This window comes from Antennarius striatus, chromosome 9 (genome assembly GCF_040054535.1).
Source record: "Antennarius striatus isolate MH-2024 chromosome 9, ASM4005453v1, whole genome shotgun sequence".
In the NCBI taxonomy this organism is placed as follows: domain Eukaryota; kingdom Metazoa; phylum Chordata; class Actinopteri; order Lophiiformes; family Antennariidae; genus Antennarius; species Antennarius striatus.
In genome coordinates, this window is record NC_090784.1 from 8,128,210 (window position 1) to 8,194,919 (window position 66,710).

The window sequence follows — 66,710 nt, forward strand, 5'->3', positions numbered from 1 at the left end:
GTTAGCTCACACACTTTTGGATAGAAAGACATTAGATTTTGTTCTGACTTTCATTGTCCCGAGAGGGTGAATCATTTTGCATTTGGTGATCCCCTGGATTTATGTCTAATACCAGCAGCAGATCAGTGTTTATATTCAACAAATAAAATGTTCCAGCATCCACCCAATGTGACAGTTCATTGGGTTGAGCAGCAGCAGCAACAGTACATTTTTATTTTATGGTTTGTTTGTTTTTTTATTCTACTTTTGTGTATATTCTGTTTCCATAAATATTATGCCTCTATTTTATTACTTAGTTTTATCTATCTACTACTACATTCTTCAATATAATGTGAGTGAGGCTGTGACACTAAAGCATTTCTTTGCCAGCAACTACTTCATGTGCTAGTTGTGAACAATAAATAATAAAGCCCTGATGGATGGATGGATGGATGGATGGATGGATTTTGACAAAGCTGTGCAGAAGTATTTATGTTCCCAAGATGATGTACAGTGAACATTTTGGTGATCATGTGACTCCTCCTCCTCATCAGCTGCTTCAAATGTTAGCATAATAACACGTTAGACTGAGCATGTAGAACATTTTACATGTTGTCCTGGGGTGGTAGTAGCTCAGTAGCGCTTGGGACCTGGAGGGGGGCTGGACCACACGGTGGAGTGTGCACTGATTGGTGGAGAGGTGGCAGTTCATCTTCTGCCGCGGTGCCCTTAAGCAAGGCATCAAACCCCAAGCTGCTCCCAGGGCGCCACCACATCGCTGCCCGTCCCTCCAACATCTCTCTCTCTGAGAGAGATGTTTCAAAAATAGTTACCATGTTCATATTTACAGATGCGTTAATGTAATAGGGGTTTTTAATAAATCCTCCCGCTCCCTCCCCCTCCTGCGTCCATCATCCTTGTTTTTGTTGTGATGTTATGACCAGACGGGACAGCTGCTCAGCTGTAGTCTGCCCTCTGAACACACACGGTCACACACATGAGCACCTGTTGCTACTCATCCTCACTGAGTTTCATCACTCACTCAGTTTCTGTGTTGTGAAATCCCACTCATCAATTTGTTGCTCTCCGGTCGTCTCTCACATCTGCTGGCTCTCGTGGCAACAGACAGCATCACATGCCTGGTGGTGTTACACGGTGAAAAATTCACCCCCCTTGTTTGTTTCTCAAAATAACATCGGATGACCTGTGTTTTTCCAGTCCCCCACCTTTTTTTTTCTCCTTCTCTCCATCCACCGCCACTGGGAATCCACTGGCCGACAGCAGGCGACTGAAACATTTGACTTCTGGATTCATTGAAATGTACATACAAACCAGTGTAATGCCTCATGATCACATCAAAGTCCATATGAAATAACTGGTCAATGGAAGTCATTGATGAATGAAATAAGTTAATCATTCAATCACCCTTACGTTGTTACTGATTTCTATGAAGGAAACAATATCATTCTGTATCTGATACCTGAGTCATCTGGATCTCTTCATATTTTCTCTTAATTTTTTTTAGTCACACTGAACCTGCAGCTAAATGTAATTGAAAAATCATGTTAGCCAACAAAGACTTCCGGGGTCACCCCTGGCTTTAGTTTCATCTGCAACAGGTGGAGCAGAGTCATTTCAGCATGTTCCTACTGGATGATATTTAAAGCTGCCCTTTGTAAAATGATACCTTTTCTATATTATTTTATATTCCATCTAAAATAGTAGGAACCTGCCTCAACTTGTAAAGGTCCCACGTGGGCAGGCACATGCCAAACACACGATGACACGTATGGGGCATGTGACATCCCAGAACACAGCCACTGTAGAAATGCTGCGCTCCCTTCAGAGTTACAGAGATTCAGAGAGATCACATGTGTGGATTTCCTTTTAATATAAACCAACAGAACTGACAACAAAGAAAAACAGAAAAAGCAGTACAAAACATCCAAAAGGAACATTTCACTTGTAAAAATAAAAATATTAATGTTTTCCCTTTTTTCACAGGTTGATTTACCAAACTCAGTCACTGTGTCAGCAGAGGATAGATATTCATGACAATGCATAACTTTACTGTGCACACTATACCAAAGTAATCCAAAGCACTAAAACATCTGTAATGACTGTATTTAAATGCAAATATAAAGACAAAATAGTTACAAGTATATTAAATGTTTTATAATGTTATCAGTAGATCAGTAGAATGGCTGTGATTCATACCTAAGAGCTGAGCACTGCTTTGATTTCCACCAAACAAGTACACAGCCTCTGGGTTTGGACATGATAAGTTAAATCTTGTGATTTGGAGCAGGATGAAAATAGATATTTCACCAATTGCAAAGTTAGGCAGGTTAAGATGGGGGCTGTGCAGCAGGATTGCTTGTTTAGATATAAAATTAATAAAAAAAAACATGAGTTATCAAAAGAATTACTATCATTATAAAAGTATTATATATTTATACATGAACCCAAGTATCCATGATTCTCTGTATCAGTTCTAACTCTCAGCATGAATGTTGAGATATTCTAATGATCACTTAAAGTGTTTTATGTACATGTAGTAATTCTCTTTGCATGAACATTAACATGAACATGAGGCTATGAATTGTCCCATGTCTCTGAGACATGTGTCACTGTCAGGAAGCCATGGTCAAACAGTTTATATGGCAGAGATCCTTTAGATGTCCAAGAGTCTGTCTTTGAGTCATAGCATTCGAAAGTGTCCAAGTCCTCGATGACGTCGTAACCATTGATGGAACGTCCACCAGTGATGTAGAGTTGGTTGTTCAGCACAGTGGCAGTGTGGTGCATCCTCCTCTCTTTTAGGTTGGCACACTTGATGAATCGGTTGGCCTTGGTGTCATACGCGATCACTCTCCTGGTGTACCCTGTGTCAGGAGAGGCATTCATTTGAGAAGTCTGGCAAAAGTGACCCAAGCAGAGATGCAGTGGTGTCTTTATGTAATTTACATTATTCACCAGAATATCAATCAGTACCGATTAAAAATGTGAAAAGAATATGGTGCTATATTCTAGATTCTCTCTCATGTTTAAGCTTCTTAATCACCATTTTGTACCTCCAATGATGTAGATCTTCTCGTCCAATATGGCAGCAGGAGCAGACACATTCTTCACTGATCTGTTCTCCATCTTGGACCACATGTTCCTGGCGATGTGATATACCTACACATGAGGAAGTGGAGCAGGGGTCAGGCAAACAATTGAGCGAATGATTGAGAATGGATAGACAAATTAAAGCAGTTACATGGTAAGTGAAGGACATTGTCTCTCACCTGTATGATTCTGACTGGATTCTGCATGGAGTCCTCTCCTCCAAACACATAGATCCTCTGGTCGGTGGCAGCCACTGCAGGGTGCAGCACGACCTCAGGCATGGGTGCCATAGCCTCCCATTGGTTGAACATACTGTCGTACCTATGGGCATTAATGACAGATTTGTTATCCCTTGCCACAATATTATTTTTTGTGTGGTGTGTGTGGATAATGATGGACCAGCTCACCTCTCTACACTGTCTGTCATCTGTCTGTTTGTCCTGAGGCCACCCAGGACAAAGATGAAGTGGAGGTAGGAAACACTCTGGTGGGCAAAGCGTGACTCCAGCATGGGCTCTGCTGTCCACCACTGGTTGGTCTTGAGCGAGAGGGTGTAGACAGTCTTACTGGCTTGGCTGTGCTTTGTGTTTGTGGTCAGGCCTCCAGTAACATACAAGACACTGTGCAGGGAGACATAAGAAGCTTTATACAGACGGAGAGGCAGCTTGGCTAGCCACTTCCACTTCTCTCTCTTCCCATCAAAGATGAGGGCCTCCCTCGACGTTTGCTCATTGTTCTTCCTTCCTCCTACCACTACCAACATATCTTGGCAGGAGTGGCGCCTCGGTGCTACCCAAAGGGGCTTCAAGTCACCCAATGTGTCACTGATACATTTTGTGCTGACAGAAAACATCAAGCGTCTTACAGATTCTATGAGGTCAGTGCAAAGGGTGGACGCCTGGATTAGAGGGTCATTGGCGATGAATTGGAAGAGGTAGGTGGGATGGATGTAGCGAAGACGAACTTTCTTGAAGAGTTCACTGATGGCACCATGCCTAGATAAAGGATCATGATGGATCCAAAGGACAAGTGTCTCGAAGACCTGCTCCTCCTCTGCACAAAGACTATCATCTTCCAGGTAACCCATGAGCTCTGGTAAAGAGAGCTCACATAGATCCTCAGATACTGACACATCAGAGAAGCTCTTCATGGCCACCTCCTTGGCTTTTTCTCTCAAACTGTTACAATACATGATTTCAGAGAGTCTTATCATGCTCAAACAGTTGTCAGGACTTAGTTGCTCCTGGAGGAAGCTTGAGCAAGCCTCAAAAAGGCGGTCGTATTGCAACATGGATGCCGCCTGCATCAGTGGCAGCACAACATCCATACTGATACTAATAAGTCCTGTGTAAACATAGTCAATGATGGTACTCAGAATGGCTGATGTGATGCCCTTCAGATTAATCTTGGCCTGCTGTTGTTCTAAGAAGTTGTTGCAAAGCATGGCTCTGAAGTAAGGGCTGCTGGAGACCAAGACATTGCGATGGCAGGGGATCTCTGTGTTCTCTGAACACAGTGACACATCAGTCAGGATGTTCTTCTGTCTCAGTGCGTTGAGCTGCAGAAGCAGGTTGGAGGACTGCTCCTTGTCTTCATAGAGGAAGATGCTGACTGTTGGGTGGTCCATTCTGAATAAAGAAACCATGATGTTACTGCCAAAATGTCCAAAAATCATTAATTTCAGGCTTTTTTTTGTTTTTGCAGCAATGATTTGTTAGATAGGTACTATGACCCAAGAATCAAAGTGATTTTGGTGGTGATCCATACTATTTATAAAATATTGTTTTCTTGATCAACAGTCAAACTAGTAAATTCTAGTACAGGATTTCTTTGTCAATAAGATACGTTGAGGGTCAAACTAACAGATATATAGGTGAAGCAATATCATGAGGAAACTTGGCAGCCCTGGCAGAGGTTTGTGCCCTCTAACTTCTGTCTAGATTTTATTTAAAGGTCCATGAATACTATATATTCAATGCAGTTTGTGGCCCTGATGGAAATAGTTTATGCTAGGTGGAACAAGCAAAAGAGACAAAAGATGTCTCTTCCTCGTGTCTTGTGCATCTGTGGACAGACAGATGACGTTTTTGAAAACCATTAAGTGTTTTCCATCAGTTTGTATGAGCAAAGCTTTAGTTGTATGACTTGTCACCTGAAGGTTCGCTTCAAAATAATGATGACAGGATACTGGCTCTAATTAAATTGGGACACTTCACCAGAGATTAGAGATTATGAGAAAGTGGATTCTTTCATCAAGGCCACTGCTCTTTTTCGTAGGACACTTTGAAAACGGTCATTGCCCACACTGATTTAAGCCTCCTCACAATTTGACAAGGATTATGAAGGTAACACAACAACGACCCCCCCACACACACACACACTCACACACACACACATGCACCATCCAGCCAAATTGTTCAATTAATTACAGTTGTGTGTCATGAATCCAAACCTTAAATATTATTGTTGTTCCAATCACAGTTCAAACGTCTAATTAACTGAAGGACATGTACAGTAAATTAAAATTGTTCACATTTTCTTTGAAATTAGATTAGTGTATATTGGTCCATGTGCCCAAGTCAGTACACAAATTAGACATAAGCCTACTGGGGCCTGCAGTATACCAGAGTGACTGCTTTGGAGGTTCATCGTCTAATTACATTACCACCGAACCATTTCTGCTGCAGGACTGTAATTTATCATGAGAGAAGAAGCGACGCTCCTGTAATGTAAATTATGTGGAGCAAATTTTTAAAAAAGCATCCTTACTCCCTTCTGTTGCACATAGTGCAAAATAACCAAAATGTACCGACGCATACATACACAGCAATAAGAGTTCTATCTATCTGTCTGTCTGTATATATATATATATATATATATATATAGTATACTGTATATACAGTATATATTGTTATTGATACATCATTACATTACTATTGATACCTATTTACATCAAAGTGATGTTAGTATCAGATGCTTCATAAAAGAAATCCAATGCTCCTGTTAGCTCATGTAGCCTCAGTTGGATGCATTTCTTACTTGTTCTTCTTCTCTCTTGGGTTTCTGGGGGCGTCCCGCTCTGTACACGGTTCCAGATCTCAGCAGAAAATCTGATGTCTTGACATTTTTCTAGTCGCTGTTGCTCTTTCCTCTCGTGTTGGTGCTATGTGAGTGTATGTTCCAGAGGGGGCTGTCTCTTTGTAGGAGCCTATTGCTGTTTGTTATGGTTTCTTTCCACGTGGCCTTTGTATACACTCCTCCTCTAAAAATAGGGTCTCACTTTGGCAACATGGCTGCAGAGTCACATGTGACATGTTGGAACACTTTCTCAGTAAATGATAGCTTCACCTCAGTCCGAGCTCTTGTGTCTTCCTAAACAGCTTGCATTCCTGCTCACTCCCTCTGCTCTATCTCTGCCTGCCACATGATTACAGCCGTAAAAACAGACCCAATGTTTGATAACACTCATTCTGAAGGCTGCTCTCCGCGCCAGCTGGCTGCTTGCAAACACAGATATACAAAAACAGGATTAGGTTACCGAGGAAGCACGCACATAGGAAGGAGTCAACAAGCAGATGTGAAACATGCATTATAAAAACTTAATGAATATATTTCGCATTTACAAAGAGGCTTGGGCTAATGGACATAATGAGAAGTTTTACTTTGGACATGAGATACAAAGCTAAATGTTTCATTTTTTACTCTCACAAATGGTATCCATCTTTTAAGCACAGAGAAATATATTATTGTAACTGTAGATGCTTGTGTTTCCCACCTTTGTATTTGTTAAAGTCATTTCCATCTCATTTCTTGCATGCTCCCTGAAACAGATTAATTTTATTCGCTCTAGCACCAGCTTTCATGGAGTATATCCCACATGATTGTCTTCCTGAATGAAAGAGTCACAGTTTGATGGGCTGTTTTATAAATGTGGGAACATGAAAACAACAAGCCTAGCATACATCCTCAGTCACTACAGATATGACTGATCCTTGTTTACAGGGCTTGGCACATCAAACATAAATATAGCCACTCAAATGAGCACAACCATTCCAGTGCAGTTCAGTGTGGATTTCACAAGATCACCAGTTTAGACCTTGATGTTGTTGTGCTTAATATCATCAGTCATGTGGTTTTTGTGTCACCTTCCAGCAAACACAAGCAGAAATAAAGACTTAACAGACACAAGCAAAAACAGCACAAATTTAAAAAATAAGAACAATAACTCAGGCAGACGTGAGGCAAATATATGGAATTGAAAACTAAGGAAGAAGTGTTCATGTTTGACACCATGAAACGGATGCTTTCATGAAGGAGTCAAAACTAAGCAGCGCCATCTAGTGGTCGTGTCAGCCATTCTGATGGTCTCTGCCATGTTTGACCTTTGCTTGTTTGTAATCAACAAACATATCCGTCGAATTGTAAAGTTCTGCAGAATTTTCTGTTCCTGCAGGACAATCATTTTTCTGATCAAAAGAAAATGTACAACAATCATTTAACTGTGTTCATAAACCCCTTTGGTATGTTTTTATCCAACTCAAGATTGCATTTTCATGAGCACACATGACACAATCACCTGTTAATAATCAGTCTGTGTACTACTGATATACTAGAAACAGCACAGTTCAGTCCATGTAGACCATGTCTACATGAAACTTATATGCACATCAAATTCAGAATGCATGAACAAACTTGATGAGGCAAAACATAAACACATTGCTTCTACACTGTTTTCAGCTTGGTGTATGTAGTGAAAAAAAAAGTAAAATCATGACTACCTGTTTTACATGCTTTACTCCATGTCTCCATATGTTTCAGGTGTATAATTTCAAAAATGTTTTTTCTTCCATACTAATGACAGCATTTTCACATCAGTCAGAAACTGCACATTCAAGGGCAAACGCATAAGTGTGTGTTACTTTCCTAGGAGTTTGCTGGGTTATGACCACTCATTCAAAACTGTGATTGCATTTATTTTTTTAAGTTAAGCACACTGTCTGTTATCTATTTTCGTTCACCTTGACAAAAATGATTCATTAATGTTCGCCCTCAGGCTGTGACTTACATAAAGCATCGGCGCTTTAACTCACACGTTGCAGCACATTTTCATGCAGCGGTGTTGCTGTTGCCACCCACAAGGTGTTGTGTGTTCATATCACCAAATGATTATCTTCTCAAGAGCACATGCTCTAATAGAACCAATACCCAGGGGATTTAGATTGCACTGATTAATTTTATTTTCTCAAGTTTGTGTGTGTGTGTGTGTGTGTGTGTGTGTGTGTGTGTGTGTGTGTGTGTGTGTGTGTGTGTGTGTGTGTGAAGGGCAGACTTCTTGAATTTAATACAAGACTTTTTTTTATCCCCATGGGGAAATGCTTTCTCTGCATTTGACCTTACAGCACATGAGGAGCTAACTGTGGTTCAATACATTGTTCAAGGGAACTTCGACGTGTAGACTCTAAAAGTGCAATCAAAGCCCGGCCTTCAGATGGGTTAAAGCATGAGCCACAGCAGCCTAAATGTTGTGTAATTTTTCTCACCACCTATTTATCCTAAAATGTTGGAGGTATTGAAATTTAAATATTCAGGAATATATGAGTTGAAGCAAATAAAGGTCACTGGAGAAAAAGAAACCACCACTGATTCCTTTTCCACTGTCTTTGCTCAATTAAAACCTTTCTTTAAATCAATGTGAAAGTGAATGAGACACTTTGTGTGAGTGCTGTTCATTGTTCGTCCATATCTCATCAGTGAAGAGTCATAGCCAGTCGTGAAGATGGATTGCAATTCCCCCACTTGTAAATATTGCCTGAATCTGGTTTTTGGTATTCAATGATAAATCTTAGGGCTAGTCAGGCATATTATGGGTTTTTTTACTGTCTATTTAGATAAGTTACCCAAGGCACTTGGGTTTTTTGCACTTGGCTAAACTGTTTGAGCCTAAACAAATCCTTGTTTTGACAGGAGTCACAAAAAACCCAGAGAGGGCATTTCATTTGTGCTGCTAACTTTTCATGAAAAAATATAATCAAAGATTCTCACATTTCAAATGGAGATTAATTATCTGAGACACACACTCACAAGGGACTGAAGCATAAATTGTTCCAAAAGGCCAGTTCAACCACTACTCCTCAGGATTTTAGTTCTTGTTGTACTGGCAAACATGTGGTTACTATGGCAATGTTAAGGTTGTTATGGGTCCAAGCCTTAAGTTCATATGACAAATTTATTTGTCAGCCTCCTTTAAACTGCTGTTCTGTTGAAATCCCAATCAAAGACACGGAGTCGCTTATGATATTTCTGTTTTTAGTTATGACCAGGACTGTCTTTTTTCGATGATACAGTAATGGAATTACCTGAAACATGTCCAGACTACGTGTGAGTGTGTGTCCACTGTTCATTGTCTTACACTTTGTCCCATGTGTGTTTTTGCAATCTAGATTCAGCCTAGGAGTCACAGACTCAGCCGCTAATGATAAAAGTTATTATACAGAGAGGAACCCAGTTGATGCAAATACATGGAAATGATACAGCAGAATAAGAGTCAGCCATGAATAGAGTCATGTAACTAGGTCTACTGGCTTTTAGTAAATAGAGATTTTTCAATGACAATCATTCAAATGTGATTGTCATGGGGTGCAAACAGGACCCAAGTGCAGCACAACGAGAGAAGACAGGAGTTAAGTTCAACAGTGTTTATTTTCAGGGTGGGCGGAGTGGGAATCGAACCTGGGTCTCCCAGGCGGCAGGCAGGCAGGCAGGTAACCACTAGGCCAGCGGAGCACACTGGAGACACAATGGATCCCTCCAGACAAAGGGAGCAGGCAGGAGACGAGGTCAAGGGAGGGAAGGCTAGTCAATTTACCGGGGCTGGAACAGGAGACAGAGTCGTTGGACAGGCGAGGGTCAGGTTTACCGGCACCGGCACAGGGAGACGAGGCAGAATCTGTGGATGAAGGGCGGGTAGGTTGGCTGGGAGGCAGACGAGAGGCAGAGTCCAGGGACGAAACAGGTCGTGATCTGGCAGGCAATCCGGAGTAGAACGCTGGAGAGTGGGACATGGGTCAATTACAGTCTGGCAGAGACTGAGTGTGAGACGTGGATTTAAATACCGGACTGATTGCAGATGGGCTGTAGGTGTGGGTGATCAGCGGGAGGTGTGGTTAGGCTGGGAGGTGGGACAGTGGAAACTGGAGCAGACTGCAGGAATGGAGTGATCATGACAGGACCCCCCCCTGAAGGGACAGCCCTTGACGTCCCAAAAACCGACCTGGGGCAGGAGGTTGGGGAAAACAGGAAGGCGGGGCTAGAATTCTTGGGACCCCGAGGACTCCATGCCCCCGGGGTCAAGTACCTCCCCCTTGGATGCAGGCCTGTCCCCCTTGGACTCCTCTCGACAAGGCCTCCCCACGGGTCCGAGGTGCTGGTTGCTCTGGGTGTTGGTTGTGGAACTCACTCACCATCAGGGAGTCCACAATGTGGCGACCCGGGACCCAAGACCTCTCCTCCGGACCGTACCCCTCCCAGTCAACCGGGTACTGCAGTCCGTGACCCAGGTGGCGGGAACGAATTATGCGACTGACCGCGTAGACTGGTCCTCCTTCCACTTGCATGGCAGGAGGCGGAGGGGGATGAGCTGGGGACAGAGGGCTCTCATGCACAGGTTTGAGCCTTGACACATGGAAAGTGGGGTGAACCCACATAGTGCGAGGTAATAGTAATCTTACTGCCGTCAGGCTGATTATCTTAGAGACTGGAAATGGGCCCACAAACCTGGGGGCCAGCGTTTTGGACTGTACACGCGGGGGAAGGTCTCGGGTGGAGAGCCACACCTTCTGGCCCACCTGATATTCGGGTGCAGGAGTCTGGCGGTGGTTAGCAGCGGTGGCATAGCACTCCCTGGTGCGGAGTAGGGTGTCGCGGGCCCTGGACCACACCTGACGGCAGCGGCGGATACGAGCAGAGGCAGAGGGGCAGGAGACCTCGGCGTCCAGGGCAGGAAACAGAGGGGGTTGGTAACCATAAACACATTGAAAGGGTGAGAGACCGGTGGCGGAGCTGGTCAGCGAATTGTGGTCATACTCAACCCACACCAAATGGGAAGCCCAAGAGGCGAACTCCCGAGAGACCATGCAGCGCAGAGCAACCTCCAGGTCCTGGTTCCTTCGTTCCGTCTGACCGTTGGTTTGTGGGTGAAAACCCAAGGACAGACCACGGTCCGACACCACATCCAGGGGCAGTCCATGAATACGGAAGATGTGCTGTGTTATCAGTTGAGCGGTCTCCTTGGCAGAGGGAAACTTCTGCAAAGGAACAAAATGAGCCATTTTGCTGAATCTGTCTACAATGGTACAGCTGACAGTGTTACCTTCGGAGGCTGGCAGGCCGGTGACAAAATCAAGTGAGATGTGAGACCAGGGGCGCTGAGGTACGGGCAGAGGCTGCAGGAGATCAGCGGGAGCCTGGTGGGACGCCTTGCGTCGGTTGCAGACCTGGCAGGCCTTAACAAAGTCCCTGACGTCCTTCTCCAGAGACGGCCACCAGAAGTGTTGGTGAAGAAGGTTCCGGGTCCTGAGAGCCCCTGGATGGCACGCCAGTTTGGATGAATGACCCCACTCCAAAACCTCAGTGCAGAGGTCAGCTGGGACAAACAGGCGGTTATCGGGACAGGCACTGGGTCCCGGCTGGCCCTCAGTGGCAACATGGACTCTTTCCTCAATGCCCCAGGTGAGGGTGGCAACAACGCAGGGAGGAGGAAGAATGGTCCCTGGTTCTGTCATGGCTTCCTCACCTTTCTGGAACTGCCGGGACAGGGCATCAGGTTTGACATTTCTAGAGCCGGGGCGATTAAGGGAAAAGTTAAAACGGGTAAAGAACAAGGCACACCGGGCCTGGCGAGAGTTCAGGCGTTTTGCTGTGCTTATATATTCCAGGTTCTTGTGGTCGGTCCAAACCAGAAACGGCTATTTGGCCCCCTCCAACCAGTGCCGCCACTCCTCCAACGCCAGCTTAACAGCTAACAGTACGCGATTACCAATATCATAGTTTTGCTCGGCAGGGGAGCGGCAGTGGGAGAAGTAGGCGCAGGGGTGGAGCTTCTGGTCAGAGATTGCCCTCTGGGAGAGGACGGCCCCTACCCCAAAATCCAAGGCGTCCACCTCCAAGACAAACTGCCAGTCTGGGTCCGGCATCTGAAGAATGAGGGCTGTGGTGAACCATTCCTTGAGGGTGCGGAAGGCGGTGGCGGCCTCGGGTGTCCAGGAGAAGGAGACCTTTGAACTGGTGAGCGCAGTGAGGGGAGCCGCCACAGAGCTGTAGTTGCGGATGAATCGCCGGTAAAAGTTGGCAAACCCCAGGAATCTTTGCAGCCGCTTTCGGGAGTCTGGCGTGGACCACTCGGTGATGGCCTGAGACCTTGGACGGGTCCATCTGGATCTTCCAAAGGAGATGCTGTAACCCAGGAAGGAGATCGATGAAGCATGAAACTCACATTTCTCAGCCTTGACAAACGGAGTTCTCCAGGAGTCTCTTGAGGACTGTCTTGACGTGCTGAACATGTTCCTGGGTAGACTGGGAAAAAATCAAAATGTCGTCAAGGTAGACAAAAACAAATCTGTTAAGCATGTCCCGGAGTACATCGTTTACCAGCGTCTGGAATACGGCGGGGGCGTTAGTGAGCCCAAAAGGCATCACCAAATACTTCTAATGTCCCATAGGAGTAGTGAAGGCCGTTTTCCTTTTGTCCCCCTCACGAATGCGGACCAGATCTAGCTTGGTGAATACCCAGGCCCCTTGCAGGAGGTCAAATGAAGAGGTCATTAGAGGCAATGGGTACCGGTTCTTTACCGTGATGTCGTTCAGACCCCGGTAATCAATGCAGGGGCGCAGGGACTTGTCCTTCTTCCCCACAATGAAGAACCCAGCCCTGGCCGGGGAGGAGGAAGGGCGGATGATCCTGTCGGCTAACGAGGCGTTGACGTGCTCCTCCATGGCCTTTCGCTCTGGTTGAGAGAGGGAGTACAACCTTCCCTTGGGAAGGGAGGTGCCTGGGAGCAGGTCGATGGCAGTCGTACGGCCGGTTAGGAGACAAGGACAACGCCTTGGCCTTGCTGAAGACCTGCCAGAAGTCGTGATATTCCGGGGGAACCCCGGTCAGGTCAGGAGGGTCGGTGGCGGGTGATGGAGACAACTGAGGTGCCACCGCTTGACGAAGGCAGGTGAGGTGACAGGAAACCCCCCACTCCAGGATGGTTCCAGCCTCCCAATCGACATGGGGGCTGTGACGCCGGAGCCACGGGAAGCCCAGGACGAGAGGCAGACCAGGATGATCCAGGATGTGGAACTGAGTGAGTTCATGGTGGTTGCCTGAAAGTAACATGGGAACTGGGGAGGTCTGGTGTCTGATGGTGCCCAGTTTGTGTCCATCCAAGGCTCGTGCAGGAACTGACTGAGGTAGAGGGACCCGTTTAAGCTGCAGTTGGCGATAAATACCGGACTGATTGCAGATGGGCTGTAGGTGTGGGTGATCCGCGGGAGGTGTGGTCAGGCTGGGAGGTGGGACAGTGGAAACTGTGGAGTAGACTGCAGGAACGGAGTGATCATGACAGTGACGACTAGCAGTTCACGACATGCAGAGGATTCAGTTCTGGCTCAACAGCTTCAATACGATAAATAGGTGTTAAATGATCTGAATGACTTTCATGGATTTAATTAAATACTTATAATCTGTTTGCAAATGGAACATTGGTTCAAGGGAAATGTTTGAGGATGAACCTGAAACTCAGCCAATATGATCCCTTTCGGATTTCACTGAAGCAGTTCTTATTAGTTTTTGATTTTATAATGTTTATTTGTTTGTAGTGTATAGAAGATGTTTAATTTAATTGTGTGCTGTATGGCCAGTTCAGCTTGGAAAAGAGATTTATAATCTTAATGAGGAAGATGTGCATATCATGCTTGACTTAATTTGTACTTTACTCTGTGGTGCACGGACAGCTCCTCAAGAGAAACTTTAGTCCAGTCATGAGAAACCAGATGGAGAAAGGAAAACTCATGTAAACCTCAATGCCATTCAGACTAACATTATTGTATCCACTAGGTGTCAGGCCAACATTATGCAAATGTTGAAGTATTGAAAGCTGAGTTCAAAAGCTAAACTCTCAGTCCATGAGCCAACACTTGAGATGCAGGAACAGGTCATATTAGGAATGGTTTTATTATTTAGACATTATTATTGTTCCAAAACAGAATTTTTCAAATAAATATAATGAAAGAAAACCAAAACCATTAATCCAACCATATCTCATCTTACTATTCCTTATACTGGTGAATATATGTGGATTAAAATGGCAATTTACTCAGACACAGATACCCGTAACAGTTGAAACGAATGCTGAGACTCATGATAACCACTTGAGTCAATCTGCCGTGGAGTATTTCTCCCATGTGTGTAGCGATCCATGCCGGGCAACACTGAGAGCCATAATCTAGCTTTGATGGAGAGACGTCCATGTGTAAATCAACAAAGAGCAAGCAGGATAGAGCGAGGTTTTCAGCAGCAGTCTAGTGAGACAAAGGGAGTGGGGGGAGTGTATGTTTGTGTCTGTACTCAAACGGAGAAGAGGTATTAAAGGGCTTACATTTAGCAGCTTAAAATTCTTCTGATGTAACCAACACATGTTTGTTATTATTTGGAGGGGTGGGGGGAGTGTTTGTAGCAACAAGGAATGCCTACAAAAGGCTCCTCTTTTGTTGGGGTGGTGGTCATCCAGCTGTCGCTTCGGTACAACAAGGCAGATACACACCTGCTTTATGTCCGCTGTAAGAGAGTCAGCTCCACTCTGTGGGTTAGTGGGTGTTATGTGGATTGAGGAGAGCATTTGTGGATATGTGTGTGCCCTCGTGTGTACGTTATGTTGCATCGTGTGTAGAAGGGAGGGGTGAGTTTCTGTGTGAGCACAGCAGATATTGATATTCCTCGAGCAGTAGACGCTAAAGCCAATGTCTTTAAAGTGTCAGCCCTCAGCAGCATACTGGGTGTACTCGAGGTATAGAAGACAGCAGGCGAATGAGGTAAAAAGAGTAGAAGGAGCATAAGAGCAAGACAGAAATATACAGAGAGAGAAAGGCCACGAAAGACAGCAGAGATACAAAGGCAGAGGAGATGAAGGGACAGACACAGAGAGAAAAAGGCTTCACTGAAGGGGAGGCGAACAGAGAAGAAAATCGAGACATGAGGAAAATAGAACACACTAGAGGTGAAATTGCTCAGATGTATTTGAAAGCCTCTATAGCTGACTTTGCCCTCTGCATCCTGGGAGTGAGGCAGACAGAAACAGAAATAGATGGACGAAGAGGTAGAGGTGGACATGGGGAAATGTCAGGATTCTAAATAGAGCAAATGAGTGATTTTAAAGGTACAGCAAGGGTCAGTGAATCCATCAAGAAATACAGAAAGACAAAGAAGAAAGAAGAATATGCAAAGAAACAAAAAGCAATATAAAAAACTGTTGCTTTTAAGGTCTGGGACTGACAATTATGATACCCTGGACACTTAATTGTTGTTTTAGGTGTTAATTTGTGTTCACTGATGTGATGATCATGTGTGATTTGAAAGTGGTCAAGCTTGTATCGACAAATAAACAGTTATCACCCAGGCTTGCAGGTCGTCTCAGTTTTCAGAGTGTTTTAGTGTCTTTGACTTTGTTTAGGTTTTGTTGTCTGAAACAGTTCGGTCGTGGTTCACTCTCATGACTGTCATTATAGTGATTGTCAGCTGTGCCAGGCAGCTGTTTTCAGTTAAGAAGGCGGAAAACCTACTATTACCCTAAAGCACCAAAAAGCTGATGAACAAAGTTAGCAACTAGCTGGTAAACATGAGCACTTAGCAGCTGAAGAGTCAGGAAAAGTCCTTTGGGATAAAGTGGAAACTAAACATAGAGCTACAAAGGGGTAAATACTAGATATTGGTATTTGACCAAATGATGCCGCCAAAGGAAAGCTAATGTTACTCCGTGTCTGCTTGAAATGCTGATTTAGCTCTTAGTATACAAAGTTTGGAACTACAACTATATAATGATATAGTATTATGTCAGTACTGTGGTCACACACACATCTGCCGAGTAGTTGACAACTTTAAAAGCACTTCATGGAGGTTTAACCAAAATTTGAACGTCCCAGGTTGTCACATTTTGACGCGTTGTCGCAGCGTCAAAATGGATAGTTTGTGAAAAACACATGTTACATTTTGGTCTGGTGCATCTTATATAGATCCACAGGACCAGGACGCCTGTGGCGTCTGGATGAGGGGACTGAATGCCTCATTTGATGTCTTAAGAACCTGACTTGGTAACCTTTTTTAATCATCGGAGGTTTCAGTGAGAGCAATGTTCTTTTTTTTTCAGAACGTGCTGGATACAATCATACTTCAACATGCTCATTTACAAGTGCCCATCATGACCACAGTGTGATCTGTGAGTCACCCAGTCTGGGTGTCGAGGCCTTTCTCAATGGTGATGATAAGCCTTAATTTTGATGCAGAACTCTTTTTCTTTTTAAAGTTAAGCGACCAGTACTTTTTGAACTCACTCTTATTAAAATGCATTCCTCCTTCTCATCCATTGTTTACACATTCTTACATTCACTACGTTATCGTTTTTGCTCCCTTAGCGTTCTCATTTTCTTCAGTGACTCGCTATCTCTTCCTGGAAAACCTGTTGCGCTTCTCGTCTCCTCCCTCATTCCTCTTGCACTTCGCACTCGTTCATCCCCCTCATTACCCTCCCTCATATTTCTAAACACCATCCACTTTAATGAAACGTATCTGAGTGGTGGATGATGTTGCTTTGGATAATGACTGTTCTGACCTTGTCAGAGATGATAGTGCTATGTCAAAAGAGACCCGCTCAGTTTCTGTGTTTGTTTTCACTTAAAGCAGAGTCATAAACTGTGTCCAAGTACTCTTCCTAGTTCATAACAATCCAAGCAAGGATTCTGTCTGACAGGGGAACCAGTTTTCTAACAAGTAGTGGAGCGAGATCAATATAGCAATGAAACGTAAGAAGCGTTAACAATATTAATTTGGAGGGAAAATTTTTACTTTGCATATCACATTTGTTTTTCTGCTCTTAAACTGGCATTTTTCTGGGGGAGCAGATGCTCTTGATTGTGTTTCAATTAGTTGGTCCACCTGTTAGTGTCACTCCTCGTACCAAGGCTGAACTATCCCACAGTTTACAACCAAATTTTGCTTGCTTTGACAATAACTCCATCCCTTTTGGAGAAGTTCCTTTGTAATCCTGCTAAAAAAATATGTTGATGAACAAAAAGACAAAGGGAAAGCAATCCTTCTCCATAATCGTTCCCACTACAGTTGTTTCCTCTCGTGTTTGATCTCAAGAGCTGGTCTCAAGTTTATAGTAGTGCAATTGGTTCAGTGGACCGTAGTAGTGGACTTGCATCTGCTCTTCAGCTCAGAAAGTGTCTCCTCTGTATAAAAGAGTAGTAGATAACTGGTTTATTAAGAGAAAACAACACAGAAGATTGAAATTTATCTCCCCAAGGTTTACTGGAGTATCTGAGTAGCAGTGGCTGAGCTTCTGAGTGCAGCTTCTGAACAAAGATATTGCTTTTTTAGATTTGTCTACATGTTGCTCTCACCTTGAACCTCTGTATAAAACAAACCTTCATTTGACAAGGATATTATTTATGTCATCTAGGCTTTGCATTTATAATAACTTAGCCACAGAAACGGAACAAATGCATTTCATACAGAAGGAACATTGTTCTGTTAAGAGGTTTAAGGGTTTAGATTTCTAGTTTAAACTCTTATGATTTGCCAAAACTCCCCGCCTATGGGCTACTTGACAGATACCACACATTTTTCTCTTGACTGTGGCAGCAGATTTTGGAACAAACAGGAGGTGATTTGCATACAGAATGAACCAGGAGCCCATTGTGGAGTAGGAATATTAGCAAAACACTGTTAAGGAGTGTACATAAAATATTTGTCATGTATCTCAAATGCCATAGAAAGAGACAGTTTAGTATATGTAGGGTACTAAATGTGAGGAAATAGTTAGATTGATAGATAGATAGATAGATAGATAGATAGATAGATAGATAGATAGATAGATAGATAGATAGATAGATAGATAGATAGATAGATAGATAGATAGATAGATAGATAGATAGATAGATAGATAGATAGATAGATAGATAGATAGATAGATACTTTAATGATCCTAAGGGAAATTCAGGTGACATCTGCTCACAACAGATACAATAAATACACATAACAACGACAGAGAGAAATGGCACAGCCAAAAGACGTTGTATAAATTACATTATTTACATACTGACATAATTATAACAACAGGAAACAGAAGAACCTAGAATAAAAGGAAGCATAGGGACATGAGAGAAGAAAGAAGCATTGGGTATAGACGATGTATGATCAGAAACAGAAACACGTGGATGTACCGAGCTGTAAACTGACACTAAGTACCCCCACAAAGTGTCCCACAGTGCATCCACAGTGCGTCCCAGGCCCCCCTCGTCTATCCCTTCTCAGCCGACCTTGATGACGCTTCGGCTTTGGCCCCACTCCTTCTGAGAGAGTGGTTGTGCCCTCTGATGGCACGGGGCACAGAGGAGGTCCTGAGTCTCTCAGTGGAGGAGCTTGGTGACAGCAGTCTGCCACTGAAGGAGCTCCTCTGCTGGGCGAAGGTGGTGTGCAAGGGGTGGGTGGTGTTACCCAGGATCGATCTAAACCTGGACATAGTCCTCCTCTCTATGACAGTCTGTACAGAGTCCAGATCCTGACCAATCACAGAACCAGCCCTCCGGATGAGCCTGTCGAGTCTCTCTGTGTCCCATTTCCTGGCACCACCACCCCAACACACAATGGCGTAGGACAGCACACTGGACACAATGGACTGGTAAAACAGTCTGAGCAGATTAGAGCTGATGTTGAAGGAGGCCAGCCTCCTCAGAAAGTACATCCCACTCTGACCCTTCTTATATACACAGTCCAGGTTGTGCGACCAGTCCAGTCTACTGTCCAGCTGCAGCCACAGGTACTTAAAAGTCCCCACTACCTCCACCTCCTTACCCCCGATGACTACTGGCTGTGGGGAGGGTGGTGCCCGCCGGAAATCCAGCACCATCTCCTTGGTTTTGGAGATGTTTAGCTGAAGCTCATTCCGCTGACACCACCCCACAAAGTCCGTCACCACTCTCCTGTACTCCCTCTCATCACCCTCCCTGATACATGCCACAACTGCAGTGTCATCAGAGAACTTCTGCATGTGGCACGTACCCGAGTTATGTTGGAAGTCCGTTGTGTAGAGGGTGAAGAGAAGGGGGGAGAGTACCGTTCCCTGCGGGGCCCCTGTGCTGCTGGTCACCACTGATGACAGACAGTTCCCCTTACGGACGTACTGGGGTCTGTCTGTCAGATAGTCCGTGATCCAGCTCACGAGATAGGGATCCACAGCCATGGATAACAGTTTCTCCTGCAGGAGCCGGGCTGGATGGTGTTGAAGGCGCTCGAGAAGTCAAAAAAGAGCACCCTCACTGCACAGCTCCCGACATCCAAGTAGGAGAGGGCCCGGTGGAGGAGGTACAGGACTGCGTCGTTAGCTCCAACTTGTGGCCGGTAGGCGAACTGGAGAGGGTCCATCGCGCCCTGCACCTGGGGATGCATGAGCTCCAGGACCAGTCGCTCTAGGGTCTTCATCACGTGCGAGGTGAGAGCGACTGGTCGATAGTCATTGAGCTCAGTGGGGCGTCTCCGCTTGGGTACAGGGACGATTCAGGATGTCTTCCACAAGGACGGGACCTTCCCCAGCCGGAGACTGAGGTCAAAGACCTGGTGTAGGGGTTCGCCTAGTTCAGCAGCACAGGCCTTGAGGAGTCTTGGGGGGACCTGGTCTGGTCTGGCCGCCTTCCTTGGGCGAAGCCTCCTCAACGCAGACGTCACCTGTTCCACAGTGATGGCCGTGTGTGGGGGCGTGGCCCATTGAAATATGGTAATATATGCAATGAGTGTTGACACAGAGATACTTCGGTACTGTAGGCTTCTCCCTCTAGTGTGGATGATGGATGATGGACATGTGAGCTGAGACTACAATGTCCACAGGTCATTTGTGGTGAAAGAGTAGGGCCTTCCTACTTGTTACAACAAATAATGACCATTGTACTTGTTCCAGGGTAATAGAAAAGAAGAGAGATGATTGTCCACCATAACACCTCCCCAGTTAAATATGAACAAATATGAGCACAGGCGGGTGAGCATTATTAAAAACGATCAGTCAGACCACAACTCATGCTATCACTGCACTGCCGCCAACCTAAAGCCGAATGTGTCTCTCAGGAAGCCCCAAAATTGAAAAAAAACAACAACAAAAAAAAACAACCATGACACATTAAGAACATAGTGATGCTGTTATATACAACATCAGTAGAACTGCTTTTTCCCTGAAGGCAGTAGATCTGAGCTCCATATCCCATTTTTCAATGACTGGGTTATGAGGGTAAGAAAAGGTTACAGAAGGAGAGACAGACCAGCACACTTTTACATATCAGGTTTAGATCATCATACATATGTCTTCAGTAACACCACAGAAAAAGCCCAAAAACTACACAACATTCACTCGTCATCATAACAACAGACCAGCATTTGTTCTCATTCTCAACAGTTTTTCAGCCATAAAATTTGATGTAGGATGGAGCATCAGAGTTGTTGTTGAGGTGTCGTGTACTGTACCTCAGTTGCAAGATAGAAAATAAAGCTTATTACTCAAAAATTGCTAAGTTTAGATGAAACAAGAAGAAACATAATTATTTAGGTCATTTTACCATAAACATTGAAAATGTTTATTTACAAAATCTTTAAGTGCAGATAAACGACTGAATAATCATCTGAATAAGTAACAAAGGTTTCAACTCTCACTTCTGAAATGAAAACTGGTTTTTACAGTCATCAAATATAGGTTGTTATGAGTCCCAACACGTCAGACAAGAATATTGAACTAAATGCTGTTTCATGTACAGTAATTGATACTGTGGGCAGAAATGCTTTGCATCAATGGTTCAAGAGTGTGTGAATCTGACAAAAGCTACATATATGGTCAGTAAGAAACATCCCCTCTGCCGACCTGTTGATGGTTTTCTGTCAAATTAGAACTGTAACCGTATTCCTGTTTTCTCCTGAACCTGAAACAGTCCTTCATTAGTTGGCTAAAATGAAGGACCTACGATGGAAGACCACTGATCCAAACACTCACTGGCTCTCTCCCTCTCTCTTTGTCTAACTCTCCCGTCCCACAACCTGTAATCCAGTGATCAGTTGTCCAGGCAACGGCACTGGCTACCGTTCTGCCACATGTGCAGTGTTGTCAGGTCAGATTGGAAGTGCCTGGAGGGGTTAATGCAAATCACCCATTTCACCCCACTAGAGAACCCCTATTGAAATCCTGGGCATAAGCCTACCCCCAGGTTTTTACTCTCACTGATGCTGCAACACCTCTGTGCTCCAGTGTGAAAGATCACTGTTGTTCACACGAATGAATTAAAGTCATTCCAGAGCTGATTCTTATCTTACTTAAAACACATCTTATTGTGACAATTATTGTTGACAGGGCTTGATCTGGAATAAAAACCTCATCAGTAACATTTTATTATTTTGTGAAACAATTGTGTGTAAATGAATCCATTCACGTAAATTAATTGAGACTTATAGTAGTGTATAGTAGTGTGAAATGATCCACTCGGAGCGCAAGAGGAAGAATTTGAGTCTATGGTAAAAAATAGACACATCCATGAAGTACACACATTACAGCTGTGACTCATCATGTGACATCAGGTGCTGCATGAATTGAAGCACATGTGTCGTGTGAGGCGTCGGCGACGCTCATCAACACTCCCTGTTGCTGAGGTATTAGCTCATAACATCGGTGCGTTGCAGTTTTCAAGCTTCTCTGTAATCTCTGCTGCAAACTCTTGGTGAACTCTGGTGCACATAATACCTCCATTCAGAAGTCAGTAGCATGTGGAACAATGGCCTGAAGCAAAGATATTAAAAATGTCATTGTGGCAAAAACTGCTAAATAAACCTTTGAAGCTGGAAATAGTTCTTTTTCTTCTATGAACCTCATAACACCTCTCTGGGTACGGACAGGAATGTGTGTGAAGAAACTGAACAAATATGTACATGAAAAAAAAAACTTTGTATAGTCCTGTCTAACATGTAATGGTGTGATGTATAGGATTACTCTTTTCACACAAGGTCCAGTGCATGGAGCTGTCAGAGGGCTGGAGGCTGCAAGAACATGTCTGATAGTTTGACACTAAATGCTGTTTCCAAAAGGACTTGATGCTTTGATTCCAACTTTATTTAAACATTGTTTTTCACTGAGAGAATAAATTTGAAGTGTTGTTCCTGTAGTAACACAAGTTCATACTTTCTTGTAAATATAGCTTTAAATTTAAATCACCAGTCAGGCTGGTCTGTGTGGCAGTGACACCAACATTTCTGTGAAATAAAATGAAAATGTTCTTTTCTCTTACAGGGTCTTTGCTCTCAATTTTTACTTCAGTCATTTTTTTTTTGCTCTTCGCCTCATACTGTCAGTCTGAACCATTCTGTTTTATATCTGAAGCCTCTCTGTCTGTGATCACGAGCTCTGCTGGTTTTTGGTTGTCAAACAAATACATATGCATGGCACCTGATGCAAATTACAAATATTATCTATGAACACTGAGTACGTCCCAGCTCCACTCGGGGGTGGTTAGAGTCTATTTCCCTCCAACAAAATGACACCAAAGAAAACAAAACAATCTGTCATGGTGTGATGGCTGAAATTGCAGCCTCGCGGATTAATGAGAAGTGGAGAAATAATTTGGTGATTTACTATTCAATGAGCTGGTTTCACAGACAAGCACCATAAGGGGTTTTATCTGTTTATTCACAGGAAAACATGGTTATATAGAAGTGAGATTGAATATTTGGAGTTTTAATGGTGTGTCTATAAAGCCTACAGACATTAACAAAATTCTTTTAAAGCCTCTAGTCTATAGTCTTGTAATTCCAATAGATTAAACATTACAGAATCACTAATGTGCGTAATACCAGACAGAAATGAACACGTGTATCTTAAGTCCTTCCGTGTCTCTACTTGCAGAATGGGATTTGACACCAGTGTCAGAGTTCAGACACTTAAAAACTACGCTCACACTTATTTGATTTGTGTGACTTTGTAACAGCTTTTTGTCTCCACTGTTCTGCCGTTGCAGACCAGACCTGTAATTGCTCATCCTGACCTTGCATAGTCTGGCAACCGCCGAGATAATCCCACAGTTTCACAAGTCGAGCGAAGAAACTGCTTTAAAAAAAAATGTCCGGGAAAGAGTGACTGTTGAAAAATTCTCTCTGACTTGTTTTTCTTATTTATCTTTGTGACAGCAGGTCCAGAGAAGGGGATGGCGTTTGCGAGAGAGGGAGAGAGAGAGCAGCGTGGCGTGTTGGCCCTGCGTATTTGGGAAAGGCTGTGATCGTGACTGGCAGTGAAGAGACGACGGCGAAAGAAAGGAAAGTGAGGCCAGAGACGAGAGCTGCAGTGGTAATGCATGTCACATCGATGAGGCTAAAGCGGGAGAAGTTGGGAATGGAGTCAGCTTCACATCCAATCTTCTAATATCTCAACTTGACACTCAAACTCATTTGTTGAGTTGTCCCTGTAGTCCTCCCTCCAACTCTCTACTCTTTCATGCAATGAAGAAGTCCCTGTTGAAGTCTCTCTCTTCTTTCAGCCTCCACACTCTCCACACAAGATAAAGTTTAAAGTCGGAATTTAATAAGCACGCTTTAAGCTGTCCCTTATGTCCAAGGTATGAGGATCACGTTTTATTTGGAGGACATATTTGATTTGTAAGCATACATGCAAACTCCACTTTACAGTCAACACAACAGCCTGACTCGAGGTTCCCGCTATCTGATCCATATGATGTCATTCTAATATGCAAATACAGTAGTTTGTTTCTTTGTGATGAAAACCCATGAACGATAATGGCAAATCAGTTGAGAAGCAATGTGAATTGATCATAAATCTGACAACATAGATGTGGAATCTCATGTATTATAGTGATTCCACAACAGCTGCTAACAGTGCAACAGGGTTTGAGTTGAATGTGTTTGTCTCACTACTATGTTTTGATACAACAGTCCTGACGTCCTGCAGAAAATATAAGTGAGTATGAAAGTACAGTAATCTCTTGGTACTCGCAGTTAATGTATTCCAGGAACCACCCGCATGAACAAAATTCTGCGATATAGCGACAAACTATCTATTTTATTTCAATTTACGGTAATTTAAATGTTAATGACCCTCCCCATACTGATATTAAACCACCTTCTATCTGTATTACCTTTTCCCACACTCTGATAGACTGTTTAAAGCACTTTTGTGTCTCACCGAAGAGCGTCCTGTTCAGCGACTCACAGAATGTAGCGCACTTCCGGGTGCTGTCAGCCAATAGAATGCGCGTACGGTATCACGTGACTACCTACTAAAAATTCCTATATTGGTTCCCTACAGGTGATGGATCGCATAAGGGTTAGACTAAAGGCTGAGGAAAACTGCTTTCTTGGATACCTCTGGTATTTCTTTTTATTTATATATCCTTCATTATTTTTACTTCATTCAGATGAAGTATTTGAGTATTTCAGAGAATTTAGACAGTTGTGTACATACTTCGTCTCTGAGTCTGAGGCTGCCAGACAAGCATACAGCATACATCAGCATCATCAGCATTATAGCACAAATATGTATTCTGGGAGTATATAGACATCCTCCCAGAGCACGTATGCACACGAGTGAACTGTTGTTCATCAAGCATATGTTGAATTCAGGGCTGTTACTTACGTTCCTGCTCACTTAGTGGGGAAAAAAGCAAGAAAATGTTTTACGTTTTGACTATTTTTTGTGTCGCCACCTCTGATAATGACTTTCTCTGCACCTACAATTACACATACATAAACGATGCTACGCAGGTGGCATCAGGCTGGGTGGGCGACACTAAGGCTTTCAAAATCTCTCTCCACCGTGCGTCATAGAGGAGTTTAGGAAGAAAGACAACAGTGTTAATCATTACCCACACCCTCACTCAAATCACTTCCCTTTTCTTCTGCGCTCCTTCGACTCATTAAAACAACACAGAGAAGACCGGCCTGCATACTGATGCATTGTTAAGCACTCTTAATTGAACTTGAGGATTCTTAATGTGCCATCATTCAAATACTTCACCCATGTGCTCTTGGCTGCTTAGGCCGAATGGCCCTGTGTGTTGGATTTACTTCCACCTCCTTCATTGCATATCCATTCAGCTTTTGGGGGAAGGGAGGATGGGCTCTTTGGCAAATTTGTAATGTTGGGGCATGGAGAAAAAATGCCATTGATCCTCAATACAACAGAGGCAACAAAAGTGTTGACTTCCTGCCAACTGGGAGTTTCATCATCAGCTGATAGAGAAAGAAAGACCAGAGAGAGGGGGGAGGGGAATAGAGGGGGGATGGGAAAGTCAGAGAAAAAGGGAAGGAGAGGGCAAAAGCAAGGGAGTAAAAAGTTATTGAACTGGATGGGACAGGTTGACATCAATAGCATCGTAAGCAGGACCACAAATTAACGGGGCGAGTAGCAGCGCAGCATGAGAGTCGACAGCTGGGGCCCTGCTGGCGGTGCCACCGGGGGATTAGAGAGGTTTCAGGATCTGACACAGAGGCAGAATAAAGAGCAACGCAGGGATTAGAGAGCTTCCCAACACTCCACCAACACTCATGAGGGGCTTAAAGGGCTATAGATATAATTAGTCAGTGGCCAGCGAACGAAAAAGAGAGAAAGATTGGGAGGGGTTATCTTTTTGCTTTTATTCCGCCCGAGCCCCCTATACTGCCGCTCAGACTTTTAATGATCATACATTCCACGTATGTGCATTAAAAATCAATGAAAGGAGGGCCAAAGGGACAAAGTGCCCATGTGTTCATCATCCAACATCACACCCAGCACGCCAGACAGAGATGGCCGGCGCTCACTGGCGTTCAATTCATGCCACCCACTGAAGATTAGGCCTGAATTATTCATCTGAGAGTCACGGCGAAAATGCCAAACACATATTTAAATATTTTCAGGCTTTTGTGTGCAAAACAGCAGGGTAGTATTCATTGAGGTGTGTGTGTGTGTGTGTGTGTGTGTGTGTGTGTGTGTGTGTGTGTGTGTGTGTGTGTGTGTGTGTGTGTGTGTGTGTGTGTGTGTGTGTGTGTGTGTGTGTGTGTGTGTGTGTGTGCGCGCGCCTCTCTGTGTGTGCGCGTGTGTGTGTGTGCTGCAGAGGTACATGTCGGTAACAGATTTTGCATTCAGATGATGGGCATGGGGTGATTTGAGAGGCCACAAGGCTGTGTCTTGTTTTACAAATAGGAAACTACTGAGTTTTCTCTTATAAAAAAAAAAAAGTGTGCCTTCAGATAGGCGCTGCCCCACCAGGCTGTCAACACAACCACTGCAGAGATCTGGCATGGAGATACCCGCCGTCTGTGTATTCTGGAACACACCAAAGAGGAGACAAGCTCCTATAGCTAATGTGATTTTGAAATTAGTTACACAGAACTGGAAGTGCTCAGAATATCTACACATCTTTGAACTTCTCCAATGCAACCCTTTTCCCCCTGATAATGACATTGCCTGTGAGCCCCAGTGAGATATGGTGGACAGGAAGTCATGCGGAGATAAGTCAGCCTGTTGTTTAGGAACATGGAGTTATCATCATCCTCGCTCGTCCTCTCCAGAGGTATGTGTGACGCACTAATGGAGTCTCTATCATGAAAGAGTTAACTACTTATCGCTGGTTTTTGTTGCTGCAGATCAAGAGCACGGCTTGATTTGCTGAAGGGGCAGGATGCTCTTTGATGAACTTTAGTCATAGTTTAATAAAAAAACACATTTGCATCTCCAGTTAGTTCTCCTTCAGCAGCACTGGTTCAGTCTGTGGGTAGAACAGGGTGTGAAAAATGAGGCCAGGATGAAGCTCTTGTCCGTCTGCTTATATGTGTCAGTCCATCTCAGATAGATGCACAGCGTCAACAATTTTGTCACGTCCAAGATGAAGCAGAAAGATCCTGCGTAGACCCTTTATTACTATTTTATCCCTCGCAGCGTGGACTTCCCTTCAACGTGCTCAGCATTCCCAAAACAACTCACATCCAAGTTGTTTTGGAAATTAATCATTTGGTCTGCTGGACTCCCTTCCTGCCAAACACATAAACCCCTCAGACCCGCTGTGTCACAGGAGCCACACCTTGTCCTTCTGTACAGTTTTTCACTATTGTCCTACAAATTCCCTTGAGATCCCTAGGAAGGATGTGCGTGTGTGCGTGTGTGTGTGTGTGTGTGTGTGTGTCTGTGTGTGTGTGTGTGTGTGTGTGTGTGTGTGTGTGTGTGTGTTTGATTGCATGTATGTGTAAATGAACAAGAAGTGTAAGAGTGGTTTAACATGCCACACAAACAAGGAGTGTGATGATCTGTGTGTGTGCGGTGGCATTAATTTACTGTACTTCCTGCATCCTGAAAGATGTTTGACAGAACAGTCATGTTTTAATTATTATGTTTTTGTACTCTAGTTGTAGCTACAACACACGACGCAGTACTGTTAATGAGTGGTGAGTAGGGGAAAGAAATGAGACTTGGTGAGAGATGAATTTACAAAAAAAAAGAAAAGAAAAAGAAACTCGTAACTGAAAAATTGCAGTATTAATAAAATAGCTTCCTGTAATTGCACAGATGCCATTTCTCCTGAGTGTTTCTCATTTGAAGGTCAAAATAACAAGGTGCAGAAATTTGAATGCAGATTAATTGCCTCGCTGTTGACAACAAACATTGTTAAAAACAATGGAATCAAGCCCATAGTAAGTGATACATCTCACAACCACATCTTGAAGTGAAGGCAGTGATGTAATCATCACCGCCTTCCCTTTTGAGGTGCTAATAATGGGCTGCGGTATCTCTGATTGATGCACAGCTAAGGGTTTGTGTGTGTTAAGTGTACACACACGTAAGCCTACGCACACGCAGGGTTTGTAATACATCTTTGTAATTAGTCTCATAATTATAAGGCAATAAACTGCAGTACACATGGGAGACTGATCCATCCCTGGGATGCTGCAATTACCCTGCTAAGATGTGTTGGTGTGACAAATCTCCAGGAGCAAAGTGGAACTCTACATTGTTCCACTTACAAGAGCAACGTGAACACCGGGGTAGTTTAGGAGATAGTGTGTGGGATGTAAATGGTAAGCAGTTGTCAAAACAAACAGTTTACATGGTTTATTTGGCTTGTTTCTTAAAGGGGACATGAGCATCTAACCACATCTACTGATGGAATTTTTTGGTATTGTTTTCTTTTGCTGCTTCTCTCACTGCACAATTTATCGCGAAGGCCGTGTGGACCGTCTTCAAAAGCTCACACACCAATGCTCGTCTTCAGGCTCTCTTCAGTCTTTTCAGTGTGGTGATATCGAACAGCCACCAAGTGAGTGTGTTTAAATTGGCTTTGCCTCCATTACCTTCAACAGTGTCTCATTATCAGCAAACACCTAGCCTGCGGGGCAAGACTTCTATATCATGCACACAAGCGCTAAACGCTCTCACACTCTCGTACTCCCATTTTCATATCTTTGAATAAGCCACCAGGATGTTAGCGAGAACACCTGCTTTCACTGATGACAACCGTTTGGGAGGATGTTCGTATGAACCGGAAAACGAAGCTCTTCAGGTGTGGTAGGGTTTGTGATGACAACATCACAGTGCATTAATATTAATATGACTGTGGGCATAATCCTTCTCTGTTTGCACTGCAGTTTAACACTGTATGTCCACAAAGCAACGGTTGAGTTTGCTTAAATTACATGTACATAAAAAACACACACAGGAAACCCACAGAGTAACACACAAGTCACATGAAGAAGTCAAACAAGTAGAGGTTAGAAGGAAGGGTTTATATTACATGCCTGGAGATGTGCCAGCATGTTTTGTGTTAAGGGACTATAAATACTCAAGAAGTTCTGTTCCGTGAGCTTACTGATGAAAACTTTGATATTTTTGGAAATATGATGATTTGACAGAATAAAATGGGGAATTAAGTAAAGTTTCAATTTCAGAAAATTTGTCTTTGTGTTTACAGACTGGACTTGCAGGAAACAAGGATGTCCTTCAAAAACGTGTCATCTGGATGGTAGCATATGTTGTTCCTAAACGTGTATGTACCCTTCAGCGTTAATGCTCCGTTGACGGACAGATGTTACCCATGAGCACTAATCTAACCCTGCACCATGACAGATGCTGACTTCTGAACTTTGTAACAAACTGGATGATAGTTGTATTTTTTTTTTCCAGGTGACACATCATTGGTTTCCAATCTGACTGAAATGTGGACTCGTCAGATCAAAGGACACTTTCAAACTCGTGCCAGTCCTGTCAATCTGTCAGATTGATCTCCGTCTAGAGAAATCAAGATGATTTATTTTTGATTATTAATGAACAATTTGACTTGCATTGGTAGGGACTTAACTTGCATTTATAGAAGCAATGACAAACTGTTATTTGACTACAGGTTTCCAAAGTGTTCCTGAGCCCGTTCAGTAAAATACCATCTGTGGGGGTCAAAGGTCACAGGCATTTAACGTTGTTTTGTTCATCCCTGTGTCTTACACGAAGACGTTCCTTGAGATTTTTGATGATATGTTGGATACTACATCATCCAAGTCTTTGCAGCATTGGGTAACTTTGTTGTTAAGCTGTGGTGAACCTCAGTGCTCACCTGTGAATAACTGAGCCTTTAGGATGCCTCTGTTGTTCACTATCATGACCTTGTCACCAATTAACATTGAAACGCTTTACCTGTCGAATGACCCACTAACAACTATTATTAATTCTTTTCAAACTTCTTTCAGACATGTTGCTGGCATGAAAGTATATACCTACAAAAATGAATTAATATAACTTTTCATTCATCTTTTTCTTTCCTGTTTTCTTATTAGAGTGACAGCCAGAAGTGTTGATGACATCACATCATGTTTTACTTGTGCCACAACTTATTTAGAACCAGGCTGTAGATGAAAAGATGATGTCTCTCTCATATGAGTTCGATAAATACAAGCCTATAACCAGCTTTTGGAAAGAGGAAGGACACCTAGCCTTTAACTCCCTATGTAGTGTTCAGATATGTGCATCTTGTTGTTACAAGGAGACCCCAACCGTCCTCTTGCTGTATAGTAACTATGCAGACACAAGTGCTATCTCTGAAAGAAAGAAAATATTTCCCAAAATGCATTCTGTTACATCTGTTGCAGTGCATAGCCTGAAATGCAAGCCTGCTTGTGAACTACAGAAACATGGTAATGATCAGCGCTCTGTGGTCCGTCAAGCATTGTGTATCAGACTTTACTCACTGGTTCTTTTTTCTGCATTGCAGGGGGGGGCATCACTTCTGCTAACCACCTCCAGTCATGTAAAATCTGCAATTCATGAGAAAGAATGAGACAAAGTAAAGACAGCAGACAACGTCTGAATCACATACATCATTGTGGGCCAACTGCAACTACTTGAAAAAGAAAATATTAAAAGTTAAAAAAGAAAAAAAAAACAGTGTCAGAAAGTAAATAAGGAAAAAGAGAGGTGGGGTGTGAAGTGAGAAATCTGTATCCCATTAGTAAAGGGCAGAAGACCCCGATCTGTCCTTGACCATTACACCGACAGGGATAAGGAGCAAGAACACAGAATTAAAGTTAAAGAAGAGCATGAATGTTGATAAGCACTAATTTGACTCCCTAGGATCAAAGAGGAAGGTTTGAAAAGACTAACACAACAATGGTCTCTACTTATTACCAAAAACATCTCAGGAGACTTGGACTCTTATTGCCATGTCAAGGACGCTCCACACAAGAAGAAGTGACACTTTTCCTAAAATGAGTTGAACCATTCCTCCATGTTTCATATCTAAAATGTACTTTTCTATTCAGGTATTATGTTTCAAGGACTATGGGTCTAGATTAGTTCCAGGATTCAGATATTAAGGGATTTTAATGTCAGACAATTAAAATAATGTGTGTTTTGGGAAGCAGAACACAAAAACAAAATTCAACAAAATAAATTTGAGATTTTTATTGAGCATAGTTGGACTATTTTAAATGATAACTGCAATTCTGTGGCCTACATGATGTTAGTCACAATAACCGAGGCAGGATTTCCTGTGATGGCTTTGGAATAAGATGAGGGTTGATGGCTTTTGAATCATCCTGGCATAAATAATTGAAGCGACAAACAGGTCAGGGTGCTTGAGGGCAACAATTCCCAGTCGCGTCTCAGTTCAAGTACAGAGTTTTAGTGGCCACAATGATTTCTGTTCCCTTTTTCTCAGGTCATAACTTCAGCCTGGATGCCATCCCCTTCCTCCCTGTCCTTTAGTCATTCATCCATCCATCGCAATCCAAATGAAATGGGGTCAGCTCATTGAAGTTTTCCTCTGGCCCTCTCTTGTTGTCTGGCTCTGCTTATGTAAACCAAACAGCCTCAACTGACTGGACATGACAGCTCCAAACATAATAAGGCCTGGTTCCATTCAGATGAGCTCCTCAGTTGTAGGAGATTTTAACTTTTCCTCCTGACACGGTGGTCAAATCAGAGATTTTCCTCAATCTTACAGAGCTATCCTAGACACGATGTCTTCTCTTCACCCAGACTGTGTTGCTGCATTGGTATTGGTATATATGTTTCCTTGTTATTTCCTTTGAACTATCATCATGTCTTTGTTCTGATCATTTCTGAGCAAAGCAATTCCCCCAGTTCTGCCTTTTAACAGCGGCTTTACCTTCACAGCCTTGTGCTCAGACCAACAAAAACACATTTGTCAAGGAGAAGAAAGCACAGAGAAAAGAGGGGAAGATTGGTTGCCTGCCTGCATGTGTGGTAGCATACCAACTATATTCATTATGGTGCAGTTGAAAAGCAGAAGAAACAGTAAAATTAGGCTATAGGAATGCTTTTTTTTTTTTTTGAAAATGGAGTGCAATCTCAAAACTCCACCGAGCTGGATGGGAATGGACTTTCAGCCATTGTGCAGCTGAAAAAACAAACGGTCATCCCGTGTCGGTACGGGGAAGGAATCACAGCGCCAGGCTGAGATGAACAATAAACAGTCCAAGTCAAAACTGTCGGAGTCCCCTATAAATGATTAACCCTCTGCAGGTCGGTGGAAATAATGAAAGAGCACTATTTATTATTGATGTTGTCCATATTTCATGGGTACAAAATAGATTCAAGCAGAGATGGATCCTGAATAAATATTTTTACAGTTGTTCACCTCAAAATAACCTGTTGTACTGTTTGATTTTTAAGTATATTATCTTATTTTTGGCAACAGCATTGGCAAAATCTGGTGAAAGACAAAGTCAAGCATTCAATATGCAACTGTTAACCAAAGGCTGTTGTAATATCAATCATCTGCTTTACTGTCTTATCTCAGAAGCACAGTCTTTCCCACCAGCATCCCACTCTTTAATGGTTCAAGAGGAATCCTATTTATTGATGAAACACCTTATACAGCTCACAGATGATGACAAGTAGCAGCACTGACACAAAACTGCCGATCTAATAATAAAAAACAAACAAACCCTGAGGTGAGATTGATGTTCTGAATAGCAGAGCACAGAGTCTGTAATTGTCAAATTCCCTCAGACTATCATGTTTAAGTGTTTGTCTCACGTGGACAACAATCTTGCTGTGGCTTTAGGCTATGTCTAAAATACACTCTCACTTCCTGTAGCCCTGTCAGATAGAATCTACTCATGAACACACGCCTCTAAAGTTCAGACATGTTTGTGTGTGGGAGGAAGTTTATGAAGATAATGACATCTAACAAACACAGGGTGGGTTTGATTTGCTCTGGCCTGTACCCAACGTCTATCATATTGGAAATTTTGCCAGAGGGTGTGGGTTTCCCTCCAAGACGCCATTGGAAACATTACAGACTGACTGTCCCCAAAAGTGACATGAATGAGGTGATGTCAAACAGTGGCTTTCACCGGGATCACACTTTTTCAGCCATGATATGAGGACAGAATACGTGACTCCAGTCGCACGTAATCTGTTTGGTTACAAACTACAGAAGTCAGTGAACTTAATCAGGGCTCAGCTACTGATTTTGAACTAAATTGTAAATGAGTTATAAAAAAAATACTCTAAATTACTAAATACTATGGCCATGTTTTTATGAGTGGTTATCTATTTTGTTTGAATCATGCGTGTGTGGTAAGCATGTGCAAAGAGGCAGAACCATGTGTCAAACAAAAAGAGTGGAGAAAACAAGCTAACAGTAAGTGGTGCCTGGATCGAGGCCCTTTTCTCGGCAGAGTGTCTATGTCACATCCCCTAAACTTTCTCCCTGTCCAGATAAGCTCCTTTTTCAGTGGCTTTTCTGGTCTTGACCCAATTTTATACTCCCTGTCTCTTTTTACTGTATTTCTAACTACCCTGTTTAACTTTCAAACAGGGTAGTTAGAAATACAAAGGATTACTGTAATCGCATTTTTTCTAAACCTCCCTATGTATCTCACTCTGTCACTTTTGCCCTTTTAAATTATTTTTATACCTTAAATATTGTATTTCTTTTAAATATTTTACTGCTTTTTTTTAACACTTTTTTTCATGGCATTGAACAACACAAAATTGCTTTTTAAACGTGCTGTACAACTAAAGCGACTTGACTAAATCGGATAAAAATAATTGAAACATTCTATACTTTTTAAACCACTGTTGTAAATGTTTTAAAGTGGAGACAATGTGTTCAATCTGTGTGCTTGACAAACATGGTGTTACTATGAATGAAAGTAACCTCTTAAACAGTCTTTTCAAGGTGGGACTGCAGCTTGGAATCAAAACATATATTACCACACATGGTGATTCAACCTCATTTATACTTCATCAGACCATGAAAGGAGGTATATCCATTTCAAATGTTGCATCCTTGAGCTAAAGTCATGTACTTCCAATCATTCTTTATGTTGACGTTGATGTTTCCACACGAGGGCAGTGAATAAACGGTCTTGATGTTGTGATAATCTGTGATAAACCTTAACAATAGAAAGCAGCAGAAGCAGAGGTAAGGATGTATTTCACTGTGGACTGTGAAGAGATTTAATACATCAATACATGAGTACAGAGGTTATTTACTTTTTCATTCCTTCATCATCTTGCTTAAGTTATGGCTCTGCTGCCTCTGATGATTTACAATACTGCTCTGTTTCACCTGTATCGCAAAGCAATTTGAAAATGTTTACACATACACAAAAAATCAGCACAGAGCAGACAGGAGGATCGTCCAGATAGGACAGTGTGTGTTTCCTGTGTAATCAACAACGGGAAGATTTAAATGGCAGAGACAGTAAGCAGCAGATTGGAAGAGAAAGAGAGGAATAATTTCTTTGCCTTGTGTTTTCGCTATTACAAAGCATCGGTTGGTGCGTGTTTAAAGTGTTACATTACACGCTGACGCTGCTCTGTCAGACGTCATACCTGGGGGGGGTTTTTGGGACACTGATATATCTTTTTAAAAATCATACAGTGAAGCAGTATTGTTTTGTTGAAGGTAAATAGAAAATGTGACGTGTTGAAGGTCTTGGTGTTTTGTAACTGCTGAAAGAAATAGCACAAACGAAAATAAAAATCTTCATCGGAGTATAAACTTAGAAAAGTGAAAATGAAAGGGAATTTTTAAAAGCTGACAACTGTACTCAAATTCATATTTATGGAGACAAGAATCAAATTGAATCAAGTATGATGCAAATATAACAATTCCAACTGCGTTAATATTCGTAATTACACAAAGCTATTTGCAGATTCTTGGTATGGTTCACCCAATGCTGCACTCTTGTTTGTGCTTATATAAAAATAAAAAATGAGCATTAAAAAAACACACACACAGACACACACATTTCATCCCTGGCTCCTCAGAGGAATGAAGAAATGCTAATGTCTCCAACAGCTTTCTTACTTTGGTGCGAGTGCTGATGGTGAACCCGCTTGTGATCCAGTGAGACTTTACCTGCAGCAAAATGTTTACAGCATCATCTCAGTGTAAATTTTACCAGAGGAAAAGAACTCATCTTCTGCCTGGCTACCACGGAGTCATCAGCTTCCGCTGACATGCAGGAAACAAACAAGATGTCTCAGAGTTGAAAACAACCTCAGTCTGCTGCACGTCCTGCTGTAGCCTCGGCATGTCAATGTGACATCAAAGAGATTACAGGATTTTACTGTGTGTTGTTCAGCAACTCTCAATTTAAACATTTATATCTCATTTGTGTATTTATGTTTAATTCTACATAGTCCTGAAACATTCTCGGCCTGCAGCTAAACTTCCATTAATGACTTCTCTTCAGTCGGCAGAGGTGCAAACAAAGCAAAAATGTCCGGCACAGTTTGAAATCATCAGTAGACACGCTAACAAAGCTGATACTTAAGGTTGAGAGAGCTGCTGCTCTAAAACAAATATTTAGATGAAAACTGGCATTATTAGCAGCTTTAACTGTAGAGCACCAACGCTCTTGATCAGACAACAAAGAGCAGGGATCTCACTGGTTGAACAGGTGCAGCCGTGGCTCCTCCGGGGCGTGAGCAGGGATTGTGATGATGGTGATGATGATCAGGCTACAATAATCTGGGCAGCGCTGAACTAGGGTGGCGCTAAGGATGCTGGGTTTGGTGAGAATGCCATAGCAGTTTGATAGTACTGATCATCCACATTGCTATAAATCATTAAAACCCCCACTAAACAGAAAAATTATTTCACTGTTCAAATATATATTTATTTACTTCTTCCTTTATACAAACTTTTTTTGTTGCAAAAAAATAAACTGTTGACATAGATGAACCAGCACAAGTGCACCGTCGTAACTGTGAACAGTGTTCACAAGGTAGTCACAGAGTGTGATGATCGGAATAAAACAACAGGTGGGGGGCACACTCAATATTTAAAAACACACTGACGTCTGTCTTTTACTCTGCATCAATCTTCCAACACCTGAGTTTACAGGATTATGTTCTCTCAGCACTCAACAGGTAGAAATACATCGGAGAGGTTCTCCTCCTATGTGCAAAAGATTTATTAGATTAGAAAAATAACTATGGGCAAATAAATTCTGGATTAGAGTACAGGTGCAATACAGATGCAAATGTTTTAGTTATAAGAAGTCATCTCATTTTGGGATGGGTGTCTAAAGTCTGGTCATTTTTCCAAAGGGAAGAAAGGAAATTTGTGGGAGTTTTGTTATGACTCCTGGGATCTCCTTTCCTCGCACATGTGTCACCCCAGGCATCAGGCATTTTTCTTTTGTTTTGAAGAGGACTAGTAAAGGGTTTGTAGATTAATTTTATCACCCTTTGAGGACTCGCTTCTCTTACAATGTGTGACACAGACAACTCCAGACAAAGCTCCCATTGGCTGAGCTAATAAACACTCCACACATGCTTGAACCATGGATGTTTCTTTCATTTAACAGCTCAAATAACCTGAACCTCAAATCCACGTCAGGTGAATTCGCTATCAGTTGACGAAATGCTCCTCTTTGATTCCATTTGAGTTCAGATGGTTGGCCAGCTCTTGCATCACAGCAGCTTTTCCAATCTGATCATTTCTCCTCTTTTCCATGATCACATCCTCCAGACTCTGAAACTCCAGGACGTGACTCTTCTTCTCAGAAAAGAGTAATTTTAATCTGTACGGCTGCTTTCCAATCCTTATCTCTCCCCCAATTTTGAATTCTCGTTTTCCAAAGCGGCACCAAGCAGCAAAACTCTCCGAGTTTCTCCAGTAGAGCTCCCGGTCTCTTGAACCGACATGATCCACGGCGTTACGCACGATCACCTCCGGGGGGAGCGCACGGTACTGGTAGAGGCTGTTCACTATTCTGCCTTTTTTGCCCTGGCTCACCTCGGTGAGAAAGTTGTTCTTGATCTCAGCCCTGTGCAAATGAACCACCTGAAAGTCCCCTACGTACACAGCCCAGTGCGGGTACTGTCCAGAAGCCACGAACTCCAGCAGGTCTCCGGGTCGGCACTTGTTCAGGAGACTCTCCGCGGAGTAGGACGCGGCTCTGGCGCGTCTCTCGTAGACGCACTCCTCCCGGTAATGAACCGAACACTCCAGCTCGTCCTGAGGATCGAAAAGCTTCTCTTCATGATTCACCACGTGGTTCGCCGACGAAAAGTGATCTAAATTATCGTCCGGGTCGTCGTCTCCGTCGTCGTTGGAGAAAATGTAAGAGACTCCGATCCGTGGTCCGTCGTCGTCCGGGTCGAACCCATTTGGGTCGGACGTTGGAACTTCTGCGTAATTTAAATGAGTTAGTTTCTCCACCTGGTTCCCCATAGATGGTGAAAAAAAAGCGTGGATGAGGAAGGATCAAGCTAAGCGCACAGACCGGTCCACCTGTTCCTGACGCACTCACTTCACCGGGGGGGGACACGGAAGACTAAATCCAAAGCGGTGAAGACGGTAACCAGTAATCCATGTCCAGCTGTACATGTGTCCTCCTGTCGATCCCCAACTGCTCCTGCCTGGGCGGAAACAGAAAAGTAGACAATTTAAACGAGTTGACAGTATAAGAGAAGTCGAGACTAACTACCAGCCATTGTTGCCTCCTAACAGGTGTGACCCGCCTCGCTGGTTGGCTCAGTGTCCAACACAACTCAGCAAGTGAAGCGTAATCTTTTCTTTTCTTAACCAACATTTAACGCCAGTCGTCCCCGGCTGTTCCCTAGAATTTAACCTGGTTCTGTTTCTTCACGTCAGCCCACAGGAAACTCTGTGGACTCACCTGTGCTCCAGCTTCTGCCGGCAGCCGCTTCTCCCAGTCAGACCAGTTGTGACTGAACAAACAGCCTGACGCTGCGCCTTCCTGTGCGGCTGGACGGCTGCGCGCTCAGCTCTGCTCCACGGACACGACTGGAGTGTGAACCCCTGAGGTGGAAGCAGAGAAACCAGGCAGGACTTGGTGACTGCAGGGAGGCGTTGTCTGTTAAAGCAACAGCGTGTCTGTGTGCGTCAGCCTCACCTTTACCCCCCAAGAGTGAAAATACAGCTGCCAACAAGGGGAGATGCGCCCACCACTGTTGAATGGATTTATGATAGTATCCTAAAATGGTCCAATTAACTGATTCACTTTTCTCTCTCTTTTGTTGTTTTTGAGTAAACTATGGAAAAATGACCCAAAATATCTGTATCTTAACATTTTTGATCAGGAGAGCCATATAAGATTCATCTCTATCTATCTATCTATCTATCTATCTATCTATCTATCTATCTATCTATCTATCTATCTATCTATCTATCTATCTATCTATCTATCTATCTATCTATCTATCTTGTCGCCACAGAATCAAACTGACTGTATTTGCAGGAATACAAGATGCTCCAGTGCAGCAGTCAGCTGGAAAGTATTCAGATCACAAGAATAAAAACTTGACCAAGATGTGGCACAAAAAGGTTCAGGATGGTGAGAAATGATTCTACACAGATTGTTCACTTGAAAACCAAAAGCAAATTCAGCACTTTGCAACAACTGTTCAATTTTTATTTTTATTTTTTTTAATACAAAGTGTATGTTTACATTTTTACTTTGTCAAGCTGCTGATGGGAACTAAGAGGCCCACTGGTTCGTCATCATCATTCAATCATCAATCATTGCTCTGTACTCACATAGCTGTGTGCTGTGATGTAAGGTCTAAAAATCACACCAGATTACAATGTGAAATCATAAATTATCCCTGAGCTGTGTGTTCAAGGACTCCTGATGTAATTTGAGGATTAGGATCATGAAGATTTGAATGCTGCTGACAATAGTTCCTTCTCATCGTGTAAAACACAAACTAGAACCAATGCAGTCAGAGACTGCAAATTTCTGCGACACCCCTGAATTCAAAATTTTACCCTGACCTACTTGCATAGGTCAAAGATCAAAGCTAGTGCTTTGATCTATGGTCTTACTCACACTGGCCGTCTCCCTCGTCTTTCTACCTTATCCGGTTCCTGAGTGTTCAAAAGTTGAAATTTGGCCTTGATCTAGTTTTATCAAGGTCAAGGTCATCATCTCATTTTCATCCCCTTTGCTGCCCGAGTAATGTGCTTTTTGTTTCATCTTTCTATCTGCAACGGTTGCGAAGATATTTGGTGGACAAATGAACAAACACATGAACACTGACAATTGAAATACATCACCGCTTTGAAGTGGGATGTAATAAAACAGCATCTAGTTACCAATATCTAGCTGATCAAATCAAATGTTCTGGAAAAACTAAGGACAAACTTTTGTTCCATGACGACGTCCCATTGAGTGTGAGGTTGTGTCCTCATTAACAACCTGACTGAACAGGCCTACAGCAGTATATACTGACTTCACCGGTACGGTTCTGTCTGATTGTAACTTGCACTGGATTTTGCATCCAAATCTCTTGGCCTATAAATATCTACACATTTCTCATGCAAGCTGGAGAATCAAAACACCGATGGGAAGTATTTCTGAAATGTGTTCTGCCTAAATAACTGTGGGTCTTTTTCACAGCAGAAATTTTGATTTGTCATCATGGGAACAGCATGAGTGTTACTAATGACATGAATAAAGTTCTGTTCAAGCTTCCCCATAATTGACCGTATGACAATGGGGCAGCGCTTACAAATACCAAAACACAAATGGTTCCCCCTAATTCAATTAGTTTTATTTTTTATACCTCTGCATGTTGTCAATACATGAGTAAGAACAACATAACAAAGAAAAGTTCTAGTTCCACTTTCAGTATTGAAACAACCTCATTCTTCTCTGGGACTGTGAAGCAGTATGGGCACAGGGGGAGGGTCAGCAAACCCCTGATCGTCCCCTTCACTCTTTGTCCCACTGAGTCACTGCACCAGTTGGTCGTCACTGCCAGAAAATGAGACTGTTCATGTTCAGCCAAAGGTAAAATCCTCCTTGGACAGCTCAGATATTGAGGCTTACAGTGTCTCAGGCAGCCATGACACCTACTTCTTGGAGCTTTTGAACAGATGAATGTGAATTTAAGATCAAACATTAGCAGAAGAAAGCAAACATCCACAAGGAATTGATATTTTTCTATCAGTATTGCACGTCTGAACAGTATTTTGATTCTGAGCATATTTACAGCTCTGATTCCATCCACAGAAACAGCTTTGTCTGCCTGGAAGGCAGTGAATGCAATGTCAGTACATGTTTGAGTGAATTCTCCACAAAGTGAACCACTGTGGTGTGAAATGTTGTGATATTACCTGTGACTCAACATGTTATGCTGTAAACAAGATTAAATTTGCAGACTGGCAATCACAAACACAACAGTAATGAAAAGAGTGAATCAAGAGCAGCCAAATCATTTGTAAACACTTAATTTCTTTATAGGCAAAAGGCTCTTAGTGCTGTGTGACGCACTACTTGGAGGGAAAGACTTTAGTTTTTTTAAATGGGTGATGCAAGGTTATTAAAAGATTAGCTTCACCTAGCTTCATCTCAACACTGCCTTTGTTTGTCTTTGGAACAAATACCCTTCACAGGGATGACAGGGATTTAAACAGGCTGGTGTTAAGTAATGGTTTGTTTCAGGCTCATTTACAAATGTGTTCTTTATGAAGTTCTTTTGATAACTGCTATTCTACTGACAGAAATGTACAAAAATGTCAACTTTTTCAATAATTCAAGTACATTTGTTACCTACACAATTAAATCCAGGATTTAGGATCAGCAGGAACGGTTTCTTTACTCCTGATGAAAAGTGAACTTGTTCTGGAACCACGTGACTCTCATGGTCTCTTCCAAACACTGCCCCCTTGTGGTTGTGATTACATATTGCATCTTGCAAACAGAAAATTACAGTACATGATGCATTTTGTTCACCCCCACCAATTAAAAATAAAAGTCTGGTGGTATCGATTTATGAAAGATCTTCAGCCTTTATTGACATTAAAAAAGACAAGTAGTAGAACACAAAGCAGTTCTAGCTGAAACATTAATGACTCATCGCTTCACTTCTAATTAAGTGGGACCGTAATGTTCCACGGAGATGCTAATCTCACTGCAAGGAACACATTTTGTTTTATAATATACAAAAACATGAACATTTATTGGTTTCCTGAGGAATCATTCCGACAATAAAAACACTGAGAACTACGTCTGCTTTCCCTGTTTCTTCTGATTTTGGATCTTTCTTTTCAGCATGTGGTCCGGAATCAGGTCCGACTCTTTCACATTTGTGTTTCCACAGCCCACCACAGGACAACTAGAGGGAAAAAGAAAAGGGAGACATCTCTGCATTGATACTCTTTCTTCAGACACACACTTAATGAGACAAAATATCTCCTTCTCAGGTATTTGTCCCATCATTGTGCACGGACCACATTCAGGACTCAGAAAACAGGCAACTTTCTTTGACAATTTCAGGAACCATGCAATGAGAGGTCATGGCAGTACCTCCAGGACCAGATAGACGTAATTTCATTCCAGCATGACAGTGGTACGATAGAGAAATGTGATTTTAAGGCAGACTGCTGATGCCACACCAGTAGCAGGCTGTTTACTGCAGTAAAACCTGACTCTACTCTCTAACAGCCCTCTAAAGGAGTGTCTTACCAGCATTTCTTTTTCTGGTTGTGTCTCGTTTTGATAAGGCTTATTATGGCTTTTTCATCATAGCGATGGTTACACTTCTTATTCTTCACTGGGTTCACCATCTCCACCTTCAGTCGATACACACACACACACACACACACATACAAACACACACACACAGGGATTCAAAGTTCAAAAACAATGAGAACATCCATTCAGGCTTCTTTTCTACATTATTACTATCAATCAATCTAATATTTCAATGCAGGAAAAGAGATAGAGATACAAAAATGTGGAAATGATTAAAAAAAACATTGTGTGGAACAGCATGACGTTCTATGACGTGAAACAGCCCATCAGTCATCTGGAGGCCTCTACCTGCGTGAGGGGACAGGTCAGTTTAATCTGGCTTTGAGTAACGGTGATGTCTTCATCCAGCTCCTCCGTATTCTGTGCTGACTCTTGGTTGTCTGAAAACACAAACACACATTATGTCTTTAAATGAACCAGACAAGTCGCAGACGACAAACTGGTCGGATAACAAAATGTCAGGAGAAAAATTCAGAGAGCAAGGATGTGGATTCAAACGAAACTAATTTCAGCAGAAGACACCCAGTCACATATATTTACATGGCGGCAGCACACATAGCCTGAAGGTATTTCAGCAAACGATGTACACTTATCGACATGCACACACATAAATCTCACATAGGTGCACAGATATCCAACACACCCACACATACATCAAGCAACCTCCCCTTTCAGACACTTCACAGCATAGCGTGTTTCCAATGTTTATTTTATGGCCAACCACAGGTTCAGTTCTTGAATACTGACAGTCATTGTGTTTAAGTGGCATTAAGCAGAATAAATGATGCCTCCTGGACTGGTTCAGTGTCATGATGCTTTATAAACTCACAGATTTTAATCAAGCCTTAACGACAGCAACACACAAGCATTATGAAGCCCCCTCTGTTTGGAGCACGAGGGACAAGAAGATACTGACAGAATATCGACTGGTCTCGTAAAATCAGTTCACATCTCAAATAATGTTGTCTCTCATAACTCTGGACTGAGTCAGGCCCCAAAAAACTGATGCATCTTAAGTTCTGCCCATAAACTGTAGGGATGCTAAATGTGGTAATTTGCTGCAGGGTGGCCAACAATAATAATTATAATAACAATAACAATGAATTATTTTTATTATTATTGTTGTCGTTAGAACAAAATTCGCCAAGTCTGGTGTGCTTGCTTGAAGTTATATTAGTTATCTTGAAATAAGGGCACATTCAGCAATTTATCTCTGCATCTTTGAGGCGCTCCTGCAAGCACAGCAGTCTCTCAAAGGTCCTGAATCAATTGCATTGAGTTTAACAGCAGATAAATTCACAGTATTACCACATCTTTACAGTTTTTCTTGTTCTTACCTTGGATGAGAGAGTTTTTGATGCTCTCCTTGAAAGCCACTACTTTCTGGTGATTCTGCAGATCAGCGTCAGAGAGCCTGGTGATTCTCTCTGCGAACTCTTCTTTCACTTGGGCAGACAGACTGAACATAGTCTCTGGCTGCTGTGGAGTGGCCTACAGAAGCCAAAGTAAACGCAATTTTACTCCTCGATACTTATTCAATGTTTTCTGTGACATTTAAGGCTGACAGTTCGACATTGAGTCATCCAAAAATAAATACACAAAAAAACAACAACAAAAAGAACTTATCATCCAGTTACATCTTCAGGTCACACATCAGTACTGAGGCTACAGACAGAAATCAAGCATTCCACATGTGTAACAGGACCATTACCTGTGATATGACTTGTTGCACGGTATCAATAAAGTAATTAATCTCGCTGTCCAGCCTGGCACACTCCAGCATCATGGTCTCCATTTCTTTAATTGCAGATGTCATGTCTTTATCTGTAACACAACAAAAGTAGTCACATCGTTCACGCAGTAAGAGTTACAAAGACACTCTACATTTACGAAATGCAAATATATATACAGTATTATATAAAACAAGTGGACAAGTGTTGCATTGCAGCTATAATAAACCAGTACTCACTTTGCAATACGACAAGATTATTTTATATCTATTATTGAATCATAACCGATTTACGGACATGTAAGCGGTTTGCAAAGCTCAAGTTATTATTATTCAGGGTAAGAAATAAAACACCGATTTTAATTTACACTGACATCTGAGCAGTAATCTGAGAGTAATCTGAGTAATCTTTTACTGAGAAAAACTATTACTATTGTGTTGTTACTTTCAAAGACTTCAGTATTGAAGTTTGTTTGTTTTTTTAAATTCAGTACTACAGTATTGATGTTGTAATATACTTGTAATATTCCTAAAATACTGTAACAAACTGAAAACAATTCAGTCCACACCAATGCATCACATCTGAGTAACAGCGTGTATTCAATATAACACAGTATTCAGCTGCGAGGTCACAATACCGGGAAAAATAGTACAATATGTACGTCTTAAGTGCAACGATAGTAACAAAGTATAAATGGAAGACGGATATGATGCAGTAAAACGATAAATGACTTAGGTGCGGTGAGTAAAGTCAGTTTAATGTAATAATAATAGTAATATTTGCACTGGAACAAGTAATGCTAGGAGTCTCTACAGCTGGCGGAGAGACGAACAGATGATCTTTACCCTGCGCCTCTGCTAAGTCCATCGCCACATCTGTCACGATGTCCATTCCCGTCCCGATGTCGGCCTGGCAGGACTTGAGGCTCGACACGGCTCCGTGAACCGAACTGAGCGACATGACGACGCGTTTCTGTCTCGTCTCGGCTCCAAAACCACCGCCGCGTTTATGACGCGAAGCTAACCGGCCCGACGTTAGCTGCTAGATGCTAACCTGTTAGCATCGCCTGCTTCGCTCCGACTTCACGAGTGTTTGGAGCAAAGCTGGACAACGTTTTGACCTGCGCTGCTTTAATTTGCTATTGCTATGAATAAAGTTACAGCTAAATGTTAAATAAATTAAGGACACAATGCGCACAAAACACGGCGCGAAGAACTACTCGTTAGAGTGCATTTCTAACTTCCGGGTGTGCTTTTCAAAATAAAACTGTTGAAACAAAAAGCGTCTTGAACAATTGTTTTATTGATGAAATTAATTTGGACATGGTATGAATATACAAAGTTCATAAGTTCAATAGGCAATATAAAATTATCTATACATGCATTTATTAGCGCATAAAGACATCGATGTCAATGAATTATTTCAAGTAAAGGACTTTTTCATTACAGATATCAAAGCACATTGCAAATAATAAAAAGAATGGAGACTGAACACTTAGCATTAAGGTTATGGTACAGTAATACTAAACTTCTCCTGGAATGACAAGTCAAATGCACTGCAGAATACAATGAATGAAAGACTGTCTCAACAAAAGAATAATTTGTTAATGAAATGCTTCATCCAGAGCTTCACAGTATTGTTCTGAATTCATCAAAAATGAAACTAGGCACATGGGCTTCGGCCACCTTAAAAATACAAAGAAAATGAATATATATTATTATAAAACAGACTTAATGGTTAAAAGATGCATGTAGCTGCATTTAAATAGGAACAGTGACAATTTACTATAGTTGAAAGGAATTGCATCTTAAAATCACTGTGACTAACTTTACAGCTACAAAGAAGTTTGAAGTAGAGCGCCCTGGAGTCAAACACCAGAATTCCACACCACAACAAGCTGATGCAAATTGTTGTCATTGACCAAATTTCCAAACATAACTAGCAGCATTGCTGAGGTTTTTGTTGTCTTACCTTGCGCGACAGTTTTGAGTATTTTACATAGTCTTCCAGAAACATCAGGGCTCCCACCACATCAGAGGGTACGTCAGGAATCTTCTGGCTACAGCGGGGTCAAATGAAATTCATAAAATGCCTGAGTTCATAAAGTCAGCCATGTCAGAATGTGTTTCATAGAATGTATACATATCAAACTAACAAAAAGAGGTAACAAAATCTATGACATTAAAACTACTGGTACACGTTTAAGATAAAAGTCCACATTTAAATAAAATATGTAAGTTATGTATTTATTCCATAGAGGTCATATCTGTTCTGTTACCTTGTGCATTGCTCCATGATAGAACGGATGAACTGGCCAATCAGAGCCAGGAACTGCTGTGTGTGTCTGGAATGGAACTGCTTGAGCAGGGTGAGCAGGCCGAGGACCAGAGGAGGCCAGTCAACTGGGTCTGTGGCTTTCCTGCAGGTCATTCCTGGAAAATCACAAGACGATTCCCAAATGGTTGTTTACACGTGAATGAAGCCTTATTTAAGCCTTATTTATCAGTTTGGGATAGATAGGTCGATAGATAGGTCGATAGATAGATAGATAGATAGATAGATAGATAGATAGATAGATAGATAGATAGATAGATAGATAGATAGATAGATAGATAGATAGATAGATAGATAGATAGATAGATAGATAGATAGATAGATAGATAGATGGATAGATGGATAGATGGATAGATAGGTCGATAGATAGGTCGATAGATAGATAGATAGATAGATAGATAGATAGATAGATAGATAGATAGATAGATAGATAGATAGATAGATAGATAGATAGATAGATGGATAGATGGATAGATAGGTCGATAGATAGGTCGATAGATAGATAGATAGATAGATAGATAGATAGATAGATAGATAGATAGATAGATAGATAGATAGATAGATAGATAGATAGATAGATAGATAGATAGATAGATAGATAGATAGATAGTCAGTCAGTCAGTCCATCAGTCCGTCTATCTATCTAAGTCTGATCTACTGACAAAAAATGCACCAGAAAATGTAGCAGTTACACCAAGAATCTGCCCCTCTCAAATTCATTAAAGCTTCCTGTGCTGACTAATGATTTATTTTGTTACTTCGAATAATGTCGTGTGTATGTGTGTGTGTTTATTGCAGAAGACAGCTTGCTCAATTAGAAGAACACATTCAAAATGTAAGAGAGGGACCAAAAATGAGTGTTAGATCTTGTTGGTGCAAGGGTCCACCTGAAAAGTGACACCCACCCTAATATATACCAAAAACACTGACGGGGAAACCATGTTAGAAAACACTGATGATGTGATGGAGAAACAGAATGACAAAATTGAGTCACACAACACACAAACATCTTAGCACACCGGTTTAACCTGATGTACTCAACTCCTTAAAAACCACGCAGTAAGTTCTGTCGTATGGTTAGAAGTGTAAATGAAAACTTGCCTTGGTTTTTGTTGTACTGAAGTTTTGGCAGCTGAGCGATAAGGAACAGGAAGTTGATGATAGGGAAGTAAGGCAGACGCTTTGTGGTGATGTAAATCTACACAAATTCATACAAAAGAAAAACAGTCAGAGGATTCTGTAATCTGTACCAGCACTTTACAGAAGATAACACTCCTCAAACACTAAATCTGATAATTAATGAAGGAACATAAATAATTTCCAGACCTTGTTGAGAGGGTTATGAATGCCAGCAGCTTCCAGGTAGGCAGTGATGTCATACAACAGAGTGTTGTCTTCTTTAGGGTAGGGCAGGGATGGATCCTGGTAGTGAGCTTCAATGTCTGCCAGCAGAGATCTGCACAGCAACAGTGAGAGTTAACATGAAGAGGAAGAATAAAAAAAACACAAAAATGAAGTGAAGAATTACAGAAAAACTCATCTATATGCTCGTATAAAGCATCATTTGCTTGAAAACTATAAATATGATCAACATTTTCTGGGACCATAGATCATCTATGAGCATCTACATGAAACAAAGATTTTCCTCTCAGCCCTCAAGCTTTTATTTATAATGTGACACAAATACAGAAATAGTAGAGACGTGTTACGGAGCACACTGAAGTGGTGAAACTGGACTGACTTGTTGAGGTTTTCCAGAGCAGCAGCGAGGTGTTTGGAATCAAATTTGCAGGAGTACTTCAGCTCATTTGCAATCTGCTGTCGAAGAATTTGCATCTGACCCACCTTGAACATGAAATTGTTTGTTATTTTTTACAGCAAACTCTGTTGACATTGGAATTTGAGAGATGGTAGAAAACGAAAAGTGGTACAAACATACAGGAGAAGGGAGAGGTCATCAAAGAAACATTAAAGCACAATTTGAGCTCATGTTTCATCTACAAAGAGTGAACTGTGAACATCAAATTATCAATAAATAATTACTCCTGTCAACATTAGAGAATATCATAAACCACTACTACCTTCATGATGGCCTCAAGATATGCACCCCAGATCTTCTGGGTTTTGGCCACAGCGCTGGCGTACACTTTGCTGGCATTCGCTGTTCAGAAAACAATATTTTTTTTATCAAAAAATAAAAAGATCCTAGCAGGTCATTGGCTTTTCTAAATGAAAACCCACCCACAATTCCTTGGACTGGGTTGACAGTACCCATCATGACTTTAAAAACATCCACTACAGCTTTGTCCTTCAGGATGGTTTTCTGAAGCATTACCAGGAAGTTCTGATGGGACAAACACGTAAGGAAAGGTGTAAATATATTAAGTATAATATATTCAGTGAAGATGTCATAAAATTTCCCCACTGACCTGAGAGCAGTCATTTCTCTATCATGTTTCTGTAAATAAGAGCCTGTCTGAGACCTTTTAAATGTAACTACCTGAAGTTCCTTGACAATCATGAAGCAGAGCAGGCGATCTAGACCATTGAGGCCAAACGTGCCCAGGGTGTTCTGGATCTCTGAGAACAGCCTGTTGTTGGTGACCTCCTGGTGGCTCTTCATGTCATACCAGGTGTTCATCTGGTCAATGTAGCAAGTTACCCTTTGGAGGGAACCTATGCTTGTCAGATTACAATGACTTCAAAGCATTTTTTTAACTGTTCTGTTTCGATTGTATTCTTCAATTTCAATCCTAAGCCTTACTTGGGATCAGTGATTCTGAGGACTTCCCTGCAGAGACGACCAATGAAGGTGGCAGATTCATCAACAGGGGGAAACTTTGGGATGGGGATGTGGGTGGACTGGTGCACACTCTGCCAGTCCTGGATCTAATTGGATATAAGGCAAGAAGCAATCACTCAGCACCCGTTGCTGACAAGCAGACCACCGAACTAAGCATCTTGCATTGATTACAGCGTGATGAAATGGTTTTAGTGCACTAACAGGAATGTGTTTAGAAACAGTGGATGGCTAGCTAATGAGTTACGCCTGACCTTGGCTCTGAGGAAGGTGTTGCATTCCTGTTCTACATTGTAGTTGATGATGCGGGATACTTCCTCTTGCCAGATTTTGAGACCATAAATGCTGACGTAGTCTTGAATGTACTCAAATGATCTGTAGAATCCATCCATGGTAGCCGCCATCTCCTTCAACTTGGGCATTAACTCGCTTGTCTGTGAAAGTAGAAGATTCTTTAATATGATCTGCTCACTTTTCTCTGCTGTTATACCCTTTCACAAATGACAAGAGGACATGGGCTAGTTTGGATATTGTAGGGTCTGAAAGACATGTCCTGCGTTGAATTCTACGTAAAACATGCAAAACCATTCTGTTTTTTCACTGCATTACAAAATGTAAACATAAAGGTACAGTAAGCAGTGATCAACAGATGGCGAACACGGTGACGGACCTTAGCCTTGGGGTTGAAGATCAGTCCTTTGTGAAGAGCAAAAGCTACCCTCTTTACCAGTTCCTTCCTGATGCCATCCTCCAAAAGCTGCTTTGGATCCACCTAAAGCAACACATGTTTGTAAAGTAAAAGCCACTGCAGTACTTTGTTCTGGAAATGTATTGTGTCTGAACAAAACCCCTGCTCTCATGCTGTGGTAAAGATAGAATGTAGAATATTGTCACCATTCTGAAAGTCAAAGTAAGGTCATCTACCTTAATGATCCCAACTAGAGTGGTCTTCATCATCAGGATCCCCTCCGTGAAAATGGAGATGTCATGGGTGAATTTAGCCACCTGTGTTCACATTTAGAAGTAGTTGAAGCAATACGAATCGCATCTGGAAAGTATTAGTTAGTAATTCTCTATGTCAATGTGCATTAACAAGAGATACCGGCCATGCTTGAATCTTATAATTACAAATGAGAAATTTTCTTTATGTTTTTGAGTGTATTGAAATTTGCCTGCAAATCAAACTCTTAATGCACTAGGCTTGATTTCAGGGTGTTTGACTCTACTTAAATGTGCCTTTTCAACAATAGCCTGACATATTTCAACTAGATCACCTGTGTGTACATCAAAATGTCTTTTCTAATATGTAACTCACATCAAAAGCTATGAGTGCGATTGAACATTTTTCAGAATAAGATGCCTCTATTTGTTTCTTTGATTTCATATTATAGTTTTTTTTTGTCTCGACACTCCAAGTTCTAAATGAACTTTGATTAAGGTGACTTTTTCCAACTACAACAGTTGTTTTACTTCATAGCGAGCCCCGAGCTGGGAGTAGTCCTTCAACTTGTCCTTATCTAGCCGAGTCGGCACCTCCATAATGTCATGGATCTGGAGTTTAATGATCTTGGCCAAAGAGGTGAACATGCTCTCCGGGATAATCTGGAGCACCTAATTTAAGAAGACAAAATAACTTACACTGAGCACCATTTCAAGACATAAGAATTGAGATTAATCTTCAAAAAGATACGGCACACTATGCTGTACATGAAAAATGAGCTATAGAAGCAAATCCTCTGGCATAAATATTGTTGCATATGGCTGATGAAACCAGAAGGTAATAGCATCTTTAGGTACACATCCATGAGTGGCTGTTTTGGGGTAAATTTGCCAAACAGATGGTTGTAGAAGCATTAATCATGACTGCAGCTGTTACTGAACAATTTACAGCATGTAGAGCTCATTTGTTAAATTTTCTGAAACCCCTTTAAAAAAAAGTTCATCTATACCACAGGATATGTCAAAGATTGCATTCTCGCTGCTGAAAACTTTGTGAAAACTTGACTTGATCTTACCTTTCTTACATAAGACACCAGTTCTCCAGAATAGAACTGTGAGACACTCAGTAGGTCGGCACTGTTGGCCTGGTTAATACGCAGCAATGGAAGGTCCAATGCAGATGCCAGCTGGGACCACAAGCAGAGAGTTGTTTTAGCAACACACATGATGATTCTCCAAATCAGGACAAACTTATGAGAATAAGTTGAGAATGTTGTTCTTTCCTCTATGCTGAGACACATTTGCATGTGAATCAGGCATAAATGTTCCTCACCTTTAGAAATGTAGCTCTCAGTTTGGTAACCATGGATGGGCTGGCTCTGATGCTCTCCTGCATGATTGATGTGAAGCTGCAGAATAAAGCAAAATAAATAAATAAATAGTGAAATCGCTGCACAGACAGAAACCTACACGCAGTGCAGTTGGAAGAGAGCAAATGCAGCCTGGTGATTTTGGTGGTTGAAGTGTAAATATAACTACACTTAGACAATGCACCTATCGGCTGACCATGTGATCTGTCATTACCTGCATGTTACTGGGGAACTTCCATGTGTTCATTATGTGAAAAGCAGTCATAAGTACCATGTAGCTTTCAGGTAAATTGACTTCAGTGCTTACAAGACAAGTACCTGTCAATGATCTGCCATGCATAGGACAGGTCGCCAACTATCTGCATGGTAATGAGGACCTCCTCCTTGATATTGATGGTGCGGATCATTTGATGTAGGAACTTCCTGGTGTCTGCCAAGAACTGACAAACCTGCAGGTTGGACTCTAACTGGTGGAACTCCTGGACCTGAAGGCCAAGGGAGAAAAGTATATACAGAACCTATTACTGCAAAAAAAAGTGCAAACACAGCTGTATCCAGATAGGCATCCATCTGGAAGTCATATTGTCTTAATATTCATCAAGAATTCTCAAATGATGCCAATTAAATGTAAGACTCATGAGGATAATTTGGCGGTGGCACAGAAGATAAGCAAAGTGTGTTAACAGTTATTAATGATTATATAAACAAATTGAACCCAGTGGGATTTTGTTAAAATCATATTTGCTCCATTTCTTATTTTACCCTGCAGAAGAATAGACATGAGAAAATGAGAGCATCAATATACAATGAACTATGGTGACATTTTTATTTTGTATTCTGACGCCACTTTGTTTACATGCATTTCATAGCAGTTAATTTGGTCTCATTGGTTGTTGTTTTTTTTTTAATCAATTTGCATATGTTGTTTTGCTAAAAGTAAAAACTGGAAATCATAAAATAGTAAAAACAAAAAATTCAAAAATCCATCCATCCATCCCAGCAGAGACATCAGCTCATCACAGGTCACATTATTCAAACAATGTTATCAAATTCAAAAACCAAAAGATGCCAGTGAGAGTTGAGCTAACCACATCACGGAGAGAGACACCAGCATTGGATTAATATGGAGATGTGAAGCCAGTTTGATGTGTGATTATCTTCCTCACCTCAACAAGAGCCTGTATGAGCTGAACTGTCTTCCTCCCAGCAGCTGTGGAGTCCTCGTAGTTCAAAGACTCAATCTGCTTTGAGATTTCTCTGAACCAAGCCTGTAAGTTCTCTGTGATGAGGAATAAAGATGTTTACTACAAGCGTCAAGAATAATCAAAGTATTTCATGTGAGAAATATGATGATGGTTAAGAAAATGTTTCTTTGTTCCAGCTGGAGTTGCAATAACAAAACTTTAGTGTTATTGATGTAAATTTTATATGCCTCCCACCACATATGTGTCCTTGATGCATTTTTCTCCCATGATGTGTCCCTGTCTGGTTTGTTTTTCTGATCAGCATCAAGCGTACACCTATTTAAGTATTTGTGTTCCAAGACTAAAACAACCCATGACAATAGGAACTGTCATACTAAATAACTACATTTCTTTTCATCAGCACCACACCTTTGTGGAATCCTTCGCAATTTCTGCCTGGTGTATCTCACCATTTTTCTCCACCCTGGTAAGAGGTTTGACGCCAGAGAAGACTTCGGCCAGCTCTGTCATTCTCTCTGACCCCTCCTTCTTGTAGCTCTCCCATTTGATCTGCTTCTCTGATAACATCTGCCGGAACATCTGGAAAAAGAACAGAGCAGCTGCTGAGTCAATGAGGAGGGATTAGGCACATGAGATGTGTAATGAGAAACATTAAATTTGTGTCCTCTCCTAGCAATAGACTGACTAGCCATATGCCATCTCACTGTATGCTATCAAGAGGCAGAAGGGACACACCTAACATGAAATACAGTTTGATGGTTCACTTTGGAATTATCCTGGCATTGATTTCATGTTTTTGATCCTTATTTTTCCATGTTTCCAGTCACTGAGCCAAGTCTCTCACCTCTTTAAGTGTGAACTCAAACTGAGCAGTGTCCAGCAGGAGCTGGAACAGAATCTTGGGTTTGTACTTGGAGTCGTTGAGCACTTGGTCTTTGATCTGACGAAGTCGCTTGTTGTTTAGGTCATAGGCTGGAAAGCAAAAAAAGAATTATTAACTAATTAACTAAAGGTAACTTAAAACCCTAATTTACTAACATCATATTTCCAGAATCACAAAGTTGAAAATAAGGAGAAATGTACTAAATGTCACTATACTCTTAGTGCTAACTAGAATGGATAAACAAGAATAAACAAGAAAGTCAGACTTGTTCAGGGAAATAAAACACAGGAGAGACACAATCTATTCTTATAGACGAGGATTCTGCCTAATATTCTCACCAGACTCTGCAGAGTGTAGCATCAGCCAGCGGATAGCAACATTGCAGTCCCTCAGACGGTTGAGCAGTTTGGGAATGTTGTCCAGGATGAACTCCTTCCTGAGGAAACCTTCCTTCAGCAGCTGCTGCACCTGAGGCCTCAGGCTTTCCATGCTAGCTGCATATTTAGCAGCCTAGACATTCAGTGATGGTGGTAGTGTGGCATGGGAAAGATATAGTTTGGAATATCTCAGGGCATGTCAAAGTGTGTAGATGACATTATCAGATAGGGTTCAGCTGTCTCTTAATGCTACAGACCCAGCATTTTCCATGACTATAACTAAGTCCATCTCTTATTACCTGTGCTTTAATTTATGTGCTTTAATTTAAGCTCCTATAAATTCACCATCACACTTTTCACAACAAGTTTACAAAAGTTTTCAAAGTCACTGATTTGATTTAAATCAATGTGTTCCAATTTAGATTCTGCAAACGCAACGTGGCTGACCTTTAGCATACACAGACATCCGTTCCTGCATATATTAGCATGCCACGTTGAAAAACTGTAAAACTGACAAAAATGAGCACTGGGTGACAATGAAGCCAACATCACATAGTCTGACTAAAATACCTGTTCTTTGATGTTAGCAGAGTCCAAGGTGTAGTTGAGAGCAGTCTTGGCAGCTCTGTAAGGTTCCCATGCCTCAACCAGGTTCACAGTAATCCCCATGTAGATACTGATAACCTGCAGACAGAAAACACAGACACTTTAGTTATCATTCACCATCAAGACCTGAAAGCAAGCAGCAGAACAAAAACCAAGTGACTAAAAAGTGTGGCATTTCAGCCAGCACCATTAATTCTGAACATACAAGCATTCTGTGAAGGATCCTCTTGCAGGTTGAGCTTACGGTGTACTTTACAATAACACACAACATGCTGGTTGCCCTTCGTAAATCACAGAGCACACACAACAGCAGCACAAATGGATTGATTGCTTAATAAAATTGATAGCAGCTTAATAGAAATAAGTAATGCAAATTCCAACTTGTGGAATGATTTTGTGTATTGTTATTTATACTGTGTTATTAAATGTTCATTTAACTTAATAATGAACTCATATCTTTCAAAAATCAGCTTGACACTTAATGTTCATCCAACTTGCTGTACATTCAAAAAACATGCATTGGTATCAGGGTTAGTAGGTTAGTAGGGTTTCCTTGGTTGGAGCATTTTCACGTGGCAGGTTAGAAGGCTGGCAATGATTTTCTTGACAAAACACCCAACAAAGCTACAAAGTAAGCAGCCTCACAACCAAGGATAGATCCTGCTTATTGGCCACAATTCAGAGGCTGCATGAGTGTGCCATAACATTTCATAAATGCAGTTTTACTCTTTTCTGATCGACCAGCATGATACTACTGATGGAGGATAAACCATACAGGATGCTGAGTGAACAAATCGTCCATGAATCAAATGTCTTACCCAGTTGTCGGGGAAGTATTTGTCCACTATCTCCCTCATCTTAGCCTGCTGGGTGTGCAGTATGGAGGGGCTGAAGTATAAGCACACATATAGCATGGCCGCCTGGTTAGCTAGTGCTGTGCTGCGATGCTCTGGTAGGGGGTATGCAGACACCTGGCGAACATAAAGACAAATAGGATTTTAGGTGGAGACAATGAAATTTAAACATCCTCACACATGGTAATACAGTAGTCTCATAAACTCTGAAATAAAGTGATGTTTGTCCAGTTGTTTTCTCACTTGGTTGTATATATCATCTGAACGCAGCCTGCCAATGACCATACTAATAAAGGTGGCACTGATGGGAACTCTTTGGAAGTAGCTCTCAGGATAGTTGGCTGGTCGTTTGGCTCCTGGTTGACTAGAGTAGCCGGTGCTGCGCAGGAGTTTGCAGATGTCATCAAGATTGGAGTCAGCTGATGAACGTGCAGCACTGAAAAACCAGTCAAACAAGAAATTGGTAAGTTTTCAACTTGAGGCAAATGTAAACAAATGTTTTGATATTTTGTGATGTTAAAATATGTAGAAGATGTTTTATTCGGTGAATAATTTTGCCATAATATCTTAAAATATCTTATAATGCCTCTGAATATGTCTTAGCGCTTATGTGTGTTCTTCAGTGCACCTGAGGCCTGTACCATAAAGCTGGATTACGGCTTAGCAAGATAACTTCAGGCTTAACCCTGGTTTTCGGTACCATAAAGGTGGCTGACTTTCTGTCAGGCTACGTTGTCGCGGTAACCTAAGCTGAACACCTAACCTGCTCCAGAGTAGGGTAAGTTCAGGATAAGAGCTCAGCCCCACCTACTGAACAGTTCTCTTGGAAGATGGGCTGTCGGTTTTATGAGAACCTGGATCTTGGTGCACAGCTTGTGCAAAGAGCGCTCAGGCATGAGAAAATATTTAGAGATCGCTGTAATCCGTTTGAATTGCCTGAACAATCACTGTACGAAAGGTACAGGTTATGGGGAGAGGGGTTACATTACATCTGTCAGCTGCTGGAGCCTTACATCAGTAATGTAACACACCGCAACCACTTTTTGACAGTCCCGCAGACAGTGTGCATTGCACTGAGGTTCTTTGCCACAGTTAATATATTTCTTAGTGATGTTCATAATTATTATGATGTCCTTAAATTCCTCGTTGGATGGGTTACAAGCAAGCCACAGATAAAATGCCATTAATCAATTTTTTGTTTAAGTAAATCATGGATTGATTCATTCATTCATAGGTACTTTTATGTATTCTGTTGGCGATGCCGAAAACCTCGGGAAGAACACAGTATGTAGAGCTATTCATAAAGTCGCGGGGGCTACAATCACATGCCATAACGAAAAATGTCGTACACACATACATTTATGGAACACAAAAATGTTACTGTGGTCAGATATACAAGTGCAGTCATAGTGGGGAAGTAATATTATAATGGCACTAACTTTCGCATTGACACAGTCGGCGATTTTGTGCCAGCGATCCTTGCGCCGTTTGGCAGCTGCAACTGTGTTGCTTTTTGCCTGGATTATTGATTTGTATTGCTCGTATTTATTAATTATTATTGTTTGCTCCTCCGTTGTGAAATATGCGGCTCGGGCCGGTTTGCTGCATGTTTGCGATTGGTCGCATGCAGCAAACTCCGCCCTTTTTATGTGAGCACCCACAGATCTAGAGTGGACATGCCTGAATTGAATTAGTGAGTTGATAGCCGGCTTTGTGGTACTGAAAATCCGGAGGGCGGATGTCTCGGTAAGTGAAGCCAGATAAGTAAGAGGACGCTCGGCTAAGTTCATCAAGCTTTATGGTACAGGCCTCTGGTAGCTGACCCAGGTGCTGCTGAGAATAACACACTGAACATAAATCTAACAACACATCACTGAAACATATTTGCATTATTTTAAACTATAAAGTAACATAAAAAGCAACAGTTTCTTCACCTTTTCACGGCAAAAAAAGCTGAAAAAAAAGTGAAGAAAAAAGTGCAACATTTCTGTTATGTCCCATGTCTAGTTAATTTACATTAAGGGGTGATATATTTTAATCAAATGTATATTTAAGTCTCATAGAGTGACTTGGCTCGCTGTGCGTGATTTCAGTAGTGAATAACACACTTCAAACTCTTGAGAAAGCTACATAATGTTGAATGTAGGTGCATGAGTCACAACCTGTATCTGTAGTAAGAAACAAGCATCCTCTCTCTGACCTCCCCTTCAATTTTCTGGTCAATAACCAGCAGCATGACTCCATAAAGGTAGAGAGCCTCACACTGAGTGAAAGAGAAGAGTGTTTGTATGGAATTTATTTTAAATGTTAAGCATGAAAACTGATGTTACTCCTGTGATGTTACAAAATCAAAACTGATTTGCATGTGTTTTTTACCAAAAGTTGTTTCCCATCCTCGTTTAGAAGCACAGTCTCTAGGGTCTGCTGAATATAAACACCCTCATGTAGGTCATCCAAATATCTGGAGAGAGGGGAAGTAATCAAATTATTTAATAAAATCTTGTAATATATTCTATGTTTTTTAATTTAAAAAGAAGAAAGAGGAAGTCTGTTAATCAAGATCAGAAACTATTACTCAACAACTGATATGATTTCATATTTTAAATAACTCTTAAATATGAGTTAAATTAAAAGTACATGAAAATAAACTTAATTAATAAAAAGTCTATCTTACCTATTAAGATCAACTATATATTTGTGAACACTCTCAAAAGCCAGATAGAACCTTGAAAGAATCTCAATGTTGTTCTCCCTAAACTCTTCATCCAAGTCTTGAAGCTCAGGTTTGGCTTCCATCTTCCCATCATAATACTCTGGACCCTGGTGAAGAAGTAACATCTTGAAACAAATATATTCATATCTCATGCAAGTGTCAACAGAGCTCCACAAAAAAGGGACAAAGAAGAAGAGCTTTTCCATACAAAAGCAAATAGTTCCATAATAATACACAGTGCTAACATAGCTATCGAATGAAGTTTGGGGATAATGCACAACTATAAATAATGATAGCACCACATGCATAGGCATGCAACACTTAATTTTTAATTTAACAAGTCAGGTTGCCCCTTTCAGTTTTTGTATGTTAAAGTTAAAACCTTTATTCAATGCTCAACAGATCAATGTCCAGATTAAATTCACCTTAAAGTAGCTGAAGTCACAGATAATGTCTCCATATTTCTGCTGGTCACTCTTGTCCTTCAGCCTGAAAACTGTAGGGATGAAGTCAGAGAGGCGCAAGAGCTCAGCAATGATGGCATTTCCTCTAGAAACGATCCTGAGGATCGCCTGGCCACAGAGATTGTTCTCTGCCAAGAAGTCCACCATGGTGGCTGCAGTAAGAGGAGGAGGATGACAACAGTCACACTGACTTTGCAGTAGGATGACTGGTTGGACACTCCTGCTGACTTATTGCAGAATCACTGAAGAAGAAGAAAACAGCTATTTATAATACAATTTATAAATGATTGTTTTCAGCTAGAAAGTACAATCCTATAACAAGAATGTCCATCATTACCTAGAATCAACCCTATGACGCCCCATGAAAAGTAATAGCTGGCGTATTATAGCTGTATTACTTGTAGACAGCAATGGACCGTACATTGAAAGTAGTTTGTGATGATGAACGTTTTCTCACTGCTCATAAAGCGTGCATAATCTCTTTAGTTCAACATTAAAGTCGTTAGTCCTAAATTATTTCCATTTGCTACATTTATCACATCAAAATACACGCAGCATTAAATTGACTCGTTATTTGTTTTTTATGGAGCTATCAAGCATTAGCTGTTAGCTCTTTTCATTACAGATAACATAGGATTAGCACATAGCCTGCTAGCTCCTCTGATGACCCTCGATAATACAAAGAATAACACACAGAGATATTCAAACACGGCGCTGTAAACACGTTTATGTTTTGATGATTTAGTACATAAAAGAAGGCTAATTTTAAGTCAAAAGCTGTAGAAAAAGTCGTGTCACTTTTACCTCCCCACTTCCGTTGTTTACTTCCTCATGACCAGTCACATGACAGGCGTGAAGCTGGGTGAGTTTGTTTCATCACATTCAGTGCGCCGGAGAGGAGCGGGGACATGTTCGACGACTGCCCTCAAGCGCCCAAAATACATTTGCTGAAATGTGGACATGATAATTATCATTTACTACTTTTTTAACGATTGTCTAAACTATTTGAAAAGATGCTACCTGTTGATGTAAATGTATTTTTATTGGAATATATTTATAGCTGAATAATTGTGTGCCGAGGTGCACCTGAGTCATACCGGACTGCGAGATGACTTGCTAAAAATAAAAAATATTAAACCTCATCGGTAAATCTTTTTTTTTTTTTTTTTTTAAGTAAGTTTAAAAGTGTACGTGTATGTTTCTCTAGATGGCGACTGAGATCCACTGTACCTTCGGTTTATCTGTCTCCATGCTGCTCCTCTCCGCTGAGAGTGAAGATTTCTGTCTTCATTAGGGAGGAGCGATTTGCGCAGTCTGTAGTGAGAAATAAGCTCGAACTGAAATTAAAATTACCTACTGTGAGATAAATCTGCAAGACTGAAATATGATATCCAGCAGTTTTCAGGCAACAAATATCTTCTTAAAATTAATTTTCTTTGAGGCCCCTGCAGAAAATTTCCTCCCACTTTAGAAGCAAACCGCTGTATGCTATGAAATATCAATTTAGTTAGAAAAATAATTACCCCTGATGGAGAAGAGTGGGTCTACTCTATATTAATTCTGGCATGGTAGAAAAAGACAATCTGAATGATCAACGTGACAAACTAGGTGAATAGGAATAAACCCTTCATTTTTTTGATTGGATTGGACTTTTATTGCCAATGTTTCTAACGTGCTGGCAATCTCTTGCTTCAGGGCAAGCCAAGGGTTAATAGCCATCCTATAGAGAGAGCTGTTTGTTTGACTTGAAACCTTTCTATACCAGGTTTCACTTCAGTCCTAAATCTGTTAATGTATCCGTGTGCTATAGAAGACTGTCTGTCCTTTTTATTTAACATTCTTCAGGTCACATTATTCTAAAATGTTTTATACAACAATGATGCATCACTTCAATCGCATTTTGTCTTTGAATTGTAAAGGCTTCTCCGCTTTAGGGACTCTTTATAGATTGTCCTCATAACACTTTTACTTTATTTATTAGAGCAAAGTGGTGATTGACAGGAAGCTGGGAGACTGAGGGTGAAACAAACGGCAAGGTGAGCTGCACTTAAAATTCTGAATAATATGCTTCTGATGTCGCTGAGCCATTCAGTGCCTTTATTTTGATGCATTTTGCATTTTCAGAGAGAAAGACAGGCAGCAGCAATTAAGATTCATCTCTCGCCTCATCATTGACCCAGTTGTCCACAAATTACACAACTGTGTCCCTGCGGTCACTGGATTTATTACCCGTTTACTATCACACCAAGGTCACATTCTCAGCAGCACGTGGGTCAGCTATACAGGCTTCTTGGGAAGCATCATGAAAGGTTTTCACTAATGAGGTCTCTCAATACACACTGTCTTTATTAACCTTCCTGCACCATCTGGGTTTCCACTCCTTGTCAGCTTGATGGTCTTTGCAGAATCTCATTTGAGAATTGTTTTTATTAAAACATATGTGATTGTGATCCATTGATGGTCTAGGTAAAGAATACTTTGTTTGTACAGATTAGTGAAAAGTAGTTCTCATCGATTAACATTTCAAATGCATATATTCATAGGATATCTCCTGACGACTGAATGACTTTCAGGTCTCTACCTGTTAAGAGCACTGTCAGAACTCAATCCCTGAGGAGTTACCTTTTGTCATTTAATTATCCAATGAGTGAACTGATAAATAATGATTTCCTCTTTCAATTCATTTCACCCTGTTCCATATTCTTTGCCAACAATTTCATCAAATTGCTTTCAAGAGCATTATCGAGCAAGTATTGAACTGAGTGTTATCATTATATTATGATTATGTCTTTGAGGACATGTGTTCTATGTATGAAAATACATTCAGGTGTTGGTGTGCAGTCCAAGGTTCATTCACAGAAGTATGCACGTATGAATTGTATGCTCCCCATTAGCAGCAACTTGACTTTATTCAGATTGGCTAGTGATTAAACGTGTACATGGCAGGAACTTTCACACCAGTCTGAACTGTGTGAGGTGATTAAAGGCGCCTCAATTTGTCGTCCTGTCCCACAGCTACTCTTCCTCATTGATCTAATTCAGGCATTGAAGCGAGAGCTGCGTGCAGCAAGCTTCTCTCTTTGAAACACCCCGGATCTTCCTCTCCTCTCTCATGTGAGGGACTATTTCACTGACACGTATGAAATGTAATCTTTACTAAAATTAGCTGTAATGTATAAACTTCATCCATAAGCATAATCGTCTCCTTAAGGAAGGACATGCAATTCAAAGAGCTCACACCAGGATTTATGTAACATTCCAAGGTGAAGTTGGCTTTCAAGTTCAAGTGCTCAAACCTGAATGGCAGGAAAACAAAGACAGATTTTTAAAAAAAAAAGGTATTGGAACAGACAAGATGGTAGATAGAGTTTCAAAAATCTTTCAAGAGTTTAAGTTTTACCACAAATAAATTTGTCATTTCAATTAATTCTGGTAGAACTCACACCTTTACCCATACAGTAATTTGGTCTTGTAGCCAATAAATATTTTCTGCGTGCGTGCGTGCATGTATGTGTTCGTGCATGTGTGTGTGTGTGGGAGCATTGCCAGCCGTCTTTGAGAACTAGATTTACAAGATGTTTCTAGATGTAATCCCTATCTGTCCTCAGAGGTTTAGGGTGTATGTGTTCCGCGTTGTCAAAAGACACAATGACATTAAAACAGATGTAATCACAATGGATGTGATTCAATAGAATGTACACACACCCAACCAGTGACGACACCAATGAGTCATAAGAACTGGACAGAGTGTCACTCTGCAGATCAGTGATAGCGGCTAAACACACACACACACACTTACACACACACACACTCACACACACACACACACACACACACACACACACACACACACACGCGCACACACACACACACACACACAAACACACACAAACACACACACACACACACACACCCATTTTCGAACGGACGGACAGACGAATGAACAAACGAACACAAGAATTACATCCTGCTTCAAAGTGGTCTTCTTCTTTTCCTTTTGGCTTTTCTCTTCAGGGGTCGCCACAGCGAATCAGTTACCTCCATCTAACCCTGTCTACTGCATCCTCTTCTCTCACAGCAACTACCTTCATGTCGTCTTTCACTACATCCATAAACCTCCTCTTTGGTCTTCCTCTAGCCCTCCTGCCTGGCGGTTCAAAACTCAGCATCCTTCTACCAATATATTCACTATCTCTCCTCTGGACATGTCCAAACCATCTCAGTCTGGCCTCTCTGACTTTATCTCCAAAACCTCTAACATGTGCTGTCCCTCTGATGTACTCATTCCTGATCCTATCCTTCCTGGTCACTCCCAGAGAGAACCTCAGCATCTTCATCTCTGCTACCTCCAGCTCTGTCTCCTGTCTTTTCCTCAGTGACACTGTCTCTAGACCAAACAACATCGCTGGTCTCACCACAGTTTTGTACACCTTTCCTTTCATTTTAGCTGAAACTCTTCTATCACACATCACACCTGACACTTTCCTCCACCCGTTCCATCCTGCCTGTACACGCTTCTTCACCTCTTTTCCACACTCTCCATTGCTCTGGACTGTTGACCCTAAGTACTTAAAATCCTCCACCTTCTTGATCTCTTCTCCCTGTAACCTCACTCTTCCACTTGGGTCCCTCTCATTCACACACATGTACTCTGTGATGTATTGTAATAGTCAGTGTTCATTTGTCCATCTGTTATTTAGTCCACCAAATGTCTTCGCAACCGTTGCAGATGGAAAGATGAAACACAAAGTAGATTACTTGGGCGGCAAAGAGAATGAAAATAAGATGATGACCTTGACCTTGAGAAAACTAGGTCAAGGTAAAATTTCAACTTTTGTACACTCAGGAACCAGATAAGATAGAAAGACGAGGGAGAAGGCCAGTGTGAGTAAGACCATAGATCAAAGCACAAAGTAGGTCAGAACAGGAGCTTTGATCTTTGACCCATTCCCCTAGGTCAGGGTAGAATTTTGAATTCAGGGGTGTTGCGGGATGTTGCAGTCTGTGACTGCATTGGTTTTATTAACACTCTTGGTGTGCAACATACACATAACAGTATCCTGGAGAATGGAGGACACCGCATGTGCTGTACAGTGTAGGTCTGTATAATACATGCTAAGCAACTAAACAAAGCAATGGTACATTAAATCGTGGAACCCTGATCTACTTAGAGATTAGAATCACTCAACATTTTTAGAATTTATTTCCACATTTTAACACCTAAACTTGATTTTTATGAGTATATATTAAACTCAGTTCTCACTGGGAAACAACACATTGAGAACAGACAAGCTGACAAAAAGAATCTCAAAACATCTTTCAGGAGTTTCAGTTTTATCCCAAATGAAAACTGACATTTCGATAAATTCTATTAGAATTTATACCTTCACACATGATTTGGTTTTACAGCTGATAAATGTTTTCTGTCTGTGTGTGTGTTTGTGTGAGTGTATGTGAGTGTGTGTGCGCACGTGGGGTGGCATTACCAGCCTTCTTTGAGAACTAGATTAACAAGATGTTTTTGCACTTAATCCCTATCTGTCCATAAAGAGGTTTAGGGTGTGTGTGATCCACATTGTTAAAAGACACACAATGTCAAATAAAAACATGTAATCATACTGGATGTCAGTCATCCAGCGTATGCACACCCAACCAGTCACAACACCCACGAGTCATGAGAACTGGCAGAGAAGGCTGGCTCAACAAGCGCCAGTGGAATCAATCAACACTGAAGATCAGCTCCTAGTAGACCCTGGTGTGCTGGGCCAGGATCATGCAATCCCATCAGTGCCCAGGGCCCCTCAGAGGCCAACAGGAGCCAAATATCCGGCTCACCTAAAAATCCAGACTGCAGATCCACAGTAACAGAGTGACCCAGGCTCAACAAACAGGCTCGAAGCCCTGGAAGTACCGCGACCAACACAGCCGGAGCACACAGGCCAACAGCCATGGGCACAGGACAGGAAGGGTCCCGGCATTGCCCATGTTCCCCGCAGCTCCCCACGTGCACGCGCGCACATACCCACGCATGAATACACACACACACACACACACACCAACACACACACACACACACACACACACACACACACACACACACACACACTAACCCAGGGCCACAAGGCTAGGAGACAAGACAATAAGTAAATCAATGGCACCTCCAGAAACTAACTAATGCTTCTGTCCTGCCACCGCGAGTCAACCCTCTAATGGACACACCAGACGGGGAAACTTTGTAATATTCCTCTATTTAATCATGATATCTGCAGACGCTTCCTATCAGAGTTTGGAGAATGAATAAGAAAAAGAATGATGAGAACCATATCTTCACCAAAAGAACTTTCACAAATTGAAAAATATTATCCCTTTGATTGAATTCCTTTCATCCAAATAAGATCCATTTGATCTTATGACAATAATAATATTCGTAATGCAGTAATTAATCAAAAAACTAAATAAATGTCATACAAATTGAATTACAGTGTGCCCTCATGCATTCGCGCATCAACACTCGCGACTTCACCTCATCATGGATTTTTGGTAGGCAGTCATATGATACGGTATGCGCATTCTACTGGCTAAGTGCTTCAAACAGTTTATAAGAGTGTGGGAAAAAGTAATACAGATAGAAGGTGGTTTCATATCAATATGGGGAGAGTTCATAAATGTTTAAATTACCGTAAATAATAAGATAAATAGTTTGTCGCTATATTGCGGAATTTGTTGTTCACATGTAGTTCCTGGACGCATTAACCGCGAGGAACAAGGGCGAACATGTACATTCTTGGTGAGCAATATGCACATAACATATTGCATATGTTATGTGCATATGTTACAAATAACATATGGAGGAAACAGCATGTGCTTAAAAGTGTAGTCTCTATAATATGTGACACACAACTAAACAAAGCAATGGAATATAAATTGTGAACCCTGATCTATTTAAAGAATTGAATCACTCCATGTTTTCAAATTGTATTTTGACAAGGGAAGTATTTCACCTTTTTTCCACATTTTAACACCTAAATATGATTTTTATCATCCATCCATCCATCCATCCATCCATTTTTTCATAGATTAGATGACTGTAACTGTATTGTCTACATCCGCTTTCCTGAAATAGTTTCTATGGAGACCTAAAAGTTATTGCATATGTAATTGAACCTGATGTCTGCTCTGTTATTGAAATGGTCTGACATACAGTACATGTTGTCATGGTGTTAAGATTACCGTACTCAAATCGGTGAACAAATAGACCCACCATGCAAACACAGACTCCAGAGTGAAGAACAAAAATCAGGGCTTTACTCTTTTTTACACAATTCCAAATAATGACAGCTAGACTGGAAGATTAAAAGATTCACACAAAACTTATAGACAGTCTTCTGCTTGAGGAAGGACATGGAATTCAAACAGCTATCATCAAGATTCACACAACATTCCAAGGTGGAGTTGTATTTCAAGTTCAATGGCTGAACCCTATCTGTGTGTGTAGACTTTACCAACCCTCTTCGAGAACTAGCTTAACAAGATTTTTTGCAGGTATTTTCATATCTTTTCTCAAAGACCTTTAAGGTGTGTATATCCGCATTGTCAGAAGACACAATGACAAAAAACCCCAGATGTAATCACACTGGATATGTCACTCATTAGAATGGGTAGTTTTTTTAGTGGGTAGCCACGTGATACCATACACGCATGCTATTGACTGACAGCATCCATGTGTACACTGTGTTCCGAGACTAACTCCTGCTACTTTTCTTTAATACAAAAAGTATTTTCTTTAATAAAAATGTGTAAGAGTGCAGGAAAAGGTATTACAGATATAAGGTGTTTTAATGTCATTATGGGGAAGGTTCATACATGTATAAATTAATGTAAATAATAAAATAACTATTTGGTCACTATATCGCAGAATTTTGTTTTTCGCGGGTGGTCCTGGAATGTTTTAACTGCAAGTACCAAAGGATTACTGGTACTATATTTAACCAAGAAAGTGAATAAATGTCATACAAACTGAATTACATTCTTGGTGAGCAATATGCACATAACAGTTTCCTGGAAAATGGAGAAAACCGCATGTGCTGTTAAGTCTGAATAATACATGCTAAACAACTAAACAAAGCAATCGTGAACCCTGATCTATTTATAGAATTGAATAACTCCAACCATCCATCCATCCATCTTCTCCCGCTTATCCAGAGTCGGGTCGCGGGGGCAGCAGCTTTAACAGGGAACCCCAAACTTCCCTTTCCCTGGCCACATCCACCAGCACTGACTGGGGGATCCCAAGGCGTTCCCAGGCCAGTGTTGAGATATAATCCCTCCATCTGGTCCTGGGTCTGCCCTGAGGTCTCCTCCCAGCTGGACGTGCCAGGAACACCTCGCTAGGGAGGCGCCCTGGAGACATCTGCACCAGATGCTCAAACCACTTCAGCTGAGTCCTTGCCATGCGAAGGATCAGCAGCTCTACTCTGAACCCCTCGCGAATAGCAGTGTTTCTCACCCTATCTCTCGGGAATACACCAGCTACGGACGCTTGTAT

The 66,710-nt window shown here is 41.6% G+C and overlaps 4 protein-coding genes across 5 annotated transcripts; all 4 read right to left on the reverse strand.

Annotated features, from left to right (window-relative positions):
• Positions 1 to 1,859: 1,859 nt before the first annotated feature.
• klhl38b (kelch-like family member 38b) lies at positions 1,860 to 6,348 on the reverse strand. 2 transcript variants are annotated; one of them, XM_068324017.1, is made up of 5 exons: positions 6,130 to 6,348; positions 3,498 to 4,718; positions 3,270 to 3,411; positions 3,054 to 3,159; positions 1,860 to 2,864 (listed from the first exon to the last, which is right to left on the reverse strand). In XM_068324017.1, exons 2-5 carry the CDS (start codon positions 4,715 to 4,717, stop codon positions 2,575 to 2,577), a joined length of 1,758 nt encoding a protein of 585 aa, XP_068180118.1. In that variant the 5' UTR covers position 4,718; positions 6,130 to 6,348; the 3' UTR covers positions 1,860 to 2,574. The 2 variants fall into 2 exon arrangements, with proteins under 2 accessions (XP_068180118.1, XP_068180119.1); XM_068324018.1 differs by having other exon boundaries at positions 2,696 to 2,864; positions 3,044 to 3,159.
• Positions 6,349 to 34,091: 27,743 nt separating this feature from the next.
• lratd2b (LRAT domain containing 2b) lies at positions 34,092 to 37,567 on the reverse strand. The gene has a single exon (XM_068324618.1). It carries the CDS (start codon positions 37,558 to 37,560, stop codon positions 36,736 to 36,738), a length of 825 nt encoding a protein of 274 aa, XP_068180719.1. The 5' UTR covers positions 37,561 to 37,567; the 3' UTR covers positions 34,092 to 36,735.
• Positions 37,568 to 41,131: 3,564 nt separating this feature from the next.
• nsmce2 (NSE2 (MMS21) homolog, SMC5-SMC6 complex SUMO ligase) lies at positions 41,132 to 44,860 on the reverse strand. Its single transcript, XM_068324061.1, has 6 exons — positions 44,466 to 44,860; positions 43,602 to 43,714; positions 43,228 to 43,381; positions 42,179 to 42,270; positions 41,822 to 41,928; positions 41,132 to 41,471 (listed from the first exon to the last, which is right to left on the reverse strand). Exons 1-6 carry the CDS (start codon positions 44,578 to 44,580, stop codon positions 41,360 to 41,362), a joined length of 693 nt encoding a protein of 230 aa, XP_068180162.1. The 5' UTR covers positions 44,581 to 44,860; the 3' UTR covers positions 41,132 to 41,359.
• A 44-nt stretch (positions 44,861 to 44,904) lies between these two features.
• On the reverse strand, positions 44,905 to 59,008 carry washc5 (WASH complex subunit 5). Its single transcript, XM_068323411.1, has 29 exons — positions 58,970 to 59,008; positions 58,127 to 58,407; positions 57,663 to 57,808; positions 57,365 to 57,449; positions 57,151 to 57,251; positions 55,232 to 55,424; positions 54,953 to 55,105; positions 54,099 to 54,212; positions 53,490 to 53,661; positions 53,113 to 53,240; positions 52,718 to 52,847; positions 52,230 to 52,342; positions 51,382 to 51,548; positions 51,027 to 51,102; positions 50,770 to 50,880; positions 50,225 to 50,365; positions 49,679 to 49,759; positions 49,425 to 49,526; positions 49,009 to 49,188; positions 48,719 to 48,843; positions 48,455 to 48,617; positions 48,196 to 48,298; positions 48,036 to 48,115; positions 47,696 to 47,799; positions 47,281 to 47,410; positions 47,056 to 47,152; positions 45,899 to 46,052; positions 45,592 to 45,679; positions 44,905 to 45,305 (listed from the first exon to the last, which is right to left on the reverse strand). Exons 2-29 carry the CDS (start codon positions 58,310 to 58,312, stop codon positions 45,249 to 45,251), a joined length of 3,480 nt encoding a protein of 1,159 aa, XP_068179512.1. The 5' UTR covers positions 58,313 to 58,407; positions 58,970 to 59,008; the 3' UTR covers positions 44,905 to 45,248.
• Between the last annotated feature and the right edge of the window lie 7,702 nt (positions 59,009 to 66,710).

Coding starts and splice junctions, on each gene's coding strand:
- klhl38b (XM_068324017.1), bottom strand. CDS start 4,717: ATGGACCACCCAACAGTCAGCATCTTCCTCTATGAAGACAAGGAGCAG. Junction 3,412..3,497: donor ATGACAGACAGTGTAGAGAG/GTGAGCTGGTCC, acceptor TAATGCCCATAG/GTACGACAGTATGTTCAACC. Junction 2,865..3,053: donor GAAGATCTACATCATTGGAG/GTACAAAATGGT, acceptor CTCCTGACACAG/GGTACACCAGGAGAGTGATC.
- lratd2b (XM_068324618.1), bottom strand. CDS start 37,560: ATGGGGAACCAGGTGGAGAAACTAACTCATTTAAATTACGCAGAAGTT.
- nsmce2 (XM_068324061.1), bottom strand. CDS start 44,580: ATGTCGCTCAGTTCGGTTCACGGAGCCGTGTCGAGCCTCAAGTCCTGC. Junction 43,382..43,601: donor TGCAACAAGTCATATCACAG/GTAATGGTCCTG, acceptor TGGCTTCTGTAG/GCCACTCCACAGCAGCCAGA. Junction 41,472..41,821: donor AACCAGAAAAAGAAATGCTG/GTAAGACACTCC, acceptor TTTTCCCTCTAG/TTGTCCTGTGGTGGGCTGTG.
- washc5 (XM_068323411.1), bottom strand. CDS start 58,312: ATGGTGGACTTCTTGGCAGAGAACAATCTCTGTGGCCAGGCGATCCTC. Junction 54,213..54,952: donor AATACTTCCCCGACAACTGG/GTAAGACATTTG, acceptor TTCTGTCTGCAG/GTTATCAGTATCTACATGGG. Junction 50,366..50,769: donor TGGTGTCTTATGTAAGAAAG/GTAAGATCAAGT, acceptor TTCTTAAATTAG/GTGCTCCAGATTATCCCGGA.